At 36.3% G+C, this 72,089-nt stretch overlaps 5 protein-coding genes and 1 non-coding gene across 6 annotated transcripts; 2 read left to right on the top strand and 4 right to left on the bottom strand.

Annotated features, from left to right (window-relative positions):
- Nucleotides 1–29,511: 29,511 nt before the first annotated feature.
- Nucleotides 29,512–31,584, bottom strand: LOC113326314 (ABC transporter G family member 1-like). Its single transcript, XM_026574067.1, has one exon. It carries the CDS (start codon nt 31,582–31,584, stop codon nt 29,512–29,514), a length of 2,073 nt encoding a protein of 690 aa, XP_026429852.1.
- An 814-nt stretch (nt 31,585–32,398) lies between these two features.
- LOC113326742 (cytochrome P450 76A2-like) lies at nt 32,399–34,824 on the bottom strand. Its single transcript, XM_026574400.1, has 2 exons — nt 33,312–34,824; nt 32,399–33,211 (listed from the first exon to the last, which is right to left on the bottom strand). Exons 1-2 carry the CDS (start codon nt 33,831–33,833, stop codon nt 32,579–32,581), a joined length of 1,155 nt encoding a protein of 384 aa, XP_026430185.1. The 5' UTR covers nt 33,834–34,824; the 3' UTR covers nt 32,399–32,578.
- Nucleotides 34,825–34,948: 124 nt separating this feature from the next.
- LOC113326741 (conserved oligomeric Golgi complex subunit 3-like) lies at nt 34,949–42,752 on the bottom strand. Its single transcript, XM_026574399.1, has 25 exons — nt 42,524–42,752; nt 42,288–42,371; nt 41,706–41,813; nt 41,544–41,588; nt 41,375–41,449; nt 41,126–41,221; nt 40,957–41,034; nt 40,487–40,572; nt 40,326–40,392; nt 40,136–40,198; nt 39,931–40,032; nt 39,475–39,579; nt 39,289–39,381; nt 38,958–39,046; nt 38,499–38,718; nt 37,647–37,733; nt 37,158–37,274; nt 37,046–37,078; nt 36,823–36,909; nt 36,646–36,708; nt 36,412–36,528; nt 36,027–36,119; nt 35,727–35,852; nt 35,490–35,590; nt 34,949–35,293 (listed from the first exon to the last, which is right to left on the bottom strand). Exons 1-25 carry the CDS (start codon nt 42,620–42,622, stop codon nt 35,164–35,166), a joined length of 2,364 nt encoding a protein of 787 aa, XP_026430184.1. The 5' UTR covers nt 42,623–42,752; the 3' UTR covers nt 34,949–35,163.
- A 14,208-nt stretch (nt 42,753–56,960) lies between these two features.
- Nucleotides 56,961–60,354, top strand: LOC113326542 (proteasome subunit alpha type-5-like). The gene is made up of 10 exons (XM_026574250.1): nt 56,961–57,073; nt 57,196–57,235; nt 57,347–57,428; nt 57,547–57,627; nt 58,744–58,857; nt 58,938–59,039; nt 59,211–59,269; nt 59,440–59,542; nt 59,683–59,748; nt 59,831–60,354. The coding sequence occupies exons 2-10, from the start codon at nt 57,222–57,224 to the stop codon at nt 59,921–59,923; spliced, it is 714 nt and encodes a 237-aa protein (XP_026430035.1). The 5' UTR covers nt 56,961–57,073; nt 57,196–57,221; the 3' UTR covers nt 59,924–60,354.
- Nucleotides 60,355–60,599: 245 nt separating this feature from the next.
- On the bottom strand, nt 60,600–62,945 carry LOC113326541 (pectinesterase-like). The gene is made up of 2 exons (XM_026574249.1): nt 61,818–62,945; nt 60,600–61,510 (listed from the first exon to the last, which is right to left on the bottom strand). The coding sequence occupies exons 1-2, from the start codon at nt 62,860–62,862 to the stop codon at nt 60,849–60,851; spliced, it is 1,707 nt and encodes a 568-aa protein (XP_026430034.1). The 5' UTR covers nt 62,863–62,945; the 3' UTR covers nt 60,600–60,848.
- Nucleotides 61,657–61,728, top strand: TRNAC-GCA. Its single transcript has one exon. It is a non-coding gene; the product is annotated as a tRNA-Cys (tRNA).
- Nucleotides 62,946–72,089: the final 9,144 nt, after the last annotated feature.

Raw genomic sequence — 72,089 nt, 5'->3', positions numbered from 1 at the left:
ATATTGCTGAGTCTTGTTCAAAAAATTTGTAGTGTCAAGAGTTGTAGATTTTTATGAACACCAGTTTCCATATATGAAAATCAATGTTGAGGAGTCAAATAATATTGCTCCATCAAGTATGGAAACGTTTTGGAGTGATGATGAGGATGGAGAAGAAGTACGGTTTCCTAGAGATGTTATTGAAACTCAGCAGCCTGAGATGCAGCAACAACAAAGAATTGATGAAACACAATTTGGTATTGAATGTGCAACAGAGGAGTTTCAAAGAAGTGCTCAAGAACATCAGGAGGATAATGAACAGGATGATTCATCCAACGAAACTTCGGCTGAAGTTATGATAGATAATAACAGCAGTGAGATGGGTAAAGGAAAACGTCAGAAAATTCCTTCTAGCTGACTGAAAGGTTTTGTGACACATACAGTATGTGAGTAATCCACCTTCCACTCAACCTACACAATCATCATCCTCAAGTACGCCTTATCCTTAGACATATTATGTTAGTTGTGATCATTTTTTAGCTGTGCATAAAAAATATCTTGCAGCTATAAATGCTGGAAATGAACCCAAGAGCTTCAAGGAAGCTATGAAGATCCAGGTTGGAAAAAATCCATAGCTGAAGAAATAAGAGCTCTTGAAGAACAAGGAACATGGGAATTGGAAGAATTACCACCTGGTAAGAAGGCATTAGGAAGTAAATGGATTTATACTGAGAAGCGTGATGAAAATGGGAATTTAATACGTGTATAAGCAAGATTGATGATATTTGGTAATCATCAAGTTGAAGGATTGGATTATAATGAAACATTTGTGCTAGTGGCAAAGATGACAACAGTTCGTACTTTTCTAGTTGTTGCAGTAGTTAAGAATTGGGAAGTGCATCAAATGGATTTCCATAATGCATTCCTTCATGGTGATTTGGAGGAAGAAGTGTATATGAAGATACCTCCGGGGTTTGCCAAAGGAAATTCTAATATGGTTTGTAGAATGAAAAAATCATTATATGGTCTAAAACAGGCGCCTAGGTGTTGGTTTGCAAAGTTGTCCACAGCCTTGAAGAATTATGGTTTTAAACAATCGTATTCAGATTATTCTCTTTTTACTATGACAAGAGGAAAAATGCAACTTAATATCTTAGTTTATGTGGATGATCTGATTGTGGAAGGCAATGATCTTGTTGGACTTCATACTTTTAAAACTTACTTGGGACAGTGTTTTAAGATGAAGGATTTGGGAAAATTGAAATATTTCTTAGGATTGGAGGTGGCTCGTAGCAAACAATTTTTCTACATATGCCGGAGGAAATATGTATTAGATATCATAATGGAGACAGGATTATTGGGTGCTAAACCTATAGAATTCCCAATGGAGACGAATCATCGACTGGCGTTGGCAAAGGGAAAAATTCTTGAAGATGTGGAAAATTATAGAAGATTGGTTGGTCGTTTGATTTATCTGTCGGTTAAAAGACCAGATTTGGCTTACTCGGTGCACATCTTATCACAGTTTATGCAACAACCAAGATTGGAGCATTGGGAAGCAGCATTTCTGTAGTCAGATATTTGAAGAAGAGTCCTGGACAAGGAATTTTGCTGCTTTCTGATAGTAGCCTTAATTTAAAAGGATGGTGTGATTCAGATTGGGCGAGCTGTCCATTGACTACACGTTCTTTAACAGGATGATTTTTTATTCTTGGTTTTTCTCATGTTTCTTGGAAGACTAAAAAGCAACACACAGTGTCGCGTTCCTCAGCAGAAGCTGAATAGAGATCTATGGCAACAGTTGGTAGGCTCAGAACCTATAATAAAATACTGCAAGCGCACAACGTCTAACTAGTAGACAATGGAAAGTACAGGTCGTTCCCACGGGGAGTGTGAAATACTCTACCAACTAATACCAAGAATTAACTATTCAATAGGATGATGTTTAGGGATTTTTCAGATATCCGGAACAAAATGAATAAATAATCGTAACAAAATGGGTTATGGGTTATTAAGGTTTTCGATTTCCACCAATTCAATCATATAAACTCAACTAATCTCTATGTATTACTCAAAACAAATATTGAACTCAATCTCATGCCTCAGAAGATGGTATGTTAAATTCTAAAATATTGTTTCTCCGCTGTAATCTCCTTCGCTTCATGGGTAGTGATTCTAAAGCATTACCTATCAATCCTAAAGCATATCACGTCAATGGATTTAACCGAAGCACGAAATATCAATTGAAAAGCATAGATAATCAAAACAACCACATAAACGATTAATCACCAAGCTATATGAAGAGAAACTACTAGTCAATGAATTATTATTAGAGATATCATTGTAGTGTTTAAGCAATTAATTGGCTTCCATCTAGACCCTAAAAACAATTTAGAAAACCATGGAGAAAATGAAATCCAAATCAGAAAACCCTTGTTTCTCCTCTGCGGCTCTGCAGCCGCGCCTCTCCTCTCAAATATTCGACATCCTTCTTATACACCTTCCCTTTCTTTTATTTCATTAAACAAAGTACCAAAATAAGTTATTCTATGAAATACTTGCACACAAGTTGATGTCATCATCGGTATCTTTCCCCAAATAGTATTGCCACCTCGTTCTTCCAATGAAATAATAAACTCTCCTTATTTACAAAATCTCCCAAATGAAGAAAGAATTATTTTATTTCCAAAATAATCTCACGTGTAAATATTTCTCAATTAATTCTTCACATGAAAAATAAATTATCTTTCCCGGTGGAATATATTTGTAATAAAGTAAGAATGATAAAATACTTCTCATTTTCAGTTTGCATGTGCCAATCCCATTTTGATTTCAGTTCCTTTGTTGCGTTTGTGCCTCGCCTATGAATCAATTTTATGTTGCTGATATATATGGAGATACCAGGACAGCTACATTTTGTCATTTTTTTATTGTGGTTGCTGATATATGAAAATACCAGGCCAACCCGGCTGCTCATACATGGAAATACCAGGCCGACATAATAAGTGCTACTGATATATAAAATTCCAGGCCAGCATAATTAATCATTGTGGTTGCTGATACATGGAAATACCAGGCCAACCACATTTCATCATTGTGGTTGCTGATATATGGAAGTACCAGGCCAACCACATTTTTCCATTTTCATCGCAAACACCATTAAATCTCACATTTTGCTGTTTATTCGCTGGATGATCGAATTTGCTTGTACTTTCTACAAAAGCACTAAAATAGTATTAGTAACTAAAATATTGTATCATAGCTAATATAAATATGGGTATAAAATGTAGCATATACATGCTTATCAACACCCCCACACTTATATTTTGCTAGTCCTTAAGCAAAACAGAGATATTATGCAATCGATTTATTTATTTATTTTATTCTAAGAAAAGTGAAAACATACAAAAATATGGATAATTATCCACTCCCCCACACTTAAACATTACATTGTCCTCAATGTAATTGAGTCATCCAACGTAGAAATTAAGATGGGAAATACAAAAATAAACAATAAAAATAAGAGATGGAGTATAGGGAACAAATCTGATCGGTTGACTCCCATGAAGCGAAATGTATTTGTTTCCCTACTTGCCAATAGCATGTAGTCTCAAACAAGATGAGGTTGGTACCCCAAAGTATACATCCAATCATATATATAGAGTCTAAAAAGTTGAGGATCATCTCAACTAATCCGGCCAACTGAAGATATGTCCCTGTGAACACTATAAACCTCCAAAATGGTATGTAAATTTCATTCTCAATCGAAAACTGTAAGTGATATTCAAATAATGAATAGATGGGATAAATAAATCATTCTCATACGCAACAAATTCAGATTGTTTAACAGTTTTTATTGGAGGAACACGGTTTAAATCAGGTTCTAAATCAGCTGAAATAATTTCCACGGAACAAGATCTCAATGGAGTAATAATATCACGACTCATAGACCCATTATCATCTAAAACGGTTTCATTATTAATATCATCAAGTCGAAAAAATTCAGAAATTAATGTCTTAAGGGTCAAGGTCGGATCTTTCTCGACTGATGGAACTAGCCGAGACTTGGACAAAACTTAAGGTTCTAGTTTGGGATTCCATTTATTAGTGTCTAGCAACGGTACGGAGTCTAACAAGGCATTGACTTCACAAATAACACTATCATCATCAAAACCAAACCCAAAATGAGCTAAGCAAACCTCTAATGGATCTCCCAAGTGGATCTTGCAAAATCTTGCCGAGTACATACTTTCTTTTCGCCCGCAGCACTTCGAACTAAGGTACCTAAAAAAAATCAAGCAAACTGCATAAAAAGACGAAAAAAATTTAAAAGAAAAATAAAAATAAAAATAAATTATGTACAAAAACTAAAAATAAACTATATACAATGATATCAACAAAAGAGTTTTTGCAACCACTTCCCGGCAGCGGCGCTAAAAACTTGGTAGGCTCGGAACCTACAATAAAATGCTGCAAACGCATAGCATCTAACTAGTAGACAATGGCAAGTACAAGTCGTTCCCACGAGGAGTGTGAAATACTCTACCAACTAATACTAAGAATTAACTAATCAATAGGATGATGTTTAGGGATTTTTCAGATAATCGAACAAAATGAAATAATAAATAATCGTAACAAAATGGGTTATGGTTTATCAAGGTTTTCGATTTCCACCAATTCAATCATATAAACTCAACTAATCTCTATGTATTACTCAAGACAAATATTGAACTCAATCTCATGCCTCGGAAGATGGTATGTTAAATTCTAAAATATTGTTTCTCCGTGGTAATCTCCTTCGCTTCATGGGTAGTGATTCTAAAGCATTACCTATCAATCCTAAAGCATATCACGTCAATGAATTTAACCGAAGCACAAAATATCAATTGAGAAGCATAGATAACCAAAACAACCACATAAACGATTAATCACCAAGCTATATGAAGAGAAATTACTAGTAAATGAATTATTATTAGAGATATCATCGTAGTGTTTAAACAATTAATTGGCTTCCATCTAGACCCTAACAAACTATTTATCAAACCATGGAGAAAATGAAACCAAAATCACAAAACCCTTGTTTCTCCTCTGCGGCTCTGCAGCCGCGCCTCTCCTCTCAAATATTCGACATCCTTCTTATACACCTTCCCTTTCTTTTATTTCATTAAACAAAGTATCAAAATAAATTATTCTATGAAATACTTGCACACAAGTTGATGTCGTCATCAGTATCTTTCCCCAAATAGTATTGCCACCTCGTTCTTCCAATGAAATAATAAACTCTCCTTATTTCTAAAATCTCCCAAATGAAGAAAGAATTATTTTATTTCCAAAATAATCTCACGTGTAAATATTCCTCAATTAATTCTTCACATGGAAAATAAATTATCTTTCCCAATGGAATATATTTGTAATAAAGTAAGAAAGATAAAATACTTGTCATTTTCAGTTTGCATGTGCCAATCCCATTTTGATTTCAATTCCTTTGTTGCATTTGTGCCTCACCTATGAAACAATTTTATGCTGCTGATATATATGGAGATACCAGGCCAGCTACATTTTGTCATTTTTTTCATTGTGGTTGCTGATGTATAGAAATACCAGGCCAACCCGGCTGCTGATACATGGAAATACCAGGCCAACATAATAAGTGCTGCTGATATATAGAAATACCAGGCCAGCATAATTGATCATTGTGGTTGCTGATACATGGAAATACCAGGCCAACCACATTTCATCATTATGGTTTCTAATATATGGAAGTACCAGGCCAACCACATTTTTCCATTTTCGTCGCAAACACCATTAAGTCTCACATTTTGTTGTTTATTCGCTGGATGATCGAATTCACTTGTACTTTCTACAAAAGCATTAAAATAGTATTAGTAACTAAAATATTGTATCATAGCTAATATAAATATGGGTATAAAATGTAGCATATACATGCTTATCAGCAGTGACATGTGAATTGAAGTGGTTGAAATAGTTACTTGGTGATTTAGGAGTTCATCATACTCATGGGATGAATCTCTTTTGTGATAGTCAATCAGCATTATATATTGCTCAGAATCCAGTGTTTCATGGGCGAACAAAACATATAGAAGTAGATTGTCATCTAGTTAGAGATGCCATCATAAGGAAGATCATATCACCCTCCTACACTCCTACAACAGTACAATTGGCTGATATCTTCACAAAAGCATTAGGGAAAGCTCAGTTTTAATTTCTTTTGTCCAAGATGGGCATTTGTGATCTGCATGCTCCATCTTGAGGGAGGGTATTAGGAAATAAAGTATATTTGAGTATGTTTATTCTAGGAAAGTAGAGATACGTGCAGTTCACGTATTATGTCTTGAAGGACAAGATTTGAACGTATAAATATCTAGTTCAATTAATGAGAAACTAAGGCTTGTCGAGAACTTGGCACTGGGGCTTGTTCTCATCAGACGTATAATACTCTCTGTATTGTTACAGGATGTATCTATAGCTTTGACAGTTCATTACACTTCAAGCAGCAAGTAAGAATTGGTATATCGAAAATAACATGAGGTATAAATGTGTATTACATATTTTTATTTGTTTAATACTCATCGTAGGGTTGATGTGGTTGAGATAATTTGCACTTTGGTCAGAAATTTACCTTCTAATGTTAGCAGTGTAGCAGTGATGTCCACGAGTGTTTGTATCCTTACGAAGTTGTTAAACTGGTAAGATTTCCATTATCATGTTGCTTCATTTCCTTGGATAAGCCATAACGTCATTTTTCTTTCGTTCATGTTTTTACAGACACCAACAAACTTCATGGTGTTGATTAATACTGAATTTTATGTATATTTTTTGGTAAAGAATGAGATATGTTTGTTTAGTAAAATGAAGATGAACCTTTAGTGAAGTCTAGAAGCTCAATGCCTTAGTACCCAAACCACCCTTCTTGCTCATTTAGCTAATCCTTCCTCCTTAAATCCTGTATGATATATTCTTTGGAAAAGATTATTCTATTACCACTATGTGAGATTTGACCCTTTATTCAGAGGAAAAGAAAAGTAAAAATAGTTATCATGTTGCTACGGTGTAATTATGTAAACCTATACCAGCAACTGCAAAGTAACATAGTTGGCCCTTCACCTAGTTCTGCAGGTTCAATGACTTCAATCACTTTGTTATCATTTGTGTTGTTCTTACTGACACAGTGCTTGGTGTTTAGGATTAGGCATTCACATGTCTAGCAAGTAAAACAATAACGTTCTCATTTCGCATACTAAATACTAATAGTAAAATGGTTTATTGTTTGTTGTAGATTTTGAGCATCTTCACTGAAAGTGGGCATGCGACATCTATCATATTGCTCTTGCTGGTTCCTCCAGTAGATAGAAATATCTCACAACCCATGGTGACAACTTAAACTTCAAACTTTGTGCATGCCTCATGCAGCAGAAATGTTCATCTAGGTAGCTGGTTCCTGTAGTTGCAACGAATGTGAGAGTTCTTTTTTCTCTAGATCATTTTGTACGAAACTTATTGTGATGCTGAATTTATAGATATATCCACATGAAAATACTTCATATGATTTTTGTGATGTGATTCATACTTTTTTGTGTATATCGAGTTCATGGTAAATTAACTCCAAGAATACTTTCTTGATACTTTTGTTGGATTAAGTTTGATTTCCAAATGAAAAGGGGAAACTTGATTTTGTTACAGGAACACTAATATTGACCTGGTTTTGACCAGTCAAAATCATTATTTTGTTGATGTTGCAAAAATTTCACAACATCAATAAGTTGTACGAAATTACAGTTTCGCAACTGTTCATCACAGTTGCGACCATCTAATTTCACAATTGTTTCAAACTGATGTAGAACATCCCTTCAACTAGTTTTTCTAGAACCTGCTCAACTTGTTTATCAAGTTAAACACTTCATGTTTTAGTCTTTTGTTATTTCTTCTTTTAGAGTTTAGTTATTTTTAGTCTCTTGTTTACGCCTATATATACAGGCTTGTTTCGTTTATTGAAGACACAACTATTATTATCAAGATTATCAATTCAACCTCTGTTTCAGAGTAACCTATCTTAGTATTTTCTTAAGTTCTTTGTCAAGTTACTTCTTTATTTTCTAAACCTTTTCTTCCTTCTCATCTCTAGAAATCTATGTATTGCTTTCTTCTTAACTTGTTCTCCATTAGTTGGTATCATTCGACAGTAGATTAGATTTTTATCTTTTCTTAGAACCTGTTTCGCTTCTGTTACCCTTCCTTTTCAAAAAAAAAAACAAAAAACGAAAACAAAAACAAAACAATAACTACAAACCCTACTTTTCTTTCATGGCTGATACTACAGAGACAAGAATTATTAAGTTATCTTCAGACTTTGAAACTATTCAAGAAAATGTCAACTACAGATTAACTAAGTTGGAAGAGATTCCTGCGCAATTAACTTTACTTCTTGCGTAATTAGGTTTACAACCAAAAGATATTGCTGAGTCTTGTTCAAAAAATTTGTAGTCATCTGTCAAGCAACCAAGAGAAACTATCCCTAGATCACATGGTGTTTTTTATACTATTGGATTCCAAGAAAACGCGTTCGCAGGAATGAATAAAAACAAACAACATGAAACCTTTTATCTCAAACCCAAAAAGAACACTTTTGTTTACCAACAGGACAGTGAAGGGGAAGATTCTGCTGAAGAAGCATAACATTATAGATGGACTGAAAATGGACGTCTTTGAACTAGACAGAATCCTTTTGGTTCTTTGCCAGAATACAAGTTCAAATATGATATCCCAAACTTCAATAGAAGTTTCAAAATTGAGAAACTATTGGATTGGTTTTATGAGGTAGAAGCCTTCTTTCAGTTTATGGAAGTACCTGATGAATTGAAGTTTAAGCTTGTTGCTTATAAACTCAAGGATGGAGATGTTGCTTGGTGGGAAAAGCTTCGTGGGGATAGATTTAAATATCGTAAACCTACTTGGGAACGTATACACCAAAACGTCCGATTTGGGACGAATATAAGCGTTGCAATGAATTTCACCAACGCATATATCCGTTGGAAATATGGCGTAGCAAATTTGTGTGCAACGCAAAAATCCGTTGGGAAAATTAATTTGTGCAAAGTATAAAAACGTTGGTCAACAAGTTTATCAACGTTTTTTGAGCAACGGATTCTTTAATTTGTGCAACGGTTACAATAATTTAGGCAACGTATTACTCTAATTTGAGAAACACTTATATACGTTGCAAACCCATTTACAGGTAAAAGAAAATAAAATTCGATGATAATTCCAAACAAAATATAAATAAATTTCGACGAAAATTCCGACAGATTTCTGCACCTTCATATACCATTGTAGATCAACTAAAAGTCCCAATTTGATCAGATACTAACTAATCCTTACAACAATATAAACTAAGTTTGAAAAAAATACAATGAAATTCCATTCAGGAACATAAGAAATATTGCTATGAAGCTATTGTTTCCAGTTTTTACTCCAAATATGCTCACAGTACTAGCTTAGTCCTAGCTTTAAGGATTAGAGCAACAAGAAAATAGTAGGAGTGTGAATGTTGGCACACTACAAAACTTTCCAAAGTTTCAACTAGCCTCTACAAGGTACCTCGATTCTTTTGCTGCAGCTGGGCACAATGACATGATGTAATCGACCAATCCATCCATAAATTACCAGCTTCATAGCATCTTTTCCGCAGAGTGAACAATCAAAATATTAATTACAAATCATAAGAAAACAAATATGAACCTATTACAAGAAAATGAGTATATAATCGATAATGTTCATTCCAACAACAAACACTTAGCACTACGGTCACAGGGCCATCAAATCAAACCATACAAGCACATATATCATATCACACAAAATATCACCGTATTGCCATAGAGTGATGCCACCTCAGGTGGAGATTTATGGCGTAAGGTACTCTGGAAAATAGAACCAAGTTTGTTGTGAGGAAAATTACCTTATCTTGGGTAGAAGCACCTGAAGATACACCTATAATGACAGGACCCTCCGTTGGCCGATTTTCTTTGTCAACCAACTTACCCTGCTGCTGCAACATCAAGAGACAACATATTAACTTGAAGATATAATTCACAAAATATAACTCATATCATATTCATCAAGAGTAATCTAACTGATTACAAAAAGACGAAACTCAAAGAGAACAAGGAAGTATATATGTTGTTGGCATAGTACCATGCTTATATGTTGTACAAGAGCATTTTATTCAAATTTTAGAGAGTATTTCCTACATATAGATTATGGACGGAACCAGTGAGTAAAATTAGTAAAGAACTGAAAAACCCATAAGTGTTCAAGTACGATGATTTAACAAAACTGAACTAACGAAAAATCACATAAACACAAGTAGAACATAAAAAATATCACCTGTTTAAGTAGCAGATCCCACCATGACCACAACTCTCAGCATACCGTAACCCAAATTTTCCACCAAAATACGCTTTGTATTGAGCACTTCTGCAATACTCGTCAGCAAGTGATTGACTTTCAGCGGAGGGCACTACTGAAATAGAAAAAGAAAAAAAAAAGGTCGCAAGTACCATGGTTAACTATCTATTCGAGATCATAATTATTGATGAAATATAAGAATATATTTGTGATAAGAAAGAATATAACTGCAAAAGAGAGAAGGATGAGAAGCATTAGTACACACATAAAGAGACAGAGGTAATATCAATTAAAAATAAGAATATGCAGTATAAATAGGAGCATACACTAAAAAAATCAAATTAGAGAAACTGAATCACATGACCTTTGAAAAACTTGAGATGGTTACTAACATAAATTATATTAAGAACATATTTGTTGTACTCATATACTCGACTTATCTAGTCTGCAGCCAAACAAAGTTGGGAGGATGAATATACAAAGTTGTTCTGCGTCACAGAAATGTAGAAAAATTTACCACTTGGTAGAATAAAACTAAAAAGGATGTTTCACAAACCAGAGAATATAATGTCCATTTCCATCCAAGTACAGGGGGATGCTTCCATCTTAGCCCATCAGCTTCACATATGTCATACTGGGTTAAACCATATTATCATTTATAATCAAGCATGCTCAATGAGTAGCACTATGTCATAGAGCTACCTGTTTCCATCTACAAAACATCCACAGAAACTTAGTGGTTTAGACTAAGAAAACCATTGAATCATAAAAATTTGATATCACATTTTAAAAATCATCTCAAAGAGCAAAAAAGTTATTAGGATTGCAACCAGAAATGTTTTTTTTCTCACCAAAAGACATTGTAAATATTTGTGAACTATCTATGGAGTCCATCACATTTTCTTGTTATGCAACATCATCTACACTTGCTATAGCTTCCTGACCCTAGCATCCATCTCCTGAAATTTCTTCTGCGAAGTACAAGGCCATTGAACTTCACAACTCCATTCCCACAATAACAAAACACCAACCATCAATTCATCTCATTCCTCAACATCATCTCAACCCAATTCATTCGACTGCAACACCATATTTTTTCTTCTTCCTTGTTTGCACATCACCAAGACAGTCAATTTTGTTGATAACAAAAAGATTCAAGCACAACACATTTCAAGGCCTCTCTGCTGCTCAATCATCTCCATCCACTGCATCAGCACAAGCTCTAAGCATCAGCAAAAATATAACCCACTATTTCTCTGTATTTTATCCACATACAGCTTCAAAAACAAACCATCTCATCAACACTAGCAGTTTCATATCCATCTCATATTCCTCAAGAAACAATCACCAACATAACCACCAGAAACTGACATTTCTGCACCCAATTATGGTCTTTCTTATATTCCCCAAGTTTAGGATGTGGCACATTATCATGCCAAGTCCTTCCATACAAAGGTTCTATTAGACTGATTTGTTCTTTGGACCCAAAGGTTTTTAAGCGTACAAACACTGAATATCTATCATGCATATATGATTCAAGCCATAAAATTTCAACACCAAAGAAAAAACTGAAAGAGATAATAAAAACAGTTAGAAACGCACATCTCCGAGTTCTTCTTCCTTCTCTAATGTACTTCCTATCTAGTCATCATCTTTCTCCTACAAACAGAATTCAAGAGAACAAAAATTAACACAACAATTCATATCCAAGCTTAAATTGATGAACAATAGGGTTTTAACTCAAGTATGAACAAACCTCATCACTTATTTCTTCCTCCTCATCTTCATCATTAACTTCAGACTTTGATTTGTCAGATTTTTCTTCTTCATCATCATCAGCATTTAACCCTGTATCCTGAAATAGTGTTACAATTTTTAATGATAGTTCGTTCAAGTTTATTTCCTTAGAAGCACTGAAATAACATGGAATTTCTATAAAGTAAACTGACCAATTTTAATGTAGAATGGATAGGAAGAAGGCAATATGAATATTGCAAGGGATGAGAAGAGAAGAAAATGATGAGAATTGACGATAATAAAGAGATGAGAGAAAAGATAAAAGAGATAGAGAATCGTATTAAACGATAATAATATTGATTGATTGATAATAAGATTGATTGATCACCTAAACAAGAAAGCTTAGCCTTTATATAGGCTAGCATGACCTACTAAAAAGATAATAAAAGGAATTCTACCTAAACTAGGAAAGTAAAGGACTTGCAAAGCAAGTAAACTAAAATAGACGCAAAGGATCAACAGTCGTTGTTGATACAGACGTAAGGGATCAACAATGATTGTTGATACAGACCAATTGGATCAACTGGGACAGTTGATACATTGAAAACAGGTAGATGTCCTACATCAGTCCCCCCTTCTTGAAAGAAACTCGTCCTCGAGTTAATCAGTAAAAAGAACTTAATTTTCTTCAAATATTGCTTTAGAACTCGAGTTTTCAACACATAATATAAGTTCTTTTCCTCCATGGAAGTTGTAGAATCCATATGTAACGGCTTACCACGATCAAATATGAATCCCATAGATCTAGAGATCATAAAACAAAGTAGCCAAGAAATGTTCCTCAAATCATCACGAGATGTGTGCTTAAGTTTTTCGCGGTCAAACACAAAATTTACGTCACTAATGTTGGTAACGAAAACCATGCCAGCAACGACTTCCACGAGAATAACATGTGTGTAATCCAGCATGTGATCTATTCCTTTAAAAGCATAATCAATTGACTTGTTCCTTCTCTGGTCCAAAAATATTTCTACGATGGCAGTATCAACATTTCAGTTTCGAAATAGTATCCACCAACCAAGTCTTTTGTTTTCAACATAACACCTAGCATCAACAGTGTGAATCAGTAAAGTCGCAACTAACAATGCAACAGTTGCTATTTCAACTCTTTGTTGTAGCGTACATTTATGCACGGTGTAGTACTGTCCATCCATCTTGCAAACAAAGATCTTTTTTTCTTTATTAGATATCTCAATATACTTTACTTTGTGTAATGACCTTTCTTGTGCTCTCTTAAAGTCGACAACTTTCATGAACTTTGCATGGCGTTCATATAATACCTTTTGAGACGTGCCAGAGGATTCAAAGTGTGAAGTATTAACAGCTAGTTTTTCACTTTTATTGAACACAATAAAAGAAATTTCTCCTCCAGGCTCCCATGTAGCTTGCTTAAAATCACATTTTTCCGTCAATTTTAATGTGAATCTTCCAATGGCATTTGATCAATATATTGCATCTAAGTGTGATAATATATCTCCATGGTAAGATTTCCTCTTCGACCACTACACCATATCTAGGTTTTCCTTATGGAATAAAAGTGTTACTAAAAAATACAAGCTAATTTCCCCAACTAAGAAAAATAGTTAATGGAATGCAGTTATATAATGTGTTAGGAGTTTGTCTAACTCTTTTACTCCATTAGGGAAATTAAATACGCTAACACTTCATTTTCATTACAATATTTATCCTAACTATAGGCATTTTACACTTTATATTTAATTTGTAATGTGGAGATTGTGTTATAATCTTTGCTAACTTTTTGTATAACAGTTCAAGAGGCTAATAAAGAGATGACATGTGTCTTAGTTTTTCAAAATAGGCTAACGAATTTTTTCCATTAGGAAATTTTTAAATTTGAATTAAAAAAAGAAACACAATTTCAGGTGATGCCGGCCTGAAATATCAGGTTTCGGTTACTTGAAAATTTAATGTTCCAGTGACCTGAAAATACACTGCAGTTCATATCATGCCAAAATCAAATTCTTCTCAAGTGCAAATTTATAACAAGAATATTGGTGCAACTACAAATTCGTTCATATCCAGTATATTTGAGCCCAAAAGTATCATTTTACATTGCAATCTTTCAAATTAGAAAGCTGAAACACTTGGGAAAATACAACAAAGAACCTACTTTTAATAAGAATTGATCCTGATCATAACTATTTCCCTAGCTTCAGCAGCAAATAGCAATGCATAAACACCAAAGAAAAATCGACTGGTACAGGGTAACCCACTCAAAAAGGTTATTGGAATCTGACCTTGGATGTAATCTTTCGAGAATCAATCTGCAAAGTATGACATCAAACGTACAAATTAAAATTTGATTGACATAACAAACAAGTATCAAATTTTGCAACATGAATTTATTTGTCTTGTCATTTAAATAGAGACAATTTGTCACTCCCAATCTTTGAAACAAAGATTTGCGACAAAATAATATAGTGCTAATGAAATATACTGGTGCCTGCTTCCAGAGAAGGGTCCAATTGATAAGATCCATATTACATGGCGTGTTTTGTGAATTGTATTCTACCAGTGGGATCTTTGATCTAAAAACAGCAAGTTGAAGTTACCTTCCAAATGAACTCAAAGTCCCATCCACAGGTAAAAGAATTGTTAAAGGATCAAGTCATTTGGCTTCAATTCATCCAAACTGTGGAGCTTTTAGAGTATCTGCAATGCAATTAAACACAAATAAGACAACCATTCCAAATGCTATATCTTACTCTCCAATGGTAAAAATCAAACAAGTCCCCATTGGCAATCAGAATTCGATGGACACAATCCATCATCAACAAACACAACAATTAAAGGAACAATTCAAACAGTAGGATTTATTCTAGGATTCCTCCAATCACCTATGTCTTTCCTCGACAAAACATGTATAATAACACACTATAAGATGAATTACATAAGAACAGCAACAACAAAATTGATCCATCCTCCATCATTCGTACTAAAGAAGGGCTAATAAGAAACCAACTCAAGAAAAATCATATATGGTTCCAAGAATTAATAGAATGCACTAAAATACACTACAAGAAAAGTTGGATTAAGCGACCAGGCATTTTTGGTTGGAAAAGCCCATATTGAGTCGCTCTAACCCTTAAAGCGACTTAATTTGGCTCTCGCTCTCGAGTTGCTAAAGGTGGGATTTCTACAAGTCTAGAGCAGCTAGGCAATCGCTTTAGTAATCAAACAACTATCATGTAGCGTCTCTTTTCTTAATTGCTTCATGGCTAAACCGACCTCCCTAGAGCAAGCAAAATAGTGATCGCTTTAAAGCTAGACCAACCAAAATACAGCAAGTAAAACGTTGATCACTTCATAGATAGACCAACCATAATAGAGCAAGTGAAACGCCGATCGCTTCATAGATAGACCAACCATAATAATAGAGCAAGTGAAATACCTGAAGTTGGTTGCTTATATTTTTGAGCTACCAAACTTTTTGCCGGTGCCGGAAGTATCTGGCCGATTTCGATTTAGATAATCCCAAATTGAAATTAAAATTAAAATTAAAATTAAAATTAAAATTGATACTAAAACAAATTATGAACCAAATTAAAAACTGAATCAAGTTTTATGATATCACATAGATCATTTACATCATTTCTTAAAAAAAAGACAAGATCTGTTGTTTGTTACTACATAAGATCAGTTTTACAGAACTTCAACACCAAAAAAAATTAAAAATCTAACAACACTTTTGTTTTAGTAAAACATTTCTAGCCCTTAGACACACCGACTGCACCAACACAACACCAGAGCCTGCAATACAACTGCCTAGCCATTGCTTCATGATTGGAAGGCCCCTTATCAAGGCCTCCGCAATTGTTCCAAGTCCAGCCTACAAAAAATAATAATCATAAGAACTAAAAACAAGACAATGCAAGTAAAGATGGATAAAGTAACCAATGGGTTTCCAGGAAAATACTAATAAGAAGAAACGTGTCTCCATACTTTGGTTATAATGCAGTCACAAGCACCCATCCATTTCTCCATTTGGGTCTCGGATCATCTGATCTGTGGTGAACAAAGAAAACTGTTATTGACTCCAGTAAAAGCATCTAAAATTGATTTTATCAAAAAACAATCCCACTTGACTACATAGTTAGATATACAGAACAAGTGAATTACCTATTACCTTTACTGGACTTTCCATGGTGATCTGTCCAATTGGTTTACCAAGTTCTGCACTGAATAGTGCTTCTCCGAGAGCTCTTGCAGTTTTCTTTACAGCCGAAAAAACGAGGGCCTGACGGGAAAACCAAACACGCGAATCTGGGAAGACTCTAGGCCATCAACCAACGCCCTCTTGGAAACCTCGTCCGAAGGGCAGTAGCATTGGTTGACACCAGTGTTGAACCTGAAACAAAAAAAAGAATGATTGTATAAGCTCACAGATCATCCTCAAGCAAACTATGGTTCGTTCGTATTATGAATAAACTGATTCCATTTTTGTACATCAAAGGCATGGTCTAAAATATTCTTCTGATAAAATGATTCACTCATTTGAAAGGCAAGTTTGAATGATTGATCTGATAACGTGAAAGCAACATATGTACTAATTCACACTAATAAGAATAAGGAACTCACCATGTGCGATGGAAGGTGTTGAGATCTGTAATAACAGTAACAAAGACAACCTTCTTCTGAAGGCCCTGCCAATTAAGCTTCATGTAAGTTGCAATGGCTGCCATTCGTTCCTCATCTCCACCAGTCTTCCTACAACAAAACAGTAAAGGTCAAACACATCTTCTTCACCCATACTGAAATAAGCACAACATCATTGCACAAATAAACACTAGCTCCCTTGGCAGTATCATTGTCCTAGAAGTGGTTATGTAACTAAGACTGAGTGGCATTGTTGTCGTAACTCTTGAGCATGTAAGATTGGCAGGAAGAATCAACTACAAGTTGAAATTAGTAATAAAGAACTAAGAGAAAGAGAGAGACAGAGTGAGTTACCTAAATTCCTTTTTCTTAATTGTCGTTGCCTCGCAGTCATGTTTTCATGAGCCACAGCCTTTGAGAATTGGGAACTATATGTAGCCATGTGAAATCCTCACAATCATGTTTTCTGGAATCTCTTTGTTTAAGAAACTGTGAATCTTACCGAGCATCTGTTGTAAGCTCAACAATTCAAGAAAAGTAAGCAAACCAACATAAAAGAGAGAAGAAAAATAAAAGTGAAGACTGGAGTCTGAGTTACCATGATTTCTATTCTATCCGCACAAGTAAGCCATTTGTGCATTGAAGAATTCCTCCAGTTTAGATCGAAGATCCTAAAAGTGAGATGCAGACAAGATAATCAGTCAGTATCATATCAAAGTAGTCTCAAAATTTAAAAGGAAGCAAGAGATATACCCTAAGTATGCCTAAATCAACTTGTAAGTCCTCCTGGATTCATGAATTTTAGAAATATGTCTACACAGAATTCAACTGTTTGTGTTCCAGCAGTTTCAACTGTTTCCACATCCTCTTCAGCCAAAAAATTCGGATACACCAATCCAATACACATCCAAAACAATCATAAGTTCAAAAATAAGAAATGATATACAATCCCTAAGTCCAGTGAATACAACTAGAAGTAAATATTGCAATAACTTAATCAAATTCAATCCAATGAAGCTCCAAATTCAATTATTAATCCTAGAAAGAGGTTACATACAACAAAATAAAACAAATTAGCTGACTTAATCCTAGAAAGTGGTTACAAATTCTATAACAAATTAGCTGACACAACAAGAAATTCAACTGCAAGACTTTGATAACTTGCAATTCTAATACTTAAACGAGAAACAAAACCCTAATTACAATTTCATATGGCCCCAAAACACAAAACAGGAAATTAAAGTTCCAATTTCAAGAAACCGCAAAAAATAATCACAAAGATCCACTTACAGAGATCCATAATGTGATTCCTGCAACTCGCAAAATCATCCACCACAATATCTGCACAAAAAAACCCAAACACACATTCAAACTCTAATTCAAACAAAAAATCAGCATCAATCAAAACAATAATAATCACCTAAAACTTAGCTTCTCTAATCTTCATTAAAACTCACACATCAATCACTAATTCTTCCTCATCATAATGTGTTCACCGAACCCACTTTAATTTCTCAATTTCTAACTCAATTACCGATTCACTGAGAAAACCCTAGTTATCGATTCATAACAGGACTCAATCCTATTCTTCATAATTAGCAGAAACACCAACTCCTGCTTCTTTTATACATCCTCACGATATAAATTTCTTCAAGCCATAACTCAATTTGACCTCTCGATTTTCAACTGAAGAAGAGCAGAAAAGAAGAACGAAAAAGAAGAAAGAAGAAGAGAGAATAAGAAGAAAATGAGTTTCAAAGAAGCAGGTGAAGAGGGGGAGAGGAGACGGCGATGACGAGTAAAAGATGGGTTAAGTGAATTAGATTTTCTCAAGGAATGCCGCCGGTCATCGATCTATGGAGGAGACGAAGAGCAGAGAAGATGAAGATAGAGCAAAACAGATAGAGTTCGAGTGGTTGGGAGGGTTTGGTGGGTGAATGAAAGTGATGGACGGAGTTCGTTGGATCTAGCCATACGGATTGAGAAAAGAATCTGACGGTTGAGATTTTATTTGTGATGCTCATACGGATTGAGACGCATTTGTGTTTCTTTTGTGTTAATACGAACTCATGTTTTCGGTTTAATTATCAACCTTTAACATGAAAAAAAATCCAAAAAAATATAAATAAATTTAGAACATTATTTTCGACATTCTGATATAAAAAATCCAAAAAATATATAAGAATGAATCGGGAAAACGAAAAATGAATTCGATAATTGGTGTGTTTTTTGTGCTTTCTCTTTGTGTTTTTGTGTTTCGGGTTTGAATTTCGAATAGTCATGAAGTAATTTTTACAAGTCATACAGGTCATGAAGTAGATTTAGTTCACACTGGTAAACTCAGATTATAAGATTACTAGAGATGCACCACGAAATTCATGATGGTTCAGACTTCAAACTTAGCTGGATACATCATCAAAATCGATAAATATGAAGCTCAGTGTTGATTCGAACTCCAAATGTGGTATAACAACATACAAACTATGATCCAAGAACCTATGGGAGGGTTCTGACTTCAAACTTAGCATGATACATTATCGAAATCGATAAATATGAAGTTTAGTGTTGATTCGAACTCCAAATGTGGTATAACAACATACAAACTATGATCCATGAACCTCCGGGAGGGTTTCTGACTTCAAAACTTAGCATGATACATCATCGAAATCGATAAATATGAAGTTTAGTTTTGATTCAAACTTCAAATGTGGTATAACAACATACAAACTATGAGTCAAGAAGCTCTGGGAGGGTTCTGACTTCAAACTTAGCATGATACATCATCTAAATCGATAAATATGAAGCTCAGTGTTGATTCGAACTTCAAATGTGGTATAACGGAATACAAACTGTGAACCAAGAAGCTTCGGCAAGGTTCTGGCATATTGTACGCATACGATCGTAACCTGGCGGTGAGTGGACTACTATAAGTCCATCTACTTCGTACGAACGATGAATTCGGAATATACCCTGAAACGTTAAACAAACCATGTTCTGGCATATTATACGCATACCGTGTATACATATCGTCAAGAAGTCTTGAAGTAATATCATGTTCTGGCATATTGTACATTGGTACGTTCTTACATAGTTTCCGACTTATAGTAGTCCACTCCCGGCCATGTTTCGACCTCGGAGCCACTTTCTTTTTCGAAGTCGCGGAAAAAGGTTTCATCTTTATATATTAATGTTATCCAATCTCTCTCGGCCTCACTCAATTTCTCTTAGATTCCCATTGGTTTAATTATAAGGTTACCAATTAATTCAAATCAAATTTCCATCCACTTCATTTAATTTTATTTGTTACCGGTCAATCTTACCAAATTTGGTTGATGCATTCATTTTCAATCAGATATATCGGTTTTCTTCTAATTATTCATCATTTTAACCGTATGCGCCGATTGACTATAGTCAATTTCACATGTTATCAATCAATTTTATTCAATATCACTCGACATCACTCGATTGCTCCTGGAGTCAATGGGTTTATATGGTTAACTATTAAATCAAATCGAACTTTCATTTAGTACACTTAATTTCTTTTTTTCTGTCAGTTTTACTTTATGTTGGTCAACCTCACCCATTTTCTCTTGGATTACATCGGCTTCTCATGTTATTGATAATTTTAGCTGAATGTCCATACTCTTTAGTCAATTTCACTTGTTATATATTAACCTTATCCAACATCGCTCACTCCACACGATTTTCCTTGGATTCCATGGGTATAATTGTATTATTGCCTATTAATTTCAAATGAATTTCACCCGTTATTAATCAATTTTATTCAATAGTTACTCGATTTTTCTTGGATTCCATGCGTTTATATGGTTGACTATTAAGTCAACTCAGATATCCATTTAGTTCACTTAATTTATCCGAGACCAAAAATTTCACCTTGGCCAAGCTGATTTCTATTTTTCACCGAGATGAGAACTGATGCGTTAATCGGCATAATTGACCAAGTTCCACAGATTTTTTGACCGGAGGGATTATCGATATAGTTTTAAATTTTCAAGGTTTCGGTAAAGCTCCGAGATCTATTTCATGTTGTAGGATAGTTTTTTGGTTTCTTTTGTTTGTTTTTTTTTTCTCATTTGGAACCAGTTAAAACAGTAGTAGCCAGAAAAATGACCAAGCGGACTAGGATCGGTTTCAAACGCAACCGATCCATCAACAGTTCCGTGGCAGTTTTGAAATCGAAAACCGAGGTGTATACGGTTTGGTCAATGGTTTTGCCTAAAAACCGGACCGACAGGACATTGTGCACCCCTAATAGTAAACTAAGATAACAACCATGATCCGTATGACACTAATCTAACCAATAAGAAACTAAAATGAGATCATTATCGGTTTCAAATGCCTACTTACAAAACTGACTTCTCTTTTGAACATGTGGTGGCCGCTTAAACTTGGTTGCTCAGAGAGGTTGTACCAACCGATTCATTTTTTAGTTGCTAGGAGTCGGTGCCTCAAAGTGAATAGCTACCTGAGCACTTTTCAAGCTGATATAGATGACTTGAAAGAGTGATGTAGCGAGCAAACACATTCGGTCGTGGCTAGATTTTAGACGACACAGGTTTGTAGCCGCCAAACTTTATGGCAGTTGCAACTTTGGATGCTTAAACCCTTAAAGTGACTAAAATTATGGGCTCTTGCTGGGATTTTGGTCGCTTAAGCCAGTTTTTCTTGCAGTGATAGTTACCTGCCTTGCTTTGCCAAAGCAACAAAGAGCACCGGGTTTTCCACTAACTACTTCACGATACTTAATGCTGCTCTTACATCTATTTTCATTAGCTCTTCATCAACTTTCTCCAAGAATTTCCACTGTAGAACAATAGGTTCGGCAGAATTTACTATTTTCCTAATAAATCAATCAATTGTTCATCAATCAACAAAAGAAATACGTTCAATTTTATCGAATGCACTAAAAATGGTAGATACACCGACCTTTGTTGAATGGTTTCCCATCCGAACACAAACAAAATAATGTAGTAAAGTCTTCTCCATTCTTCTATATAAAACGAAACCAAATCATTATAATAGGCAAAACATTATCAAGTCTAGGAAGCCAATGATGTTTCACTTTGTTGATTGTGATATTACCTGCTGCTTTTCTTAGTCTTTCTTTTTTTTCCTTGGTGGAATTGTAGATAGGCAACAATTTACTAACCTGTTAGTCATTTACATAAAACTAGATCAGCAGAGATAACATTCATTACACAAATGTCAAGTTTCTTAAACAAAATATTAAGAAGTATAAGAATACACACCAACATTGCAACACAAACTCACTAATATGCTTCCACGCATACTCAACAAGTCATAGAAGAAACGAATTAAAACAGACTTCAGTCGTAGAAGAACATATCACTTTATACAAATCATTCAGACTTTGTAAAGATTTATGAAACGACACACAAGAATTACCATATGATGAATCAACAAGTTCTTCCTTGTTATGGGTTATATCGGAAATCATAAGCTTATTCGATTGATCAAAATTAGCACGTACAATAACATCTCGAACATGAAATCCAATTTCATGAGTATTTCGTTGAACATCATACAGTGATGTTGTCACTGTGGTATAAAGGACTTTAGGAACACTCCATCCAATCCCCTTCGGTGTAGACCATTGTATAAACGTCTCTTTACTGCAAAACTTATTATGTGAATGCACAGTGCACATGAGGCTTTTCAAAATCGAGAAAAACCTTGCAGCTAAAAACTTGTCTACCAAAGTAATCTTCAATATAAATATGTTTGTGAGATAGTTATTGAAACACACAGACAGACATATCAGATGAAACAAAATAATTCTCCTGGGCTAACTCAGCAACGGCAGCCTTTCTAGGAAGTATATGAAATTCTATATATGTTTCTTCATGATCAATAACTTGAGTATTTTTAACCCTATGTAAAACAGGTATATCAACATCAGAAACTATTAAGTTATGATCCGAAGGCTTACCGTTTTCAGACAAATCATCCAACGAGTCATGAAAAACCGATGTGGCAGAAACAGCTAGAGAACTATTAGAAAACGATAACTCCTTTTCAGTCGATAACGAAACATCTGTATCGTTATGTGATTGCTCACCTTGGTCGACCAGATTTTCTTCTTATTTATATTATAATCCAAAATATTTGTATAATTCTGGAAGGTTTGCCCTCGTAGTTGGTTTATCCATATACTCTTGAGAAGTAAACGAGGCTTTGTCCACCTGACTTTCATCTTCCTTAGAAACGACGTTCTCTTCCAACCAGTTGAGTAGTAGTTTATATCTCTTTTTCTTTTTCATCGATTAGCTCAGGCATCTCTTTGAAATTTTCTTCATCCTTCTGTGAGGTTTTTTTAGTATTCTCTTCGTCAACTGATGTATCTTAATATCCAAAATCAAATTTTTTGAATACCTTCTTGAATACTCTTTCTAATAAATCTTCAAAGTCTTTCTTTGTAATAATTTCTCCCATGATCAGAAACGAGAATAAGACAACTATTATTATTATATATATATATTTTTTATTTTATTTTTATTTTTTTTTAGTAATAGGGTTTTGAGTTTGCGGTTTTCTTTTGAGGAAGCGATTATGGAACGTTGGTTGTGGTACCAACTAATGTAGAATGGATAGGAAGAAGGCAATATAGAGATTGCAAGGGATGAGAAGAGAAGAAAAGGATGAGAATTGACGATAATAAAGAGATAGAGAGAAAAGATAAAAGAGATAGAGAATCGTATTAAACGATAATAATATTGATTGATAATAAGATTGATTGATCATCTAAACAAGAAGGCTTAGCCATTATATAGGCTAGCATGACCGACTAAAAAGATAATAAAAGGAATTCTACCTAAACTAGGAAAGTAAAGGACTTGCAAAGCAAGTAAACTAAAATAGACGCAAAGGATCAACATTCGTTGTTGATACAGACGTAAGGGATCAACAATGATTATTGATACAGACCAATTGGATCAACTGGGACAGTTGATACATTGAAAACAGGTAGATGTCCTACATCAAATTTCTTGTTGTATGCGTCCATGGTTTTGTGTATTCAACCTTCCCTTTCTCTGCCTAGGCTACATACAGAGCTTTTTCTTAAAACAAACATAAAAACAAAACTGCATCAAATCACAAATACGCATTAGTTATAGGTAACAAACTTAATTCTGGTTAATTTACTTACAGCATTGGGCAAGGATTTCCACTTATCTCCACCAGCTTTACCATCCCATTGCAAAATTTAAACCAACAGAATAGTCAATTAAAATTCAATTCTCAATGAATAAAATTACAAAATCTTCTGAAGAGAAAGGGGATCTTACAACTGAGGCAGATTTGTTGTTAGGATGCTTTTCCCTAATTTGTGTCCTGAAATCCTCCCTGAAATCAGATAAATAAAATTCAGAATTTATGAGTAAATCGTTTGATTCAAAACCATCACTGAAATTCAACGAAAATAATTAAATATATACGAAGAAAAAAAGAAGAAGAAGAAATTACATGGATACGAAGAAAGCACTAGCAGGGATACGAAGAGAAACCAAAACAGCACCCAAACGAAAAATTAAGAAACCTATAAATCTTAAACCTAAATGATTCTGTCTACTTATAAATTCCTCAATGAAAACTGAACAAAAATAAACCCTATAGAATTAATAAAATACAATAGTAAAACTCAAGACTCAAATTCATAAAAATTGAGAAAATAGTTTGTTAGGGTTTCTGATGGAGAAATCACATATGTATCTAGGGTTTGAAACGAAACTGGGATTATCAATGATTTGGTTTGATTTATGAAAGATGGGTTTTGATTCATCAGATTAGGATTTAGGAGAAACGGGTTTTGGTTTCGAAATTTTGGATTTGATTTCGCAGATCTCAATTTTGGGTTAGAAGAGAAGAAGAAAAAGAAAAAGAAAAAAGGAAGAGAAGTCGATAAAGTTTAGGAAGAGAGATAGGAAAATAAGAAAGAAGAAAATGGAGAATAATAAGATTTTATAGGCTTTTAAGTCCTTAACCAGTTAAATAAATTACAAGCGTGTCCTTTTTTCTTTTTTTTTCTTTTCGGTAATTAGCGTTTAGTGCAACGTAAAAAATTGATGTCCAACGGATTAAGGTCCGCAACGCGTATATCCGTTGCACACCCTAAAAACTACACGTTGCAAAATCCTGGATTAGGTGTAGTATATGCGTACGCTACTTCTAAAAAAGTTTCTTCCTCAAGACTATACACAACAGTTATTTGTTAAACTACAAAATTGTCAACAAGGTGCTAGACTTCTAGAAGAGTATGTTGCTGAGTTCTATAATTTGGTTGCTCGTAATGAAATAAATGAAACTGAAAAACAATTGGTAGCACGTTTCATTGAAGGGTTAAATAGAGTTATTCAACTCAATATGACTCAATCAATATTTACTGTGGTGGAAGCTATCCAACAAGCTATCAAAATTGAGAAGCGTATCTCACTTACTCCTAAGTTTCCTCAGCCTCGTCAACTTCATTATTCAAACAACTATGAAACACAACAGTTTTCAAGTGGTATGTACCAAGATAACTCCTCTTTCTATCCTCAAAGTTCTAGTTATCAAGAGGATAATATACCTCAACCTATACGAAAACAATAACAACCAGTGAGTTTTTATTTTGCTCAGCCAACTACAACTACAAATACTTCACCTATCTTACCATCCCCTGTTGAACATCAATCCATTCAGAAACAACAAACTAAACCAGTAAGCATCAGATTCTCTAATAGGATGCAACGACAATTTCCACCTCAAAATAAGGCACCTAATATTAATTCAAAATTTCGTGGAGATAAATAAAATAAATGTAACCAACCTGGTCATTGTTCATCTGACTATCGTCACTTTAATGGTGTCATTGGAGATACTCAAGTACATGGTGACTCAAAGAATACTGAAGTTTTTGATGATGATGAAGGTGAAGAAGTTAAAAATCTGGAATTACATGAAACCTATGGTGATCACTTTGTTAGGATGATTTTTCCACTCATGCTTACTGAACAATGTTATTTTCAACGGCATAATAGTTTCAAAACCAAGTGTTTTATTGGTGGCAAGGTCTGTGACATGATTATTGAAAGTGGTAGTATAGACAATTACATTGCATCTATTGTTGTTGGGATTGCCAACTACACCACATCCTAATCCTTATTATGTAGGTTGGGTGAATATCTGTTCAACACAACGCACTACACATCAGTGTGTTATTAAGTTCTCTTTTGTTGGATATGAAGAATATGTGCTCTGTGATGTTATTGATATGAATGCAACGACCTTGGCAGTATGACAAAAGAGCAGTTCATTATTGTTTTGAGAATACCTATACTTTTTACAAGGATGGTAAAAAGATGATTTTTTTTCCATCAAAGTCTTTTTCAGTAATTAAAGAATATAGTGATTGCAAGACTACTGCTTTGGTGGCTACTATCTCTCGTTCTTTATATTCAACTCATACTCACCAAACCTATGGTAAACATTCCTACTCAGGTACAACCTTTGTTATCTAAATATGATGCCTTATTTCCTGAAGAATTACCTGTGAGTTTACCACCTTTTAAAGATGTTCAACATTTCATTGATCTTATACCTGTAGCTTCTTTACCTAACCAAGCTCATTATAGGTTAAGTCCCACAAAGAATGAAATTTTACAGGGTCAAGTTACTGACTTATTGGTTAAAGGGTTAATTAGACTAGGTAATAGCCCTTGTGCTTGTCCTGCATTTTTGGTACCTAAAAAGGATAATGGATGGAGAATGTGTATAGATTGCAGATCTTTGAATCGTATCACCATTCCTTATAAGTTTCATATTCCTCGTACTGAGAACATGATTGATCTTTTAGATGGGTCAATTATTTTAACTAAACTTGATCTTCGCAGTGGTTATCATCAAATACGAATAAGAGAGGGAGATGAATGGAAAAATGCTTTCAAAACAAGAGAAGGTTTATATGAATGGCTTGTTATGCCATTTGGTCTATCTAATGCTCCTATCACTTTTATGAGATTCATGAATCAGGTTTTACAACCCTTTCTGAGTAATTTTGTCATTGTATATTTTGATGACATATTGATCTTTAGTCGCAACACAAAAGAACATATCAGTCATCTTTCTCAAGTGTTTAAGGTTTTATGTCCTTTGAAGTTACTTTCTTGGGCTATGTCATCTCTTCAAAGGGTATATTCATGTGGATCCTTATAAAGTACAAGCTATTATGGATTGGCGTGTTCCTACTTTTATCAAAGAAGTGAAAAGTTTTCATGGTTTAGCATCTTTTTATAGGCGTTATGTAAGAAATTTTAGCACCATTGCTACACCTCTTACAGACTGTTTAAAAAAAAAGAAAAGTTCATCTGGATTGAAGAAGCTAATAAAAGTTTCATTACTCTTAAAGAAAAATTATGTTCAGCTCTTATTCTGGTCATCCCTGACTTTTCCAAGACATTTCGAGTTTACTGTGATGCTTCTATATTGGAATTGGGGCAGTTTTATCTCAAAAAGGACATCCAGCTGCTTACCATAGTGAAAAGAATTCTGATACACAGAAGAAGTGGTCTACATATGAATTAGAATTACTTGCATTTGTACAAACTCTCAAGCAGTGGCACACTTATTTGGTTCGTCATGAGTTTTTCATTAATACTGATAATCATGCCTTGAAATATCTCCATACTTCAGCTAAGGTTAATCGTATGCATGACAGGTGGTTATCCATAATTAATAAGTACACTTTTTATATTAAACATAAACGTGGAAAGCTTAATCAAGTTGCAGATGCTCTAAGTAGAAGGCGACATCTTTTGGCAACTATTCGAACTGAGAGTTTTTCTTTTGACTATATCAAAGATATTTATGCTGATGATGATGATTTTAAGACACTTTGGGAACAATGAAGTTCTTTGGCTCATGGAGTTGATGACTATCTAATTCAAGATGGATTTTTATTTAAAGGTAATCGTCTTTGCATTCCTAATGGTTCTTTACGTCTTCATTTGATACGTGAACTACATGGCAGTGGACTTGGTGGTCATTTTTGAAGAGATAAAACAATTTCACTTGTTGAAGAAAGATATTATTGTCCTTCACTAAAGCTTGACGTACAAAAATATGTTATGTGGTGCATGGTTTTCCCACAAGCTAAAGGCATAGTTCAAAATATCGGCCTTTATACTCCATTACCCATTCATGAAGCTCCATGGGTCGACATTAGCATGGATTTTATTCTTGGTTTACCTCATCCATCTAGAGGAAATGATTCATTGATTGTTGTCGTAGATAGATACTCAAAGATGGCTAATTTTATAGCCTGTAAGAAGTCCACTGATGCTTCCAATGTTGCTTCTTTATTTTTCAAAGAAGTAGTTCATTTACATGGCATCCCAAAATCTATTACATCTGATAGAGATACCAAATTTCTGAGTTATTTCTGGAAGACCTTGTAGATGCGTTTGGTCACTAGTTTACAATTCAGCACTACTTCCCATCCTCAAACAGATGGACAGACTGAAGTTGTAAATCGTTCTTTGGGTAATTTGATTCGAGCTATATGTGTTGGTAACATCAAATAATGAGATATCTTAGTACCTCACATGGATTTTGCATTCAATACTTCTGTGAACAGATCCACAGGTAAAACTCCTTTTGAAATTGTTTATTCTAAGGTACCTAATCATGTATTAGATTTGGTTGTACTTCTTAAGTTACATACTTCCAATGTCAAAGATGATAATCTGTTGGAGCAAGCTTCTCAAATATATCATGAAGTCAAAAACAAACTTGAGGAGTCTAATGCTAAATACAAGGATGCTGCAGATAAACATAAAAGATTCAAAACATTTCAGGAAGGAGAGTTAGTCATGATTCATCTGCGCAAAGAAAGATTTCCAGTTGGCACTTATAACAAGACCAAGATGAAAAAGTACGGCCCTTTTAAAGTTTTGAAGAAAACCAGTGACAATGCTTATGTCATTGATCTACCTAAGGATTGGAACATTTTGAATGTGTTCAATGTTCAAGAGATTTTCACCTTTCATGGTGATAATGAACTTTTGCTTGTTTCTACCAACTCAGAGACGAGTTCTTTTCAAGAAGGGGGAATTGATGTAGAACATCCCTTCAACTAGTTTTTCTAGCACCTTCTTAACTTGTTTATCAAGTTAAACACTTCATGTTTTAGTCTTTTGTTATTTCTTCTTTTAGAGTTTAGTTATTTTTAGTCTCTTGTTTACGCCTATATATACAGGCTTGTTTAGTTTATTGAAGACACAACTATTATTTTCAACATTATCAATTCAACCTCTGTTTGAGAGTAACCTATCTTAGTCTTTTCTTATGTTCTTGCTCAAGTTACTTCTTTCTTTTCTCAACCTTTTCTTCCTTATCATCACCAACAATCTCCGTATTGCTTTCTTCTTAACTTGCTCTCCATTACAAACAGTTACGAAATTTTGACGTTGCGAAAAATTGCAGCAACGACCTTCGCAACAGAGCTCAACTGTTGCGACCCCACTTTGAAATTGTCGTTCAGCGTTGCTAATCACTAATTTGGTGTACTGACGTTTTTGCAACCTCCATTTTATTCTCAAATTATTATCTCTAGTTGCTTGCTTTTGAGATTATTTTTTTTTTGGCACAAGCTGCGCCACAACTTTCGATTGACCTTTTCTATAACAAGTGCACAAAGCATTTTTTTTTTCCTAAACTAGTGCCCAGAAAGTGTAAGCACACAAAAACAAATGCATATTGTCCTTGTGACGAATCGGAAAATTTTTGCTTCCTGCGCCTAGTTGGTAAGTTCCAACTTCCCAAGGCGCTACTCGTTTGAGTAACCGGGTTTACAAATTGTTCTGCCTTACCCACGAGTAAGCAAGACTTATTCTGCTGTATAACCCCTTCAACCAGACACAAGTTTGCGTTGTCGAATTCGCTCAATAACATGGCTTGGAATGGATACTTGACCACAGAAATGTAATGGAACCAAATCCAGTATGTTGGAATTCTATCTCTATGGATAAAGAAACCACTGAATAAAAGAAATACACCAATTAAAGGCACAACTACAATGTAACCCAAGATAACTTGAGAAACCAAACCTGATATCAAACTAACGAACGAGTCTCCTGCCCACAGTGATACGAATATTGACAAGAAATAGAACAAGAAACCAGGAAATCCACCATTTAGACCAACAGACCACAATGTTATTGATGCGAATAAAATGGCTAAAATGAGTAGTCTGGGTATAACTAAAATGGAGCGATATATATTATACGATGAACGACGGTATGCATTATATGCTGTTTCCCTCATAAAGATGTACCTGTCTTGGACGAAAACTGCGAGCACCTCTATGCTACCAAAGAAGATGGTTGTGACCATAAACGCGAAGAACCCTACTCGTTCTTGAACACCTACTTCTGTTTTGTCAAGGTTCCAAAACAAACTAGCTAGAACAGAAGATACAACCGCCACAGCACCAATTTGATGTAGAATTAGTTCAGGTTTCCGCTTTGAGTTTGATAATGATCGTTTCACCAGCACAAAGATTTCAACCCAAAATGGATTCACAAACTTCGAGTCGGCCAACGCTGGACCTGTGTCATCGGCATCACTGTAAATGAGTTTCCTCCTTGATATACGAGCACTTGCAGCTTCTTCAAATGCTAAACTCAACTCATTGAAACTCTCTGGATGGTAATTGTGACTTTGCAGTTTCTTCCAGGTTGTGTTGAAATTGACGATACTTGTTCTCCCACCGGGTACACCCTCAAGTTCGCGATATAAATCAAGCATGAATTCCGTCTTTTCATCATTTTCTGGGATGGGATGACCGAAATCCGACAAGAAAAGTGAGAGATTTGTGGATGAACCGTAGTAGACTGTTTCTCCATGTGAGAGGAATATCAGTTGATCGAGTAAGCCAACAACTCTTGAACTAGGTTGGTGAACAGACATAATGACTATCCTCCCCGTACGAGCAATTCGTTGCAGGACTTTCACCACCATGAAAGCACATGATGAATCAAGTCCTGATGTTGGCTCGTCGAGAAAAAATAAAATTGGATCGTGAATTATATCAACTCCAATTGAAACACGGCGACGCTCACCTCCAGAGATACCTCTTTCACCTTCATCTCCTATGATGGTCTTTGCTGCATCATGCAATCCTAGCTCATCGATCACATCTTGAACTCTTGCCAGCTTCTTGGATTTCGAGAGAGTACGAGGCAATCTAAACTCAGCCGAGAACATGAGTGTTTCTTCAACTGTTAACATCGGGTACAACAAATCATCTTGCATCACATAAGCAGATATCGTTTTAAGGACACCTGATTCTAGAGTTTCTCCATTCATTGTGACCGATCCTTTCAAGCTTTCCTTAGATATCCTATTCGCCAGTGCGTCGATCAAGGTTGATTTACCCGAACCACTAGGACCAAGAATAGCTAAAATCTCACCTTCTCTAGCTTCACCTGAGATATCATGCAGCAACATCTTTTTCTTTGAGGATGACGTACTTGGTAATTCGGTTTGTTTCCGGCAAAAGATACTAGAAAATGACAGTTCCTTACTTGTGTTAAGACTGTAGGTTAGGTTATTGAATGTGAGAACAAATGGAGTAACAGATGTCTTCATCATTTTTCTAGGTTCTTCAGTAAGTTCATCATGATGAGACATGAAAGTCTCTCCTAACTGAATCCCTACTTGGAAATCTGGAGAAGATATCTCAACTCCCATATAATTTCTACTTTTGGGGGGTATGAACAGATTTTCTTAATATGGTAATTTAGTTCTACTTCTAGTTATAACGAACAAGTACGTGCGAGGGATATAACATGGTTTTTTAATCTCTTAATGGTGGTGGCTGCCACCCAACTAGCAGTTAATTGACTTCATTGCTGCGTATCAAGTAAAGATATGGGCAAATTTCTTGTTATAGTAAGAAACCATGTGGTTTTTAAGATTTTATCATGTGCCATTCGATTTTAGTTGATTCGATTGGATCCCGTCTGAATTATTAAAATATTTTTTATTCAACCGCTGAATTATGATTGTTTTTTTAAATAGCTAATGTATTCCCTTATATGCAAGCAACTGATACAAGCATTTGTATTCTTGTATTACTATTATTAACAAATGAATTATCAATTACATTAGCATGGTAGATCTGATCTCTAGTAATAACTAGTTTGTCAAGTGTTGAATTTCATGCACTGATTAATTTCGTAAGCATTGAGTTATGATTTTTTATCTAACATTAGCAAACTCCTGTTATCACGCACTGAGTGCATAACAACCCAATTTTCAGCGACATTATTCTAACCGAAGCAAGATAATGCCATAACTGTTTCAGAAACAATCTATATGAGTTGCGAAAATAGAAACGTTAGTGAAACGTTTCCACAGCACTTCATGTAATATAAAAATGTTACGATCACGTTTCTGACATTTCCCCTAAGTGTTATAAGTGACTTTTTTCATTCAAATTCATTTCATTGTAAACTTTTTATTCAACTGCCTCGCTATACAATGGCCCCCGTGTTCCATAGCATTTTAATAAGAAAATTCAAGTAAATATTATAAACTTGATCGAGCACAGTAAGGAATACAAAAGTAAAGTTGAATATTCATGGTGCACTTCAAAATGAAAAAAATACAACAATTTTACTCGTTAGAAGTACCCAACTAACCATTTCAAATATAGCATTTTAGGATTTGAAGTCAAACTAGGTTACCCTGTCTTCAAGAGAGCTCCGATACTCTTGGTAGTTGGTATTACTTTTAATGGAATTGTCTTGTGCAGTACCACCGTGTATGATTCACCCATGTCTATGGATTCAGGAGTGACTCCACTTTCAAGTGCCCAATCAAATGATTGGAGCAATGATCCAAGCGCAATAGGAAGAACTTGTTGAGTCAGTGGGATTCCAGGACAGATACGTCTTCCACTTCCGAACGGCAAGAAACCAAAATGTTGTCCATGGTAATTAATATTGGTCCCCAAGAAACGATCTGGATTAAAAGATAATGGATCATCCCATGAAGCTGATTCCCTTCCAATGCCCCAAGCATTCACCAACACTACAGTGTCCTTAGGTATCAGATACCCCATGAAGTCTGTTTCTTCAACATTAATTCGTGGTATTAGGAAAGGAGCAACTGGATGTAATCTCAATGCTTCTTTGAGTACTGCCCATAGATAAGGTAAACTTTCGATATCTTTTTCCTCGATCTTTCTGTCATAACCAACAACTTGGGAAATTTCAGCGTTAACCTTATTCATTGCCTCCGGATTGCGAAGAAGTTCTGTCATTGCCCATTCAATAACACTAGCTATTGTATCTGTTGAACCCGCTACCAATTCCTATATTGAATTAAAAAAAGAAAACAGATTGAGTAATACCATATAATTATCTCTATGCATATGAAATCAAGATATAGTGTGTATATATGTATTTACTTACCAGCACGAACAAATTTATCTGTCTGTCTGAGAATTTCCATGCTTCATCTTTGCCATCGCCTTCAAAATCCATCAGCACATCTAAAAAATCCTTTTGCTCGTCGTTCTTGCGTACCAAACCCATGCGCCTCCGTTCCGTTGCAATACCATCAACGATGTTTAAGGCTGCATCCCATGCCTTCTTCATTCTCTTGGTCAAATTTTGTGGATCTGAATTCCCTAGCCATGGAAATAAATCGGCTAGATTTGGCGTTTTAATTATTGTTGCTATCTCGTTAACCAATACAAAGAATTCATCCTTAGTACCAGATTTAAGATCCATAAGATCCCTTGAAAACAATAGATCACCTATTAGATTAACCTGAGAGATGAAAATCAATAGGTTTAATTCAACACTTCTACCCACCTTTTCTTCTATTGATATCCATTCTGTTATACGTTCAACAAATCGTCTTCGTTTACCAGTAGTATTTTGTAGCATCGTACCGGAGAAGAGCTTGGTCGCATATAGTCGTCTCATCATCCGCCAGTGTATCCATGCTGATTGAAGGGAGTCATGTTATTACCATGTTCATCTACGACTACGTTGAAAATCTTTGGCAAAACACGGTTTATAAAAGATTGATCATGGTTTTTGAAAAACTCCATAGCAACGTCTGCTGAACCTATAACCAGTGTATTCACTGCACCCAGACGTAGCATGAATACAGGTCCATATTTTTGTTGAAGTTCAACGAGCATTTGGTGTGGCCTCTTGAATACTTTGCGTGGATTCTTGCCTAAATCGGAGAGGTTCCCAATCACCGGCCAACATGGAGGACCCGGTGGTAACCGGCTTGAATTGGTTTTGCTTTTTCGGCCATGGAAAAGGCGGAGTAGAAGAACCAGGAAGAGCGGAGCTGCCACTGCAAGGAAAACGGTTCCCGGGACAAACATGTCGTTCAATGAGATGCAGGTTAGGTTTCTGTATATGGACACAAGTAATTCCAAGTTTTGGTTTTGAGGCAGCACGCAACCCTTGAGATTTGAAATAATAGCTCCAGTCGGTGTCTTGCTGATCCATATGATAATGTATTATAATCATCATACCATACAACTTTCATTATATTGATGCAATCATGCTGTACTTCAAATCTACAATTGGCTGTATATATATTTAGTAAGGAGATCTGGAAACGCCTCAAGATTTGATTTTTACATCATCATGACTCTAGACCAATAATTAGCCGTGCCAAGTTGCCCTCCTTTTCTTTTCTTTTTTGGTGAATATATATGTCTGTACGTGCTCCTACATCGTTGTTACCTTGAATGGAAAAGTAAAAATCGAAGTGAGCTACTAGAGAAATGAACAGCCCAAAATTCCATCACGGAGCAAATAACACAATAATCACATGGAGTGGGACCCATCAATAATTGTTTTGCAAAAGCTGGGCCTAGGCCCCCTATCCAAGCCCGACTACTCTACTTACTACCACACGTTTTAAGACCCCCAAGGGATCGACCTGGTGAAGTGGTGATGGGCAATCCACAAGACTGATTCCCTGTTTCGCAAATTCCAACTCGGTTTTGGCTTTGGTGATGTCCTTGTAGATTTCTCAGCTCATTTGACACTATTATTTTGAAATGATGAAAATTAGGTTTACTAAACCATTTAGCTATAACTCAATGCTAATATATCATGACAATTAATATGTAATATACGATACTGTAGCTCTTTCTCAAGGTTTTCTGCATAATGGAGGATGGACCCACGCATCGATCACTTGAGGTTATTTGAGAATTCAATATTGCAAACAAAATTAGAAACACAGACAATTTAAGATGAGAGCAACTGTAAGCTTCGTAAGTATACTCTAGAGTAGACTGTCGAGTTGAGTTTGCAAGTCTTGAATTGATTTCAGATTGATGGTTTGTAGATCTTCGGTGGAGTACTCGGACTTGAGAAGGGCGTGTATTTGAGAATGAGCTTCCAAAATATTGGTTCTGCATAAATAGAACAGTGAATCACACATGAAATGCATTAACAAAGTAGATAATGGACTCGGGAAAATTTACAATTTGACTTGAAAATGCAATTGCATTTTTGACAATAATTTGGCCAGGAATTGCAAACTGCCACCTTATGAGAGTTTAAAGTTAAAACTACAGTACAAATACTTAAAAGGAATCAGTAACATACTTGATTGGTTTGAATAATATAGTTCTTGTTGAAGGGTTCTGCAGATATAGCTTCATTTTCGCCAATACAACTGGTAACTGTTGCTGAATAGCAGCACCAACCTATTCCACCGATATAAACTGATAGAATGAGCTTTTTGACTATGATTTGAAGCATCATGCAGTACAGCACAGCAACTCAAATTTATCAAATCATTTTAAAAACCATCATAGTAATTGGTTGAAAATTATAGAATACCTTCTGAACTAGCTCAACCACTTTATCTGGAGTAGCGAAGGCTCGAGTCCTGAGGGGTTTTGCCAAAGCTGAGTCTAGTTTTCTGTCTTGGCTCCCTGAGGATAATGCACCTTTCACTGCTGTCACCTAAAGGAAATATTTTTTTGAGTTTGATGAAAGAAAACCCACATTCAAATTAGGCAGAACCGCTAAAAAAAATTGATGAAATGAAAGAAAAACATACAAAAAAGGAAATTTTACAACTACCTACCCAAGCTTTGCAGACATAGAATTGATGAAATGAAAGGAAAAAAAAATCACCTTAGTCACAAACGAAAGCATCGGATCTACAACTAGCTTGGTTACCAACATTATAAATTCTTCGCAAGTGATTTTGAGGTTTCTTTCCAGATCCTGTGTTGAGAAACAAATAAATAAGAGAAAAATATTTGCAACGCAGATAAAATACATACTACAACCGCGATTTACACTCAGACCAATAAACTGATATGAACAAATGTAACTAGCACACGAGTAAATGAAATGAAAAGAATAAAAGAAACAGTCAGAATCATTTGAAGTTCAAATGATCGATTCCTAGTGAACTGTCTAGAGCTAATTAGTTATGAAAATAAGAACTGAGAAAGAAAAAGTCTAACAAAATAAGAAATAGATACCATAACTAATCAGCAGGAAAACCATATACCTTCTTGGCATCCAGCTGATTTTCCAGAACCCTGGGGGATAGAGTTCTTGCTAGCGAGGTTGATCTTGTCCAGTCAAATAAAGAAGCTTGACCTCTAAGAAGCCGTCTTACATTCTCCTGGAAAAGGAATTCAAGTTTATGAGCATTAATGCTTCTCTGTGAGTGGTTAGAAATAATAACAATGCCAAAATATAGCATCATGAAACCAAAGAGAAGTTATCACACGGCACTAACCAGCAAATGAGAGAAATCCAGTTCTTTGTGTATAACAGAAAATTCAATATCAAAAGGTGCAATCTGGAATAACAAGAAATGGAGCAATTAGTTATACAATTTCCACACAAAGAACAAACCTGTGATTTACAAGAAAGACAAGAAGAAGGACGTAGAGGAGGACAGACTGGTATTAACCTTCTCCCTTAAGATAAGAAGATGTTTGATGAGGAAAAGTTGCCCATCAATTGTACTTGAGTTTTTAGCAATAAGTTTGCTTGCTTTCTGTAGATGAAGAGTCAAAAAAAGGAAACACTATGAGAAATTGGAACAAAAGAAAATATTCATTATTTCAGTCACCTTCATTTTCTCATGGGTTTAAGACCTTCACAGCCAAAATAACTACATATAGTTCACTAACCTGGATGGATGTTGCGCAAACTTCTACTGCTTCCTGGAGAAAGCAAAAAGATAATCATTTAAAATAAGGAATACTTAAACTAGAGAACCGGAGTTTAAGCAATCATATGAACCTGAGCTAAACCAGTAAAAACAGCAGGCTCTAAGCAACGATACAGCTTTGACAGGCACGATAAGGTTTTCTCCAATGGTGGGTACCATGTCTTGAAAAGATCTGGGTTCTCCTCAGCCTGTTTAAACAAAAACAAAAAAAAAATTGAGCAAAACATTAATGTATAGTCGTAACTTACTGCACGCTAGTAGATACTAGAAAATGAAGTAACACGCATTAGCCAGATCTTGGATAGGAAATCTAAAAATTAGGTAGCATACATCATCCAAATGCACATATGAGAAACTTCTCAACCAGTTAAAGTACACTTCCTGTACAGTTCATGTACGATGTGTGCAAGGGGCTTCTGAAATCCTCATAGGAAAATGAATCACTCAGGAATTTTATCTTGCTATCCCCCCTTTTGCAAATATAAGAAGTAAACACACATGAAAAACATGAACAGCTTATAGTTAGGTAATCAAAAAGCTGTGGCACAATAACACTTTACCGAGGTAGTTGCAGGTTCTGTCTCAGCAGATCGCTCAAGCTTTGCAGGGTAATCTAGGTCGTCATCGAAAGGAATATAGTTTGCTATCTACATGAGAAAACAATAAAAAGCATCAATAGAAAGTCAAAATTTTGAAACATGCAGTATCTGTTTCCACTTAAACTCTAACAGAAAACCACATCAATGGCAAAAAAAGATGCCTTTCCCAATGTTTGGTTTGCATACTCTCTCCAATCAACTACATCCTAAACTGAGCTAAGAAGTGTCAAAAAAAAAAAAAAAACTTGGTAATGCATTAGAAAATGTAGATGGTGATTTAACAAGTTGGACTGCCTTTATTCTCTAATCCTTCCATTCATTAGGCCACAGAATCGATCTATTGATATCTGAGAGGAGTTGTGGGGAAAAATTCACCATGCTAATAAAGGACCTTGAAAACATAAGCAAGCATTACCAACCTCGATGTGTTTCCACTTTCCAATACCCCCAGCTTAAACATTTGAGATTACCAGAAGTTATATAATGAACTATTTTTTATCCCACATTCTTCAATAGCATCTTAATTATTTAGAAGTCACTCTGCTCTAATATATAGGTTTTTTAAAAATATTTCGTCTGTATTCAGGTTTGGTAAATGAAGTTCTCTAATTAACTGAAAGATTAATCATCAGTGTGGTAAACAAGGAATGCCATCTATATTGAATGGTGGCAATGCGGCAATGCCATTAGTACAATTTATAGTTCATAATATCAATGAACTGTCTCTAAGGTCAGACATAAAGAGTAAGAAGAGTATAGGAGGGTGAGCTAAAATAACTAGATTACACCAAAAAGGTGAAAGAATAACAATACCTCATCACGAATATGTGTACGAGCACGGAAAGTCAACCGCTCGTGAACATCTGCCAAAATTCTCTCTAGTGTAGGGCGTAGCCCAGCTAATGGATCACTTCTTGCACTGAGCTGTTCTCCGAGGACTTTTACTTTCAGAATGTCAACAAGTTCACATAGAAAATCGAGATTTGCTTCATGGATAAGTTTCGGCCGGAGAGTATCATACAAATAAGTGGACCTGAATTATTAGATGTAATGATCAGATCAGTTACATAATAAGTGATTAGCAGAATGACTCAAGAGAAAAGGCATAAAATATGGGAAAATAGAAATAACGTTAAAATTTCTCAAAGGATCTGAAATCCCAGTTTGCATTTGAGAATATGTACAAACAACTAATATTCTTATTCACTTACTAAGAAAAAAAAAGATAGAAAAAAAAAGGATGAATTTGCCAAAGCAAGCAAGAAAACTTACAGAGGATCTATTAATGGAGATAAACTTGATACGTCCTCGGAGGAAGATGGGAAAAAATGAACAAATAGTTGGTGCTCATGAAGGCATACCTGATAACAACTTCAAGTAGATGACTTATAAACTACTCAAGAAATAAAAGTATCAATGCAAACTGAAAGCTTAATTTGATGGGATTCTAGTTTTGAGCATAAACAAATAAATAGACATGAAAGATTGATCTTCTGCAAAATTTTACTTTTAGATTTACTAAAAAGAAAAGAACACCAATGACTACAGTATATAAAGAAAAAAACACAAATGACTACAGTAATTGAGTTAAGTTGACAATCACCTGCACTAGGTATGCACATCCAGACCTAGTCAATGACGGCAACTCCTCTTTCTTGGCAAATTCCGAGATCCTCTGATGCACTATGCTTTTTATCTAGACAAGGGGAATTTGAAGATGTTTAAAAAAATTTGTATACAACTAGAACAACTAAAATAGAGGATAAATTAAATAAAATAATCAGCTTACCAAAGAGAGACGCTGTTCACAATATAACTTGTGGCACTCCGCGAGAACTTGAGCATATTCTTTTCTTAAAGCTCTACCTTCAATTTCCTCAAAGACTGGCTTGAGCTGCAATTTGCATAGATGATTCAGAAGTCTCAGCCATCAAACTGCTTAAATAAAATCTTCTTCTTTGTTTCATAAGTAAATTTATTATGTTTTTAAGAGAAAAATAATTCAAGGAAATATTAACAGAAGAAAGTCAAAAGTGAGCACTTCTGGTAACGTCGTTATGCGAGGTCTGATTCACCTCTCGACTTAAGTGGATAGTGACAGAAAGGAGAGGGGTGATAACAATCTACTTTCTCATAACCATACTACAGCCACAAGGATACCTGAACTCTATCTATGCCATGGTTTCTATTAAAACATCACTGGCGTGGACTGGTGGAGGGGTTAGGATTCTTGGGAAAGTATTACCTCTCCGGCTGCTGCTTTAAAGCGAACATAGATAACAGATGTCTCCACACCTTCAGATACGGAAGCTTTGCTACCACCACTGCCTCGGATTGCTGCATGAACCTGATAGAAACCAATTTGTTTACAGCATATGTCTCCGACTGTGAGGTATAGAATGATATTTGGACTTACATATAAATTGCATTTTCAACTTTGAAGTTCTTACCTGAGATGAAGCATTTTTAAGAATTGAAAGTACATGGGAGCGGATCATACCCAGTGCTCGAGACTGCATTCAAAGCCATAACATTAAAAACATAAAAGAAGATGAAGGATGAACAACAAATATCACAAAAATATGGGAAAAGATACAGTCAACTGACATTTACATGGATATGACAAAGTCATTCAAGTACCTGAAGTTGTTTAAATTTGACAATGTAAACACCGGACTCTGCGTACTGCGAATTGTTTTCAACATACCTAAAATCAGACAAAAAGTATCAGTCTGATCTTTTCTTAGAGTTAGAGGCCAAATAGATAAGATGTAAATTTGTAGAAAAATATTCTGACTCACGAAATACTATCATCAAGCCGCTTAAGCAAGGGAAGAAAGTTTCCGCTTCCAACATTCATGTTTGGAGAGTAAAAACTACTAGCCACCTGCACATAAGTTAAGAGTTAGAAAAATCAATTAAAAATTATAAGAAACATGGAAACGGTTAAGCCTCTGTAGCAAGCCATTGTTCATCAATATGGAGAAAAACAAGAAAAGAGGGGTTTTTGGTGGATATGATGGAGATTCACACATATCAATGTATCATAGATACAAGGGAATTAAAGAATGGTCGCTATCAGTATTCTTTCTAAGGAGGGCTCATCTGCCTCTAAACATGTTAACTCTGGATGGGTGGCTTATATCATCCCTTAGTATCTAACAATTTTTTCACTCCAATCATGAAGTAAGATATATCATCCCTTGGAAGTTAAAACATATTGTATCTTAAACAGAAAAAGATTCTAGATAAGACGGCATTCGAACCTTACATTCTCCAATTCATCGAAGTAACTAAGCTTCTTCCGAAGTGCTTCGGCGAACTCGACAAGTCTTTCTTTCTCGATCACCTGTGGTTCGAAGAAAGAAACAAGGTCAGTACTACATTTCAGCCAAAGACCAAAGAAGAAAAGCTAATCAGGAAATCATGTGAGACCATACCAATCGGTCACATGCATCATGTAATGTTTTCGTCTTTGTTGCAACTTCCTGATGTTGCATCTGCAGTTCATTGAATAAGTGAAGTGTTTCATCTACCTGCAAACCAATAAAATGAACCCAAACGACCTAAAGTCAAGAAACGCAACCAAAAGGCAAAGCGCTAAGACAAAACATCATGTTTATAATAGTATAGTAACTGAGAAAGAATAAAGCATGCGAAGGTGGGGAATGATACGAGCATGATTATACCTGATTGAGGATGCCATCGCACGTTTGTATGTGTTCTGTTAATGTGTTTACATAGTGGCGATACTTCTCCTCTGTCTGCTCATATGAAAGAGAAGAATCGCATAAAATAGAATTCTATCTCATATTTCCAAAAGTTTGTAGTGCGCAGCTATTACGTTTTAGCACTAACCTCTGATTTCATGGCTGATTCAAGATCCATAAACCATTTGTAAAACTACACCAACAACATAACACATAATAAGCAATTATATTCATAAAGAATAATTTTTTGTCAAATAATAAAATTACAGAAATTTTCAATAGCATAAACAACAGGGAACTACAATCAAACCTGATGTGTGTTGACCAAAACAGCTTCCATCGCTCCAAAATCTTCCAAAGCATTAGCTTTAGTTGCCACTGTTAAACCACTGTCCTGCACCAGATTTTGATCTTGGGACTGCAACAGAAACACATCAATGCAAGTTATACAACATCACTTAACACAGCAAACACCATATCCTAGTCAACGAGATTTCAATAATATGTCCATGCCCTCTGTTGACACTAACAAACCTGCTCTTGCCCAAAATTTTGATCATGGGATTGCAACATACACATTAACCAACAGTAATTTTCATACTAATTCTAACAATTCCATAATTTGATAGCACACTCACACAATGCATTTTGAACTCTATCGATATCTAATTCCAACAAATTCCATCAAATCCTAACATATGATGTTTCAATTTCCAATATTTTCATCACTCATAGAACATCAATTTTCCCATTATCTGTCTAAACCTAACAGATTTCCATCAAATCCTAACATGTAATGTTTCAATAGTGTGCCGGTACCTAGATCTCATAAAACTTTATTCATTAAGCACCAAATATCTCAAAAAATTTCCCAATCAACAAAATCACTCACCACATTGTCTGGTAATGGTCTTTCAGCAACAGCATGAGAAAGAGCAACTATAGCAGCATGCTGTTGTTCCGTCAACGGTGCATTCTGTCATCATAATCAAACAAAATCAGATCCCTAAATTTTCAACACTAAACGGATCTAACAATGAATTTCAACTTTAAGATATAATTCTCCACTGAGATGATAAATTTTCAGATCTAAGTTCAAAATAAGAGAAAGAGTAACGATGGTAGTACCTGTTCCCAAGTAGAACGGAAATTGTAACCACTTGAAATAGCTCCTCCTGTTGATCTCTGAGGATGAGGATTATATTGATTTGCAGAAGAAGTAGCCATGGGAAAGACTGAGCTTCAGAGATAGAGAGATACAGAGTCTCTGCAACAAAAACAGCTAGAATTCCATTCTCTTGGTTTAATTCTGAATCTCCCCGAGGAAGAAGAAGTGAAAAAGAAAGACGAATAATGGTTTTGGTGGATCTTCTCTAATGGGCTTTTACTTTTGAACTATTTTTTCATTTAAGCCCAAAATGCTGTCGGTTCGTCGTATCCGACAAAAGAAGATTTTTTTTGTTCTTCTTAAGCTTCGTCTTTGTTTTTTCTTTTTAAGCTTTGTCTTTGTCTTCTCAAAGTGTGGGTCATATTGGAATGTACAATGGAACAAAAAATCGATGTGAACCGCACAAAAAAAAAAAACTATTAGAAAAACCCTCCTCACAGAATTTGTACTAGCCCCATCATAGGTGACCCCTTGTTGTCTTCTGGCGGGGTTCATCAGGACCCAACAAAAAAAAATGTGAGAGCTTTTTAAGATTTTTTTTTTTGGTATGGTTTAATATGTCGGTTTGTTTAGAATCACCAATAATTGAATTATGAAAGGCATGTATTTGGTCAACTTATCTTTCTCTTCTATCTTTAGCCAGTTTTATAATCAGGTCTACAGTAGCCATTGGCGGGTGGAATAAGTTGATGATAAATGTAAATATGAAAAATCCATAGCTACACCCAAATAATGTTTTCTCCTGTTCTTGACTCATTCCAACAAAAAAACCCCTAAAACAATTTCTAGGTCTAAACTTATTACTCACAAAAATGATAATAAAAGTGCTAGAATGTAAAGGAGACACTTGATTTTTACATGGTTCGATCATAATTGATCTACATTCATGGTTGTTCACTATGATTAATTAATTTACAAGGTGAGACGCCATTAATGAGTTTTTTGGAGCTCTTCCGGATCTTGTTTTTGGGAAGAAGATGAAGTTAAAGAAAATAAAATATGATCCCTTTCTTTCTCTTAGATATTTTTAGAGTGTAGAAATGAATTTAAAAATATGACCTTTGCTTACAAACTAAGCTATCTTGGTCTAGATACTATGTAGACTATCCTGGAAATGTTATACTACACCGCCTTTCATTGGACGCCACATGTTGAGCATGGTTTTTGGTATCTACATTTTGCTCTTTTTTCCTTGAGTATGGCTTGAAGAGCGATCCTTAAGGAAAAATCCGTTTCGGTATAGTTCTTGGAGTGAGACGTGTGGCGCCTGAGTGGATGACTTTGACCTTTTTTGATGAAGGGACGAGCCAAAGAATAATAACTTGAAAAGTATATACTTACCTCTTATTCTTTTGCGAAGTTCCGACGCTTCGTTGTTGTATAAAGGTATCATCCCTTGATCTTGTTGTTGTCGTTCCTGAGTTGTTGTTGGAACCGTTCATTGCTTCGATTTTGCCCTTGTATGTTTAGTTGTTAACTCTTCGTGTTGGCAAGAAGTAGCTAGGTGTCTTGTTATATGTAATGAGCTAAAATTGACGAAGTATGTAGTGAGCGAGATATCTTCGTTAACGTTATCCCTTTGCTCCAGAGAAAATAGTGCTGCAATCTCGGGTTTGCATGGTCCACTTCTTGCGTATTAATTCATCATTTCCAGCGGCCCCGTCAGTTCTATTGCCTTTTTACTTGCTGAGGCATTGCCCGTTGTTCCACTCAATGTTGACTCGATGCTATCAGGTTCAATCCCTTCTTCGTTGGCTTTATACTCTTCATCTGGTGACCTTCGGCTTTATCACGTCGTGGCTTTTGATCTCTTCGCAATGAACCTTCCTGCTTTTGGTCAGTCCGCCTTGGCCTTCCTTTTGGTGTTGTTTCCAACCCTGCACGAGTCAGAGTGGTTGACATGCCCTCCTTCTCCATCCATTGCAACTTATCTTGCCTTTGCGAGTTTCCCATCTATACCCTCAATCTTCGTAGCTCATGTATGATTTTCTTATCTACAATCCCTCTTCTTGCTTCGTCAATGCTTCTTTCTCGGCGTTTGCTTTCATCCTTGCGCCTTCTTCCTTCTTCGTATCTTAGCCTATGATTTTCATATCTCCCCTCCACTAGCAGCTTCCTTAGGTCTCTCTCCCGGTCATATCCTTCTAGCAGCCTTCTCATCTGCATTCCTCGTTCGTCTTCTTCCTCGTAATCTTCATAATGGCCTTCCCCTCGATATAGGATCCGTTCTCGGGACGAAGCTGTTATCGTTTCTGAATTTGCATGAATTAGTTGTTGTTATCCCTGTGACCACTTGGAGTCTTCAATCTTTTTTGCCCTGGAGACTTTCACCTTCCCTTGCTGATTGCAAGCTGAAGTTCTGCAACTGGAACTATATATCATTCTTGATCAATGCTGCCTCAGTCCGTCTTTTTACTTCGCTTGATCAATGTACTCGTCGAGTCCAAACGAATTGAATCCTTTACTTTGTCATTGAACGATATGGGTTGCTGGTAGTCTTCGCCGGTGGTAAATGACGAAGCAAGCTTGAGTTGTGGGTCCTTTCTTCGCTTCTGGTTGACATTTGTTTCTTTAACTCATATTGCTGTCTCGTCATTTGTTGACGTGCTATCTTCTTTTGTCTTCGCCGGTGGATATTTAGCTGATGAGTCTTCATCGGACTTCGTCATTGGTTTAGTACCCGGATTGCCACGAGTTGGTTTTTTTGTCTTCGCAGTTGCTGGTATTCCTCGTTGGTAAATTTGATGAAACAAAACTGATATCATCATGCATCTTTCATACGTGGCCCTTTGAACTGGTTGATCGTAGAAGATATTAGTTCGTGGGAATTGTGACAGGGTTTATCTTCGTAAATTTTTTGACGACGGAAAGCTTCATAGAATCTCTTCTTCGTTCAAGTATTTGGTGAGTGGCGATATTCCAGCGAAGTGACGTCTGCTCTTCATCTTCGTGCTGGTGGACTAACGGATGAGCTGTTGTTGAGTCTACGAAATTTCTCAAAGAATTGCTTCCTCTGCCGGTAGAAGCGATATTCCCTTGCGTTATTTTTCCGAGTTGGAGTCTGTTTCGAGTAGTTACTTCGTCAGTTTGTAAGAGTGCTGCCGTTTCGTGATTATTGATCTGACTTGGTTGCTTCGTTGCTGATGACAAAGTAAGCTTAGCTATTGCGTCTTCTTTCTTATCGTGAATTATCATGCTTTGTCGATGTTGGTGACGAAGTAGATTTTGCTCATATTCTGACGTCTTTGGGTATTCCACGAAGTGTATTTCACCTCGCCGGAATAATGAATGGCAGATCTTTCAAAATCTTTGCTTAGATTTTGTCTCGCCAGTTCAGTCTGAACCGAAGTAGCTCAAATGGCAGGTCCTTTATTATCTTCGAATCTCTAACGTTGCTGATCTTCTTCGTCCACCGCGATTCATGCTTAGTTTCTTTGTTGTTTGCTTCCGAGATGGTATTTCTCCTAAGTTGGTTAGGCCGACGATGTGACAATACTTTACTTCATCATCTTTGTTATGTGATTTGAGGGAAGTGCAATAACGAGAGTAGGTCTAACTTCGTGGAATGAGTTTCTCTACTCGCTGCGAATATCTTCGAATTCTCTACTGCTTCCTTATGCTCATATCTCTTTAGGAAAGAGTTTTACTTAAACTCCGTTCTCGGTCTGCTGCTGGTAAAGGTCTCTTCGATCTTTGGTGGTGCCGTCGTCTTGAACGATTATTCTGCATCTTCCTCCTCTCTGTCTTCTCCAAGTGTTGACGAGATTTATTGTCTGAAGATGAACATCTCCAACTGATACTTCCGTTTTTCCCCTAATATTTGAAGATCCAGTGAGATCTGTTGCTAACATTGGCTAGACTTCAATGGAATTCTCTTGAATCAACAAAATCAGGTAGGTTAATTCCTGTTTTCCCCTATAATATGCGTTTTCCCCTATATGTGTGCCTCCTTTTTCTTTGGTGGATGAAGGAACTTTACGTATCCAAAGCGAAAGTAATATGATGCTCCTTTCTTGCCTCTTCCCTTGTTTAGCTTAATGCCTTACGTTCGTTAAGTCTTGAACGTGTCGATCCTGCTTCGTGTTGTTTTTGGTTCCTCGTTGCATGGTTTTGATTCTTCGTTTATCCATTGATCTTCGCGTTGTTTTGATCTTGATTCGCGTTATTTTGATTGTTCCTTGCATGCTCATTTTCTTTGCCTCATCGATTTCGTTTTTGCTCCAAGTTCGCTCCATCCACGACTTCATTCAATTTTAGTTCTTGCATTGTGTCACTTCATTTCCTCCAAGTGTATTACTAGATAATCATATTTCTTCATTCCATTCAAATTTTTATTGCATCCTACCACCTCTTCACGAATTGTTTATCAGCGTCCTCATATCTCGCAGTTCGTTCAATACCTCATGGTTCAAGTTTCTTCCATTTTCTGCGCGACGGTTGTCTCTCACTTCGTCAGGCCTTCCTTCTCCTCGTCGTAGATCTTCCTCGTGTCTCCGATTTATTTCGTGTTGCCTTTCGTTTTCTTGCCTCCTTTCATCTTCACATCTCCGCCTTTGATCTTCCCATCTCGTTATTTCCAACGCCCTTCTCAGATCCCTTTCTTCGCTGTCGTCTCTTCGTCGCCTCCTTTTTTGCCCTCCTCCGTCGTCCTTGTGAGCATATCTCCCTTGTCGTGAGCATATCTCCCTTGTCCGTTATATGTGTGCCCTTGTCTTCATGCGAAGTATTATGGCTATGCCTCCTCTTCAGGATTATCTTCGCTTTGTTACCTTCTTCTTCGCTTTGCCCCTTTCTTTTCTTTTTGCTTTTGTTTGCTTTATTTCTCTTTCCTTTTGTACATATTTTGGGGTTGTAAATTGTTACGGGTTAGGTTTTGTTGTCTTCTACTTGTATCTATTGGGTCTTACCAGCCTATTGAGTAGGACTTAACGTGCCCTCATCTTCTACTTGTATGTGGCTATACGAGGTCTTATTGTGCCTCCTAATTAAGGTCTTATTCTGCCTCATCCTTTTTTAAGGATCTTAATTCGATGAAGTATCAGGCTCTTATTACCCTTGCGAATAATAATCCATCTACCTCGCCTTAACATTTATTTTATTTTTCTCCGCGACAATGCGACAGGCCTAGCTGTTCCCATGAACATTATCCCCATGACATTGATGTCTTTTTTGGTCACACAGCTCCCTAATATGGAGGGTGCCATCCCTTTATATTCCCCCTGATTGCCCCTTCAAGGAGGTTAACCCTAACATGCATGTTGGTCTCCTCCCATCCAGTTATTACGACTGTCAGTTGTATTCGTGACTTCTTATCACCTTCGCCGATATGGCTTGGGGTTACGAAGCCACACCCTAAGTGAGGTTTCTTTGGGATCGAGTGCATCGTAGCCAAGACTTGCCATACATACATTGTCGTCAACGCTGCAGACGTCCCAGGCACCCGCAGCTCAACCGAATACGTCGGTGCCTTGGTCATATTTCAGCACCCCTTACTGAAATCCATCATAAAAAGGGACCCTCAGAGGATAAGTTTTATCATTGCCCCTAGCTTATCTCTCTGAGAGTTGTTCACGACATGCGTTAGGTCTTGCCTCCTGCACTTTTATGCAAACTAGGATGTATGCCGTGGATTATCAGCATTCCTAGGCGAAGGTTTTAAGTTTCCTAGAAACTGTTTTACTTTGTGGGTCTTATCAGCCTCCTAATCCGAGGTCTTACTCGCCTGTTTTGAGGTCTTATTTCGCCCAAATATTTCTCTTTGTGTATATGTGCCTTATTTTTGCCCTTTTCTTTGCTCTTATTGACTCGTAGCTTTCTTCTCTTAATATTTGCATATCATTCACGCTTGTAGCTTTATGTTGTTGCTATGCTTTATTGAGAAAAACCTTATCTTGCTACGATGGGAGTTCGTTGCTGGTACATGAGATGTCATTCGTGTGTAAGCGACGTCCAAGTTCAGTTCGTGTCACTCGTTCTCTTTCGTTCTCTACCTATCGCTCACTTTGCTTCGCTATAATCCAATTACTTCTTTTCGTATTTTTCTTTTCCTTCGTTGTTTTTGCGGCTTTATCCGTGAGCCTTGAGCTTGTATATATATCCGAATCGGATCCTCGTTGCACCATAGTTCGTATAGTATCCAAGTGAGATACTCCTCCGAGTATGAGTTAGTATGATTTATCACATCGACGGCTTTGCGTGTTTCCTCTTTGGAACCGCAATAACCCCTTCCTCCTCTCAGTCGATAATTTATCATATCGACGGCTTTGTGTGTTTCCTCTTTGATACTGCAATCATCATTACCTCCACATCGTCGCATCCTTCTTTGTCCTCTTCCTTGTCTTCTTCGGCCATACTGCAGCTATTCGAGGAAGTGTAATTACTATCTCATATTTCTTTGTTTGCACAGATATTCCTCTTTAGTTGATTTCACCGTCTTCATCGACATTCTCTCCTATCTTTTCGTGAGTGGATTACGTCGTCCTTATCGTCATTCTCTCTCATCTCTTGGTGATTTGATTTCTCTTTTACGATAGTCTCAATGACATTTCTCTGTAGTTATTCTTGTTATTATCGCCGCCCTGCCACTGGTTCTCGTTATGCCTTTCTCCCGTAACGGACGTTTCTCCTCTTTCCGTTTTTCCTCCCCTTAGAATATCCATAAATTCCCTTCGTAATTCGTGATATTCTTTACTTCGCAAGCTGCTTTACTTTTCCGGTTCCGGATTGGTTGTGGGGACAAGGTGAATTGCATGACTCTTTGATGTCGCCGATCCTCCATTTCAATCATCCTTAAGATGAGTGTTGATGCCCCTCACGACATAGCTTCGGCCGTTGAGTCCTACTCTTGTTCATCCCTTCCGCCTTTGCGTTGTCCATTAATGCTCTTCCAACCATGGTTGCTCCCTCGTTTGCAATAGTACACGCTTCTTTTACTGGCTAGCTGGTTAAGGCTTGCAATCAGTTTCTTTTGGACCTTTGGAATTATGGCGTTCTCCACTGCTCATCGTCGGCTCTCGGCTATAACTTTTATTCCTTGCTATTGGTTCACTTAGCTCGTCACTGGCGATGTAAGTGTGCAACTTCGACTTTATTCCTTGCTTGGAGTTTCTGCACGAAGCAACTCTTCCTCCGTTTTCTTTGCATCGCTGGTTGATTGTACTTCCTTCCCTGCAAGTAAAGGGTAAAAATTCATGCCTCCTTTTGCGCAGTGGTCTGTCTTGTACCTCATTTTGTTTCTCTATCTTTCGATTGATTTCGCCCCTTTCTGTCGTTTTCCCTTCCATTTTTCCTATCTCTCATTTTGTGAACCGATTGATTTCGCCCCTTTCCGTCGTCTTCCCTTCCATCATATTCGCTCTTTTAGGTTGGTCTTAGCTTCGCTGGAACTATCAACTTCGCAAGGGTGATTGCCTTGTTTCGTCCTTGGTTGCTCGTTATCAATCATCGTGAATTAAAACCTGGACGTTCCACATGGCGTAGCTTCCGTCATTGACCCATATGATTGCCTTAGCCTTGCTTCCGTCTCTCATATTACCGCCTTCTTCTTTGGTCGATTGCATCCGTGAGTCATCATTCTCCTTTGTTTGTTCCTGAAGTAGCCAAATGTTTCCGTCGTCTTTCAAACTTGTCTCCTTATATGCAGTAATCACGAGATGGCTGGGGCGCTGGGGGTTGACGAAGTGAACCGTTAGTTGCCTTACTTCGTTGGCTTTAGCCTTCCTTCTTCATTGGCTTTGGCTTTGGCACCGTTAGTTGCCTTACTTCGTTGGCTTTGGCCTTCCTTCTTCATTGGCTTTGGCTTTGGTTTTACTTCTTTGCCTTTGGCCTCCCACGAAGTAGCTTTATGTCCCACTTAAGTCCCACGAAATAGCTTAAGTTCCACGAAGTAGCTTTAAGTTCCACGGAATATCTTTAGTTCCACGAAGTAGCTTTCATCCCACGAGTTAGCTTTAGTTCCACGAAGTAGCTTTCATCCCAAGAATTATGTTCTCAGCATCCACGAAGTATGTTCTCAACATTCCACGAAGTTCTCAGCATTCCACGAAGTATGTTCTCAGAATTCCACGAAGTATGTTCTCAGCATCCACGAAGTAGCTTCTCAACATCCACGAAGTGGCCTTGCCATGAACTCAATCATTTTGACGAGATAAGAGTTTGCTGCTTGCGTGCAACTTCACTTCGTGCTACTGGATTAACCAGTTCTCACATGAATCTTGTATCACACGAATTCGATTCTTCGGCGTATTTGTCCGACCAGCTAACTGAGCTCTTACTTCGTGTTACTGACGAGAAGGGGTTCTCGTTGTTCTTCGTTTTAGTGCGCATGAAACTTTCCCAAAGTTTTGCTCAAAACTTCCAGATCTGAATAGTTGAACAGAAGATTAAATAGATCAAGGAAGAGATCTATCCTTTTGAGACCAGTCCATGTTTCTAGCGCCAAAATATAACTACGGAAAATCTGTAACTACACCCAAATAATGTATTCTCTTGTTCTTGACTCATTCCAACTTCAAACCCCTAAAACAATTTTTAGATCTAAACTTATTACTCACAAAAATGGTAATAAAAGTGCTAGAATGTAAAGGAGACACTTGATTTTTACATGGTTCGATCATAATTGATCTACATCCATAGTTGTTCACTATGATTAATTGATTTACAAGGTGAGACACCATTAATGAGTTTTTGGAGCTCTTCCAGATCTAGTTTTTGGAATGAAGATGAAGTTAGAGAAAATAAAATCTGATCCCTTTCTCTCTCTTAGATATTCTCTTAAATACTAGAGAATAGAAATGAATTTACAAATATGACTTTTTCTTACAAACTAAGCTATCTTGGTGTAGATACTATGTAAACTATCCTAGGAATGTTATACTACACCGGCTTTCATTGGGCGCCACATGTTGAGCATGGTTTTTGGTATCTATAATAAACATAAACAAATAAAATGAAAAAATGGGACAGAGTGTGCTCAAAAATGGATTCTGTTGAGGCATACTGATACTATGTTAACTGTAAAATAAAATCTGTAATAAGTCCATATAATCAAATTGGGACAATCAGACATGATTTTTTTAACAAAAAAGGTCACAAAGCAACACACAGTTTCTCTCTATTGATAATCAAATTCAACATTTAAATCGAAACCTCCTAAGATATTATTATATTATTATTATTATTATTATTATTATAAACTAATAACTGGATAATGAGTATTACATTAACTAGTTGGAAGCCTAACAAGCTAAGCTCCAACAACGCACTACTACACGAATTGAACAGGTTGCCGTGCTAACCTACCAGCGAGCCTCATGGGTAACCTAGCCAAGAGAGCCGAAGCGGGAGGGGGGCTGAGATTGTGTCACAAGGGGGATAAGCTAACTCTACCGTCCATGTTAATTCCTGCAATATTACGTCACTGGGGACTCGAACCTGGAACCTCCTGGAGCGCAAGAAACTTTGGAGAACGGGGATGACCAGCTGAGCTAACTCTACCGTCCATAACTGCCTAGATCCATCTCTTTCTGTTACTGATAGTAATTTCCCACTGGGCTTATTATGTTTTTGAATTTGGATTGCAACTGAATGAAGTTGTTTAATAATAGTAAAAAAACTCCTCAACCTTAGCTTCTGTCGCCATTGCCGTTGCTGCTCCATTATTGTTGTTTTCTTTTGATTTTGTTCTCGTTCTTCTTCCTGCTCCCTCGTTGACTGGAGAAAGTTTTCTCTTCTCCTTCTCCATTTTCTTTAGTTTTTGCTTTGTGAGAAGACGAAAAAGGAACAGAAAGTCTAGGTTCACTTCTGACTGTCACCGAAGTGATCACCGACAGATACAAAGATTACAAGCTATGGGCCCCACCTCCGCCACATTCATATCCCAATGTATTGCATGCAACCCTGTGTGCCTTCGATCCCTCTCGGTGAAAATCGAAGTGGGAATTCGTTGTGAGTCTAGCATAGCTCAAAAAGGAAAGGCTCAGATTGATCGATAAGTAGTTGGAGTATGTTTAAAGTCTAAATGAATAATAATATTATCTTTACTTGATAATTCAATACAATGGGCTACGAAGGTCAGAATAGTAATAGTGGTATTGTTTTAAACTACTTTATAACTTCATCCCCTATTAATTAGTAGCACATGAAATGTGTACGGTAAAAACACTATTCTAAATTACTTAAAGTGAAAAACGAGTTCAAAATTACTTAAAGTGAAAAACCAGTTAAATTTTGCGATCTATCGTAGCTGGCCTGTCAAAGAAAGTAAAACTTGAAGAGCAAGGGCTATGGGAGTCGAGAGTCTCTTTTAAAACGAAAGAGTTGATCAAAATTGATCAAATTAGGTCCTACTAAGGGTAGAAGGAAAGTCTCTTTCACCCCAAACTCAATCACCTTCTCTTTCATTCGAATGAAAGTCTCCCCTATACGGCTAACAGTTCACCGGTTGAAATAAATTTTGAAAAAACGGTACATGATTAGCCGTTTGATAAAAACATCAGCTAATACGGGATACGTTCCCCCGTTGGAGAGAAAATTTTGTCTAAAAATTTGTTCCAGAGAAAAAGGAGCAAATAATACAAGGAAATACCATATAGAGAGAGTCTAGTCCAATTGACCTAGTCAATTGTCTGTTTGGTCCTATTTGGTAATAAATATTATAGTTTGGTCCTAAAAATTATAATTTGGTCCTAGGGTGATGTCATGGATGATGTCATCTTGTAGTGGTAGAAATACCCTTTTGGATAAAAACCATATATATGGTCAAAAAGTAAGAGAGAAGAAATCATTCTCAGATTTACTTTCTCTCTCCTATATTTTCAGATCTAGAATTTCTCTCTCTTTTTTTTCTCTTTTTTATTTTCTTCCTGCTAGTGATGAAGAAGATGAAGATGATGATGAATGATTCTCTATTCTCTCTATTTTTTTCTCTGCTAGTGATGATGATGATGATGATGAATACGATGAAGGTTTTGCATTTTTTTCTTTTTTCTTTTTGTTGTTTTGCTCTGTTTTGATGATGAAGACGGTGAGGTTGAAGATTATACTGCTATTTATGATGATGATGAACCTTTATCATCTTCACATGCTTGGGTAAGTTTCTGATCTATAAAAGAAGATGAATATGACGGAGTTCATTTCTGGAATGAACTCTGATTTGTGATGAAGATTTTGATGTTTTCTCGTCTGTTGTTGCTGCTGATGATGGAGAGGATGAAGATGAGTTGCTGCTGCTGATGAAGAAGATGAAGATGACGGAGTTCATTTTCAGGAATGAACTCTGGTTTGTGATGCTGCTACTGTTGAAGTTCATCTTCGTCGATGTTGCTGCTGAAGATGTAAACTAGTTTTTTCTTGATTTTAATCTGCTGCTGCATCCGTTTTGAGAAAGACGACGGTGAAACAGATCTGTTTGATAAAGAAACAACACGAGTTGATGAAGACGACGATGATGAAAACGAGTTTTTTTCTTGATTTTCTTGCTACTAGTGTTGTTGGTGAAGATGTTGAAGACGACGAAGATTTGTGATGAAGATGTTGTTGGTGAAGATGAACTCGTGCTTTGTAGTTGAAGACGACGAAGATGATGCTGCTGCAATTCATTCCATAAATGAACTCTGTTTTTTTTTAGGTTTTTATATGGAGTTCATTTCTGGAATGAACTCTCTTTTTTAGGTTTTTATATGGAGTTCATTTCTAGGAATGAACTCTGTTTTTTTAGGTTTTTATATGGAGTTCATTTTTAGGAATGAACTCTATTTTTTTAGGTTTTTATATGGAGTTCATTTCTGGAATGGAATCTGTTTTTTTAGGTTTTTATATGGAGTTCATTTCTAGGAATGAACTCTGCTTTTTTAGGTTTTTATATGGAGTTCATTTCTGGAATGAAATCTGTTTTTTTAGGTTTTTATATGGAGTTCATTTCTAGGAATGAACTCTGTTTTTTTAGGTTTTTATATGGAGTTCATTTCTGGAATGAACTCTGTTCTTTTAGGTTTTTATATGGAGTTCATTTCTAGGAATGAACTCTGTTTTTTTAGGTTTTTATATTGAATACATTTCTAGGAATGAACTCTGTTTTTTTAGGTTTTTATATGGAGTTCATTTCTGGAATGAACTCTGTTCTTTTAGGTTTTTATATGGAGTTCATTTCTAGGAATGAACTCTGTTTTTTTAGGTTTTTATATTGAATACATTTCTAGGAATGAACTCTGTTTTTTTAGGTTTTTATATGGAGTTCATTTCTGGAATGAACTCTGTTCTTTTAGGTTTTTATATGGAGTTCATTTCTAGGAATGAACTCTGTTTTTTTAGGTTTTTATATGGAATACATTTCTAGGAATGAACTCTGTTTTTTAGGTGATTTCTGAAAAAATAAGTAGAAATTAACAGGAGTTCATTTTGAAGAATCAACTGCTAAAAAAACACGGAAGGGTATTTTTGTCCATTTAAATATTTTTAAATAATTATGGACTAAAAAGTAAAGGCGTTTGACCAAATGACTAAACAAATATGGACCCACCTAAAAAGGACCAAAACGATATTTTTCCCCAAATAATAACTAAGCCTACTTTAGTAAGACGACGGATCTGGTCACACGCTTAATATCACGTTATCTGACTCGGAATTTTGGTCCCTTGGATTATAAAGTGCGAACGGTCCAGATCTCTTCGATTTCCACTTTTGAGTTCCGGGTTTTTTGACGGGTCACCGGTAACTTTTTCTTTTTTATTCGTTTTATTCTCTCTTAACGAAATCCCATTCCTATTCATTTTTGTTGACATTTCAAACTCCTCAGCCGTCGCGGATCTTGTGAACAAAGAACTCAATGTACCAGCAACTTTTCCTTCTTCACTGAAGAGGTAATTAGTGAAGATGATATTAGTGCAAGATCAATGAGTGGAACATGGGAGTGGCCAGACCAATGAGTTGGTGGATGTAAACAACACGGATACTGGTATGCTACTACCATACTACACAAATAAGTAACACTAATTTATTTGGTTAGTTGCCAGACTAACACACAATTACTTCAATTCCTGTAGCAATTGCCAGGAAACCCTGATGCCGAAGAGCCATTTACTTGAGCACCCTTTACATTTTAAGTTATGAACGTCAATGTTCTTAGTCGAGCCAGCCAGAAACATGCTATTTTGTCTATTTTCATTAACACGGTCATGTCATCCGTTTATACTTCGCAAATTGGCACTATAAAATGCTCTACAAATGAAGATAAAATGTTTTAGAGATGTGTTGGGTCAGTTGTTACTTATTTCCTGTAGTCAATTGTTTCTGTTGTTCGCATATACCAACTAGCCTTCATGTTAAATTACTGCCGCCCAGTATGTATCGTATAACACATTTGGCATTATGTAGATGACGATGATCTGGAGTCGCTAGAGATTTATATGGGTCAACCAGAACAGACAATGGACATGGCAGATGCAGTAATTTATATCTTAGTTATATCTTATAAAATTAAACTTAACTTAATTGAGATTTCATAATAACTTTAAATCATGATTAAATGCATCATTCAAACGTTAATCTAGCTTCATCATATTTGGGCAACACTATCAAGGTTTGCTAACGACTATCGAATTGAAAATCTTTTTCCACTCTGTTGTGCCATTCAGCCCGACACATGTGCTCCACATCAAATTCATTTTGACAATTTTCTCGGTTTTGATTTCCTTGAATAAGCAAAGCAACAAACAAGTTCACATCCTTATTGATTACTTGGAAGCGGTGACTCAAAGAATTTGCATCTCGATTGTTGAGGTTCAATTTTTCTTGTTGAAATCTCTGAAATATGTTTTGCCATACAGTATTATGTTGTTGTTGTTGTACACCATTGATATGATTTTGTGTAATAAGAACATAATTCCTGCAAATACATTCATCTTCAGCTAAGGTAAATTTGATACTGCGAACTGACAGACGAACTGATATATATTGAATTTATGGAGTGAAAGAATGTAGATTGAAGAAATAGTATGAATTGAAATGAAATTGGAATTTGGTTTATATAGCCTAATGAATTGTGGACCGTTGGATGTGATACACTGGCGGTCGAGTCTATACCGCTGACAAGCGACTGTTGAGCGTTTGATGTAGTATCAACCGAGCGGTCAAGACTCAACCTGACATTGTTAAGTAGAAAATTTACCACTTAAACAGGTCAATTTGCTGGTTTGCGAGTTTCATAATGGGTACAAAACTGCCCAATTGATCGGTTTCGGGTTTCTTTCTCACCTTGGGTGCAAAACTGGCCAATGGTCAGTTTGCAACCCCTAGTTTGAGAAAGAGTGGGGCAGTTGGGTGCCTACTGAAAAACTGAGTGGGGTGGAGATAAACTTTTCTTTTCCTTTACTCTATTTATAGACCAAAACACCCTTAATTAACTACTTAAATTACATACTCCCACCCGAACAAATACTGCCTTCGCTGCTAACTTTAATCACAAGTTCGAAATCTCAACGAAGAAGAAGAAATTTTTTCTCGAAGCTCAAAGGGTATGATAATAAACCCTAGTTTCTCAGTAATCACTCCACAGATCGATCATTCATTATTTGTTCTTAAATTTCAAGATCTATACTTCACTTTTGTTTAATTTAGGGTTTTTATGTGTGTGCAGATTTTCATCTAAACCCATAACGGAAGATGTTTCTTACAAGGTGAGAAAGAGACCCTTTACTTCTAAAATCGAAGGGTTTTAAGAAATTTGAATTTGGATTCGTAGATTTTGATTGACTTTTGGGGGTTTTGTGTGTGTTGTTTGTATGTAGGACCGAGTATGATAGAGGGGTGAATACTTTCTCACCTGAAGGTAGATTGTTTCAGGTTGAGTATGCAATTGAAGCTATTAAGGTAAACAACAGAACTAAGAAGACCTATTTTTTTTAGTTTCTGACTGAAATTCTGTAACCTAATTCCTGTGTTTATGGTCATGATTTGTTTGTGTTTTTGTTTGTTTATTTGTTTGTAGCTTGGGTCCACGGCAATTGGGATAAAGACTAAAGAAGGAGTAGTGCTTGCTGTTGAGAAACGTATCACTTCGCCATTACTGGTTTGTTCTTTGTTTCATAGCTTTGTTTGTGTCCAGTAATTATTGACAAATTGGTCTTCGGACCTAACTATTGGGGTAATAGGCTTGTGAAGGGAGTAGGGAGTGGGCATTACCCTCAATGGCATCTGTTTTTATAATTGGTGAATAGTTTTAATTACAGAAGTAGTTATGTATGTGCGAAACTGAGTAGAACTTGTAAGAAATTATCCGACCCTTCTGTTAGGGTTTATAGGGTTTGTGCTATCCGGCCCTTCTGATAGGGTTTTTAGGGTTTGTGCCACAATGGGTTGGCTGTAACTCTAACTGATGTTTTCTGCCCAAGTCCTTTGCCACATTTCAGGTGGGATGAATTGTAGAAAGTATGTTGTCATTGTGGTGGTTATCTTATAATAGTAAGCTAAGCATTATAGACCCCAATATCAACAAGTTGTCATCATATTCATGCCATTGCCACTTGCATGTGTGTTTATAACTTTTGCAAAATGAACTGAAAATTGTGATGGAGCTGTTAGACATCCGGATTACATGAAGCTAGTTAGCCAGTCCCCAGCATGAATGACTAACAACTGGAGATTCATGAGATTACTGATATCTAGCTTATTCTTCCGATGGCTGCTGGTATAATATGTAGCAATCAAAGATGTCTGCTGATTTAAGGGTTAAAACGTCAAACTTGCTTAGTGTGTCAAGCGTAGGGATACACTTGTATTGGTGGAGAAACAGTTGCTGAATTAGAGTACCGTCTCCATCTCAGGCATTGTGCTGGTCACTTGTTGGCAAACCTGTATCGATGCCCAGTTAGTTCCCTGAAACACACTTGTGGATGAGTTGCATCGAAGAAGGATTTCTTCTTCCCCTGTAATCGATGCCCAGTTAGTTCCCTGAAACCTGTAACTCAGATTTCGATGTTTTTTTATTTCGTATTTCTATGTTTGAAAGAGGTGGGATCTTTCTTAAAGTTCTTGTTGTCCTTTCTTCAGTTAAAGTCTGACGCTAGATATATGATATTGGGTAGTGTAGTGAATGGTTCTAATTTTTAGGTTGCCACATCATAGGTTTCTCTTATTGCTTAAAAGATGGTGATTGCATCATCTTTATCCTCTTTATCTGTTTCAGGAGCCTAGTAGTGTGGAGAAAATCATGGAAATCGATGAGCATGTAGGCTGTGCAATGAGTGGACTAATTGCTGATGCTCGTACACTTGTTGATCATGGGCGAGTTGAAACTCAGGTAATGTCTTTATTCACTTTTACCTTTCCCATGTACTCTGCATCTCAGTTGACCAAATGCTAATTTTGCTATTTTATCAGAACCATAGGTTCTCATATGGTGAGCCCATGACTGTTGAATCCACAACTCAAGCTTTATGTGATCTTGCACTACGATTTGGTGAAGGTGAAGAAGAGTCCATGGTCAGTCATTATTTTTTCTCTCTTTATGTAATTCCTTATTTATTGTTTTATGTCATTCTTATTTATTTTTTAGGTCAACTACTTAACATGCAAATACGTCTTTATGTTGCTCTGAAATTATTCCACACAATGACTGCCCCCTGAATTACTTCTGATTTTGGTTCTCAACAGTCTCGGCCTTTTGGTGTGTCACTTCTCATTGCTGGTCATGACGAAAATGGGCCAAGCCTGTAAGTTTTTCAATCTTTTTGTATTTCTTACATATTGTATTTGTAATACTATTATAAGGCCGATTAGGAATTGAGATGGCCTGCCAAATTTTGCTCTTACTTTAGCTAGTTTCGTACATTCAGATAAGTATTTTTAAGCAGCTTTACAAAGGGGATGGCTATGTTTGCAGATACTATACAGACCCGTCTGGCACATTTTGGCAGTGCAATGCGAAAGCAATAGGATCGGGTTCTGAGGGGGCAGACAGCTCTTTGCAGGAGCAGTTCAACAAGGTAATTTTTTTTCCCAATGCATAACATTTATAGAGCCAAAATAAAGAGCTCTGGAACTGTAATCCTCTATATTTCAATTTGTGTTGTTTACTTCTAGTTAGTTTGAGAGAGAGGGTCTGACCATTATTGGATCGTTGCAGGATATGACACTTCTAGAAGCCGAAACAGCTGCTCTTTCAATCTTGAAGCAAGTTATGGAAGAGAAGGTGAAGTTTTTGCATATAAAACAATAGCATTTTTTTCCCTGGTCACTGTTAACTGAACTGTCTTTTTGTTGTTATGTTTCAGGTGACTCCCAACAATGTTGACATTGCAAAAGTTGCTCCAAAGTACCATTTGTATTCTCCTTCCGAGGTGGAGGCTGTCATAGCTCGATTATAGAAAGAAAACCCTTGATCCTTCCCACTGCCAAGGTTTTCCTGTCTTGCATCCCACCGTCAATGATTTTCCTGCTTGCATCCCACCGCCTTCATGTAATGACTTCATTAGGAGATAAACTTCATTGTGGTATGGTTACTAGACACATGGAACCTAGTCCCTTCTCTTTGCCAAGGTTTTCCTGTCTTACTTAGCGTGGCCTTCATGTAATGACATCTTTAGGAGAAACTTCATTGTGATCTGGTTATTAGACCATGGAACCTACTCCCTTAAGATATTTTTTAAATTACTTTTTTGTTGGAGTAGAGTTCCTCTTGTATTCTGACAGATATACTCTGGTATTCTTGATTATGAGTGTCAGATTTTAAAATCACTTGGTCGACATGAAAACATTGGAAGTTGAGATTCCTTTAAAAAAATTATGATGCTTATAATTCTTGTTGTTTGCCTTGTGCATTTGTTTTTCTACTTTTTATGGTCAAGTGGATAGTTTTTGCCCACATCCTTTGGAATAATGTCTGCTGAACCATCTTTTAGCGACACCGTGCCTTACGGTAGGATAATTGATGGCAGAATGACATTGCTTACTGCATTGCTTTCTAGTAAGGTTAGGTTCTCAACATTTGTCAGGTCATTTGTCAGGTCATATACAGGCCAGGGTAAATATTGCGAAAATTGATACTAGTAAAAAATGTAGCTTCTTTATTGATTTACATTGTAGTATCTTGCAACTGTTTACAGTAACATCATTGCTTCCATATACAGGCCTTATTATCTTTAGTCACATGCAAGTTATAACACACAAGAACAAACACTAATAGCTATATCAACAGCTTAAGTAATCACTAACAGACAATATCATCACCCTATCACATGTACTTATAAATGTATGTCTGATGTTTGATCTATTCAGACTATATGTATGTGCTTAGGGCTTAAGTCCAGAGTCATAGGCTACACCAGTAGCAGGCAACCAAGATCCCCCTGCAATCAAATTAGAAACTGTAAACTGCGTTGCTTCTGCAGAGCTAAGAGAAGGATGATATCCAGACCACTTCACTCGACCTCCAGTCCCTGCTCCAGGTCCGGAGTTCATGTACTCTGCATAATAGATACCTTTAGGTGCAGATCCGCCAGACCAAGGAAACCATCCAGCAGGGTTAATTGATCCGATGAAAGATTGCATAATAACTGTTCTCGAATAAGCTTTCCATGGTCTGCCAAGATAAGTATCTGATGCAGCTGAAATCCTACAATTGTGGATTGAGATTCCGGTGTTTTGATTCGGGTCACTACGTCCTTGAGCTGTGATGAAGTTTTTGTTACCGTTGCTTCTTGGAGAAATATTGCAGCCTTGGAAAACAACTGCCGAGTTTCCAAAGATAAAATCTACTGTTCCAGATATATCACATTCTCTATAGAATTGACGGTTGCTGTGTGTATACAAAGTGTCCTGGTAACCCACCATGGAGCATCGGTAAAACACGGATTTGTCTGAAGCGACTCTCAGAGCAACTGCCTGATGCTTATTCGGACCTGCAGTGTTCTGGAATGTTATATCTCTTGCCATGAATCCATCACCAGTGGCAGCTGAAACAATCAAACATCATAATATCAGGTATATGTAAAATCAATATTAATTGAATTCAGCAACTTGGAATTTTCCCAGATCAAAGAAATTCAGGCGAATGTTTCATTTTCTTGTTTAATAAGTTTCTGTTCCAAATTAACAACAAGGGTCCATAGCTCAGTGGTAGAGCATTTGACTGCAGATCAAGAGGTCACCGGTTCGAACCCGGTTGGGCCCTTATATTAACTTTTTTTTTTTTTTTAAATTTTATTTATTGTCATATGAAAAAAACTGTTTTTATTTATTGAGTTTGAAGAATTTTCTTACTAAAAGTAGCTGAATTTCGCAGACTGGAACCATCTTCAACATTTTCGTTCCCTGTGATGACAGTAACTCCTTTCCCATCTCCAACTAACATAACATTACTTTGTGATGAAGGAATATTGAGATTTTCACTGTAAGTCCCAGCTTTCACATGTACAACGGTCTTTCCGTTTGTCCCTGCAGCAGCTAGGGATGCAAAAGCAATTGCTTGACCTATAGTTGTATGTGTACCACTACCATCCTTAGCCACCACAGCACTTGGTCTTAATTCTTCTATTGAAGCTTCTAGTAGTTTCCTCTGCCTGCCGGATACCCATGTCGGGAAACCGTCGGAAAGTAGTTTACGGCCACCACCTGCTGAGTTCGAGGTCCTTGTGTCGGTTGTCTTGACATGGTTGTATAGAGCCAAGGAGTTACTTACCAATTTACTCACGTTTCTTGCATTAGTCTCCATCATGTTTTTGTATGGTGAGGAAACCTTTTCAGTTTCAAGTGCATCTAAACAAGTTTCTTGATTTGTAAGTGCTGTACTTAACCATGTACGAACATCATCAGAGTTCGAGCTTGTTTTTACATCATCAAGTCTCCGTACACTATCATCAAGTAGTTCCATGCAGTCATCCACTGCAGGAAGAGAAATAGTACTACTAATTTTTTCGCTCGTCAGCACCATAGGTTTAATGCTTTGTGCTTGGGTTCTAGCAGCATGAGCCTGAGCTACAGCAAACTCAACTGCAATATCAAACACCTCTTTCGGAGACTTCTCATGGACGTTCTCGATCGATAGAAGCAGAGACTCACATGATTCGACGTGGAGGGTATTTTCACATGGGGAAGAAGAAGATGATCTAGGAAATTTTGAGAAGTGAACATGAGTTAACGATGAAGGACTTATAGGCTTGGCTTCTAATTGAATCATCATCAAGAATGAAAAAAGTGTTACAATTATGAAGATTGAAGATGCATGTGAGGTTCCCCACATGTGTTTGTTTCTTTGGGTACCATATTTTGATGACTTCTCATACATGTTTAAGCAAGAGATAGACATGTTGGAAAATGGAAGGGTTAAAGAGAAGGAAAAGAGATCTGTGATAATGTTGTGAGTTGTAGTACAAGAATGAATGCAATATGATTTAGGGTATTTATAAGGAAACTTGTAGGGTACATGACTTCATAGTAAAAGGACACTTAAGCTGATATAAAGGGAAGTATCCCTTCTCGTTACTACACTCTTTTCTTATTTGGATAGCAATATATTTCTGTTCTCTGACAAATTAGCAAAGAAAACATGATTTGATTATGATACTTGACCTAATATCCAACTTCTTTTACTGTTTATTGAAAGAATTTGAGATTAGAACGGCACATCTACACTCATCAACCACGAATGGACCTCTAGCTAGTGAAAAAGAGAGATCGAAACCAAACTTAGAACAAACGTACGTGTACATCTTGTACATCGTTCAACCCCTTAAACAAAATTTGATCCACTTCTTAATGTCATGTTCTTTTCTAATCTTTCGATTTCTTTCATGCATGCTTCGCTGAATTTAGCTTCAAGTTAGGTATGAAGCTTATCTTCTTCTATATAGCGCCTTCCGTACAGTCCACTGTTCGATCAAGTCATTCAACCTTTCATGAATCAAATACAGCATCATTTTCGACATGAATCTAACATATTACTGTTTCGATAACGAATCAAACAGGAAATTAAAGATTTAATTAGACATATTATATAATTGTTTTCTTAATTTCTTAAGTTCAATCAACAACTAATTCTTGTTATAGGGTACATATATTCATGGGGCCATAATGCATGTCAACACCAACTTTTGGACCATATATATATATATATATTACCTAATATATATATATATTAGGCACAAACTCTTATCCATCCATTAAGGTCTTCTCATTTCTGTCAAATTCATGCATTATTTTGTTGCTTGAGAATAAATCTTTAGGTTTTAACGGTAGCTACAACCATAAACATAAACCGGGATCAAGGAAATAATAATATGCGATTACAGTCATTGTGTGTGTACCCACATAACATTTATCTTTATGACAAATTTAATCGACAACCATTATAAGCCATCGTGACCTTGATGCACACTCCTTAACTATCAATTAGAAGACACGCAAATTTTTCTACGTCGATATCGAATCATAACCCATACATGAAATTTTTGTCATTTCGTGTTGTAGATATACGATAAAAACGATTCTAGTAGCATATTTATGGCTTGTTGAAATTTATTTTTACGCGGTTCGTACGATGAAAAGTAGTTTGATGAACAATAATACCACACTATACCAGAATTGACAGTTCTGAAAAGTATATAGATAGTTAGAATGCTTTCTGATCGACAATACAAAGAGGGAAATGGATAGAGCATCTTTCATGTTTAAATACAAGACATTCTATACATGTTAAAAACTTGGTAGACTAGAAATTTCAAACACAGAAAAAGACTCTTTCAACTTTTTCAGTACTAGAATTGTTTGTTGAATTAATGATGCAAACTAATTGCCGTTTTTGGTTTACATGGTGAATGAGAATCTATGAAATATGGCATTGTTGTAACCCATTCGTATACAGTACATGGACCATATGGCCATTGACAAAACCCCACTTATTAATGAAACTTATTACTAGTATGGATGATAAGGAACTAAATGGATAGGATATACCTGCCCGTTTGCCTAAGAAGGACGAACCAAGAAGGAGCTGTCTCCAAATTCAAGCTAGGACGAGTCACATTTAAGGTTCTTAAACAAGATCATGACGTATAGGATGATTTCTTCGTTGCAACGGGGATCAGAGGCTCATGAATACCCTGATCGATCGACGATACGTACGTGTAAAGAAATTAATCAAGTATACTTCCTATATTTAAGTTGCGCATTAGCTGCATTCATTTTAATTTTCACGTGTATTAAAATATTTTGAGAAATTAACCAAGAACCAAGAAATTAATTAAGTCGGTTTTGAGTAAAAGATTTCAGAAATCCGCTGGAAAGTGACTCTGGGGACTGTAATCCGTTAGAAGGTCCATACCATGAATTTTCTTGTGAGCTCGTCCAAGAGGAAACCTCTATGGCTCTTATCTATTTTATGTATAGTCTTTTTCCTGATGAAAACAACAGCACGGAGCACTGAGCCTTTTCGAGAAGACTAGCTTTGTGTTTGATCGCTGTAGATCTTCATCTCTAGATAATAGATAATCAATGAACGGATGAAGGATCTCCATTGGAAGGGAGTAAAGTGTTTTCTGCAGTTTTCACTAAGAATTCAATAACATTTAGTCTACCTTTTGAGCATGATTTCTGCTTCCATTTGTTACACGACCTCTAAACTAAAAGGCATCATACCTAAGTCTCGCTAATGTCCCGAAACTTCTCCAACCATATATACTAATTGTCCTCTCACAGCGTACTGTAAATACAAAGGGGGTACACACAGTACTCTTATAATGTGTACACAAGCAACTCATCCATTAATCGGTCCCAATTCACTGATTCTAACTTGGGTCAGTCATAAATCTCAATCAAAACCAGCTAATATTATATTTATTTGTAAAGTTGTTGACTTTATAAGAAAATTAAGCGGATATTGACTGATGATAAATACTTGCAACCAATAGCATGCATGACTAAATATTTGGATGATGACCCTCCAAAAGTAGCATTAGAAGCTCTAGCAACTCAATGAGTGATGCATTGATGTAAACTTATCAATATAGATATATATCAACCACACACAACAAACCAACAACACTCGCTGCTTTCTTTCTCTCTATATACATTATTTTCATGTAACTGTGGAAGAATTGAAAGCTGGGGACCATTTTTTGGTTTTAATTTGAAGTAGTCCTTGTTATTGATGGAGGAAAGCATATTGTGGACTATTCATGACTTGAACAAAACTCTAACTTTGCAAGACTTCATTTCACACCACACAAGTCCAACTCCATAAACTAGCTACCTTCCCTTCTTTGTGTGAAGTTGGTTAATAATATCAGCCCACTTGTCGTGTAATAGTGTTGCCCCATTTCACAGTACTAAAACATACATAGTCTTGATCATATATCTACAACGTTAAGATAATCATTTCCAATCTATTCAAATTCTAGAGTTTAATAAGAAATCCTAAAATTCAAAGTGAAAGTAGGCATATGGTAACAACCATAACATAATTCATGATATCAAGATCAAGCGATGGTGACGAAATGCATAAGAGTACATCTCATGTTCTTATAATGCTACTCTTTAGCTATACTTTTGGTGCTTTATTTTTGGTATATCTCATGTTTTTTTATCAGTGAGGCACTCGATACCTTTGGATTGATTCAATGCAGAGATCCATACCCATTTGGTCTTAGATCCTATCCGGCATGGAAGTCTATCAGAGCTGCCTTTTCTCAACACCCTTAAATGAGGCTGTCCATTCCATTTGGTGCGACTACGTTGAACTTTGGAAGCTTACTAAGTTATTTTGAATGAGGTTCTTCAGGAAATAAATAGACGTAAGGTTTGTCCATCTTTCTTTCTCCTCTTTTTGCCCCCGTCAACTCCACTCCATTTAAAGGGCGGAAACAACGTAGGGAAGGAATAGGAAAAAAGGCAAGGGAAGGAACAGGAAAGAAGGCAAGGAAGTTTTCTATAGAGTCCGATAGAAAGAAACTTTTCTGATTATGAAACTTGTTATATTATTAGCAATGAGCCATTAAAGTAACTAAGTACTTACAATATGCCCCTAAATCTATTAGATTATATCCTTTTATTGTTTGTAATTACGATTTAAACCTCAGTATTTTTCTTTCAACTCAAACCACCCCTAGACAAAAACTAAATTTGTTGCCCCTGTTCCGGTGCTGCCCCAAAGTCAATCTTCCTCAGGGCTGGCACTCCATATGTCCACAATTATGTGCATGCATAAAAAATATCGTTTTCACATACCCCAAAAATTTTCATGGCTTCTAATGGGTAGTAGTTTACATGAGAGGGATTTTAGCACCGAAAACGAAAGTACTTCTGTTTCTTCTGTCTAAACATAGTAATTTCCATACTATGTTTTGACTTTTGGGTTTAATCAAGTCCAAAACTACTTTTTTATGTGGTGTATCCAAATACCACAATACCAAAATCGAAGTAAAAATTGCATAATCATTATGCTGATGAATGATGATACAGTACAGTGTTTACTGCACTATTTGCTATGGAAGTACTTATTAAAGGCCATATAAGGCTGCTCCATGAGTAATTACAAAACATCGACGTAGCGTCGTAGACGTACTTAAAGTCCATATAAGGCTGCAGTGTTTTGAAACCCGGCCCGGTCGGTCAGCCCAATGAATCAGTGACCCAGTCACCTTTCTGGACTAGTCCATCACTGCAATGTAGTTAATTTCACCGAGATACTGCCGATTATATCGGTTTCGGTGTTTCACCGAAATGCTGATATTTCGCTGATATTTACCGAAATATCCGACCGATGCTTCCGACCCACTACGGTTCAACTGGGTGGATCTCGTATAACGTTCCTTTCTCATTTCTCATTTTTCAAAAATTTTACGTGTGAAGGGAGTTGATCCACTGCCCTGTTGCTCCTGTAAGTGGTCCCCGTACACTGAGCCAACATCTGTTTGGTTATTGTTGGATGCAAGTTAAAATATACAAATCTCAAACTAATATGTCGACCAATTGCATGAAGGATGACTACAATTATATTCGTATAATTTAAAATTAATATATGCTTAATCTTGTGTGCAACAAATGTATATCTTTATCTACGTCAATCTTCCTAATTATTTTTGTTATTATGATTTTTTGCATACCGAATTCTCATTTTACATTCCAAATTTTTATTTTGGATTGTTGTCTAAATTATATATATATGGTTTGGACAATTCTTGTACCTTAGTCAACACTTTAGAATTAATTTTAAGATTTTAAGCTCAAAACGTGGTAATCGTCGCGCTGATAAGTTCATAAGTTCTTATATATATATATATGTGATCCAGTAAATCCGGGTTGACACACTGGTTGACCATCTAATCCTGATCCGGTAACTTTTCGGGTTCGATGGGTTTTCAGAACATTACTATTACAAAACAAAAGTTGATCAAATTGTGGTTAAACAACCACTGTCCTTGATAGCTAAAAACGGTAGACTTTTTGCCACCATAATTAATTCCATTGTTGTGTTTTGCTTCTAGCTAGGAATTAAGATGGTATGAGTTAGGTGTTCGGTCTAAACCAAACCAAGGGGTTCCTTTATGTAATCAAAACGTTTCCTCATTTTCAGATATCTCTAGTAAAAGCAAGTTCATGTGCGTTTAATTAAATAGATAAATGCCATGATACCAGCAGTCCGACGACCTTATTAGTCTGATTCAAAATGTTCACCGCATGGTAGACATCAAGACTTCCATTGTTTTGAACACAAAGGATTCCCATACCTAATAGCGGAACTAGACACTTCGGCCATACTTAGACCCCGAATAGTATATCTACGGGCCGGTTATATGAATTAGTTATGTGTTAAGTCTAAATCTAATCCATGCAAACGAAGAAAATTCTAAGCTTTGTATGCGATAAGATTGGGTAACCAGAAACGCATCCATCAAATAACTGAATGATTTAATTTGTCGGTGACTCGTTGTTGTTAGCTCTAGCCTCTAGTAATGTCTTTCTCCCCTTTCTAATTAATCAACTACATATTTCTTCCTTTTGCTTATAAAAAATTCAGTGACAAGCAACTAGTCTAGGCCACAGAGATACACAAATCAGTAAAAGTGAAGTACTAGTGTACACATATTGTTGTTATTCACACAAGATGATGATAAGTACAAACTACACATCTTCATGTTTCACATCATCAATCTATTTCCCGTACAGGAAGAAAAAAATAATCAAACTAGAATTGTTGGGAAGGACCTGTCTTGTTAAACATTACAGAAACAAATAGTGCCGTGCTAGCAATAATAATAAGCGCTTGCAAATTGTTATAAAGGAGGAAATAAGAAATTTCTACATCAATTTGTTTTCTCGGCGAAATGAGTTGAATTCGGGTATGGAAAATCTTTTCTTCCCTATAATTAAAGAGTCAGACAAGCTTTAGCTGGAGAGGGAGTTCGAGGAAGAGGTTTGGGGTATTGTCAAGAAGATAGGTTGCAACAAGACGCCTGGTCCAGACAGATTTACGACTGAATTTTTTAAGAGTTGTTGGGCTGTTTTGAAGGAGGATTTGATGAAGCTAATTAAGGACTTTCACAGATATGGCTCTATTGATTGGAGGTTTAACTGTTCTTTTATAACTCTAATCCTGAAAAAAGAAGACTCTTGTACGCCGAAAGATTTTAGACCCTTAAATCTTATAGGTAGTGTTTACAAAATAAGTTCTAAGTTGCTTGCTGCTAGATTGAAGAAGGTGATGCCCGACATTATCTCTGATTTTCAAGGAGCTTTTATTATCGATAAAAAAATTCTTGATGGTGTGCTTATTCCGAATGAATGTGTGGACAGCAGGTTGAAGGCAAGGAAGCCAGATATTCTTTGTAAAATTGATATGGAAAAGGCTTTTGACAATGTCAATTGGCAAGCTCTTTTTACAATTTTACAAAAACATGATTTTGGTGATAAATGGATTTCTTGGATTAGTTGGTGTGTAACTACTTCACATTTATCTGTTCTTGTGAATGGTAGTTCGACGGAGAAATTCAAACCCAGCAAGGGGCTAAGGCAAGGAGATTCTCTGTCTCCATATTTATTTTTAGTGGTGGTGGAGGTACTTTCTAAACTTATCAATGACGCAGTGGTACGAGGACAATTATCAAGTTTTCAGGTTGTGGATCACGGTACTATTATCTCTCACTTGCAGTTTGCGGATGATACATTAATTTTTATTGATGCAACTGTAGAAGAAGTAAGGAGACTCTTATTTATTCTAACCGTTTTTAAGACGATTTCAGGTTTGATGTTGAATTTGGAAAAATCCACTATGATTAGTGTGGGAGCAGATGATGTTATTGATGTTCTTACCAGGGAGCTTGGTTGCAAGTCGGAAAAGCTACCTTTTACTTATCTCGGTATGCCTATAGGGGCTCACTGGCGTAGTACATCAATTTGAGATTATGTCTTGGGTAGGATGGAGCAAAAGCTGGCAACTTGGAAGAAAAGGAAATTGAATAAAGCAGGTAGGCTTGTTCTTATCAAGAGTTAGTTTGGCTAGTCTTCCAATTTATTATTTGTATTTATTTCATTTGCCGGTAAGTGTGGAAAAACGAATGGTCAGAATCATGCGTAATTTTTTATGGGGAGCGGTAGAAGGACGAAGGAAGTTAGTTTGGGTTGGTTGGACAAAAATTTGTTTGCCTAAAGAAAATGGTGGTTTAGGAGTGAGGAATTTGAGAAGAACTAACCAGGCGTTGTTGGTTAAATGGATTTGGAGGTACTCTAAAAAGAAGAATCGTCTATGGAAGAAGATTGTGCAAGAGAAGTTTAAGAGGAACAATGGTTTGTTAATGCCGGATGTAGACTATAAACCTCAATGTAGAAGTATGTGGAAGAATGCGGTTAATATGGTTCCTAGGGTTCATAATATGGTTCGATTTACAGTTAATGACGGTAAAGGGATCGGATTTTGGAAGGATAGATGGCTTGATGGAGGTTGTTTGCAAGACTTATTTCCAGAGGTTTTTAAAGTTGTGAAGGATAAGGATATTTTGATAGCAGAGATGATTGATAATAATGGATGGAAGAATGATTTCAAGAGATTGTTGAATGCTAATGAGAATCTTGAATGGGACCTGCTTAGGCGTGATTTGCGTATTCCTGTTTTAGGGGAAAACAAAGGTGTTCTGTCTATTTTGGATAGCTTTACCACTAGTAAATGCTATGAGGCTCTTGTTAGACAGCTTGATTCGTGTAACTTTGCGGAGCACCTTTGGAAGAACAACATTCTTCACAAGGTTAGTTTTATTATTTGGGCTTCTTTTCACAATTTCCTTCCAACTAGAGACATGTTAAGGCATAGAGGAGTAGAGATAGACAGTGATTTGTGTGTCTTCTGCAATAATGTTAGAGAATCAACGGATCACATGTTCTTGCACTGTCCTTCTTCTTTTGAGGTATGGAATTATTTCATTAAAGCCTTCAAAATTTCGTGGCCAATTCCGAAAACCTTATTTGATGTGCTTGAAGCTTGGTCTACAAATGTCTTACAAGGAAGAGGCAAATTAGTGTGGAGGAATATCCACTATGCTATTTGTTGGAGATTATGGAAAGAACGAAATGAGAGAGTTTTCGGGGCTAGGAAGAAGGAGGCGACGGAGATTATTGATCTTGTCAAACAACTTGTAGTTATTTGGTCTTGTGATTCAGATACCTTTAAATTTGTTAGCCCTAGTTTGATTTGGAGCAATTGGGAGACTCTCATGAATGTGTAACTCTCTTTGTATTGTGTAAGGGTTTTTCTTTCTTCTTTAATATAACCTTTTCTTAGAATTTTTTTTTGTTATAAGCAACATACCTAGGAGGCTAGCTAGGAGCCATGTTTATTACGAAAATATGAAATTCTACCAAAACAAGTACCAAAAATTTAACAATTTATGTACTTGAAACTCATAAAGATTGATAAAAAATATAGAACTGTGAAGAAATCAACCGGACAGACTTGTATTGCTAAAACGGAATAGAATAGTAGAGATCATTCCGATGGTTGCTGTTTGATTACGTGTCATCTTTCTCTGAGAATCAGAATCCACTTATAAACGTGAATGATTGTTGTAACTCATTTTCATCCAACATATCATTTTCTGTTGGTTTTGGGCTACTTGGTAGTGAACTACGTAAACTAAATTAGAAAAATCCAATTGAATTTTCATATCTACAAAATTTCACTGTCTATTTCTGAGGTCAACTTTTAGGAATGCCTATTAAAAGCCTTTTAAATAGATACACCATTTAGTTACTAGTTACCATGCATTTTCATGAGTAATTTTTAGTTCGTTTCATGAATTTACTACCACAACAACATAAGTATGAAGAGCTGAAATGAACTATTATTGTTCAACTAACATGTATTTGCTTCCTGGAAGATCTTTCATTGACAATCCAGGCAACCTTGAAATTATTTATGGGAAAGGACGCACCAGTTATGATGCATGAAGAGGTATGAGCTGGATCTAACCTAGACCGGACCTAGACCCATATTAGAACAAGTGGAGTCAGTAAACTCATTCGAAGACTGACATCATGTTTGTTTATTCC

Source organism: Papaver somniferum, unplaced genomic scaffold (genome assembly GCF_003573695.1).
Source record: "Papaver somniferum cultivar HN1 unplaced genomic scaffold, ASM357369v1 unplaced-scaffold_10, whole genome shotgun sequence".
NCBI lineage: Eukaryota > Viridiplantae > Streptophyta > Magnoliopsida > Ranunculales > Papaveraceae > Papaver > Papaver somniferum.
This window is presented reverse-complemented; position numbering and strand designations above follow the sequence as displayed.

Bases quoted from the DNA above. Each gene is read 5' to 3' on its own strand.
- LOC113326314 (XM_026574067.1), bottom strand. From the start codon at position 31,584: ATGGGAGTTGAGATATCTTCTCCAGATTTCCAAGTAGGGATTCAGTTA.
- LOC113326742 (XM_026574400.1), bottom strand. From the start codon at position 33,833: ATGATGAGACGACTATATGCGACCAAGCTCTTCTCCGGTACGATGCTA. The intron at 33,212-33,311 runs GTAAGTAAATAC...AATTCAATATAG, and splicing joins AGATAAATTTGTTCGTGCTG to GAATTGGTAGCGGGTTCAAC.
- LOC113326741 (XM_026574399.1), bottom strand. From the start codon at position 42,622: ATGGCTACTTCTTCTGCAAATCAATATAATCCTCATCCTCAGAGATCA. The intron at 41,450-41,543 runs GTTAGTGCTAAA...TCATATGAGCAG, and splicing joins AATCAGCCATGAAATCAGAG to ACAGAGGAGAAGTATCGCCA. The intron at 36,120-36,411 runs GTATATGGTTTT...TTCTCAACACAG, and splicing joins ATCAGCTGGATGCCAAGAAG to GATCTGGAAAGAAACCTCAA.
- LOC113326542 (XM_026574250.1), top strand. The intron at 57,628-58,743 runs GTTTGTTCTTTG...TATCTGTTTCAG, and splicing joins GTATCACTTCGCCATTACTG to GAGCCTAGTAGTGTGGAGAA. The intron at 59,543-59,682 runs GTAATTTTTTTT...GGATCGTTGCAG, and splicing joins TGCAGGAGCAGTTCAACAAG to GATATGACACTTCTAGAAGC.
- LOC113326541 (XM_026574249.1), bottom strand. From the start codon at position 62,862: ATGTCTATCTCTTGCTTAAACATGTATGAGAAGTCATCAAAATATGGT. The intron at 61,511-61,817 runs GTAAGAAAATTC...TGATTGTTTCAG, and splicing joins GCGAAATTCAGCTACTTTTA to CTGCCACTGGTGATGGATTC.